Here is a 70,171-nt window from a genome sequence, read left to right on the forward strand (position 1 = left end):
AAGGACCAGGGTTCTAGTCCCCAGGACCCACATCAGCCAGATGCACAAGGGGGCGCATGCACTTGGAGTTCGTTTGCAGTGGCTAGAGGCCTTGGTGTGCTCATTATCTCTCTCTCTCTCTCGAATAACATTTTTAATTAAAAAAAATTTTAATCTTTAATAGGAGTAAAGAAAAGGTAATGGGAAGGGAAATGGAAGGGAAAAGGAAAAGAAAACAAAAGAACATAGGAGAAGCTGGCCTCTACCCTACTACATAAGCTCAGAGGCGGGCTGAGAACTACAATCCCCATAATGCGCTGCAGCTATCACGTGGGTCCTGTGAGGTCATCAACAAGGGACGTTTTCTCCCACCATCCTTTGCGGCAAGCTCAATATGGTGGCGCCCAGGGGTACCATGAGCGATTCGGAGAGCAGTAACGGTAGCAGCAGCGAGGGCGATGAGGAGGAGCTGGCGCGGTGTCGCGAGGCAGCGAGACCGGCTTGGGACTTTGAGCCGCCCTCGCGGCCAGCGGAGAAGCCAAAGGCCGGTAGGAGCCGTGCGAAGAACGTGGGTTCTTTCCTGGGGCCCAAAAGCCTGACTTGCCTCGCCAGGAGAGCTCGGGCGGGGATCGGAGGCAAACCGCAGGTGCAGTGGAAGAGCGGTCCCTTCGACTCAGCAGAGGCCACTGATCACCTAAATGTCACTTCTGCCCATCCTTCCTGCTGCCCACTGAGGTCACCACCCCGTTAGACTGAGTCAGACACCCCCGGCCTTCTGTCTTTCCCGACCCCACACATTCCCCCAGTCCGAGGTCATCAATGAGCAGTGTTCTGACAGTGACTCCACAGTGCGATGGGAGTAAGTCGAAAGCCTGTCAAAGTAGGGATGCTTAATCATGGTTAGAATTTAATGAGCCCTTGAATTTAGAGCGGAAAAAACATACTGCATCTTTACCAACATGAGCCCCTAATGAAATTTAGCATCTCTTAGCTTCATACAAGCTGTCTAGAAAAATAAAATAGAAATAAAAATTATTTTAAGCCGGGCGTGGTGGTGCATGCCATTAATCCCATTACTTGGGAGACAGAGGTAGGTGGATTGCTATGAATTCAAGGCCACCCTGAGACTACATAGTGAATTCCAAGTCAGCCTGGACTAGAGTGAAACCCTACCTGGAAAAACCAAAAAAAAAAAAAAAAAAAACAAAAAAACAAAAAAACCAGTATCCTGAGAACGGAGCCAGGTTTCATCAGGCTACTAAAGGAGGTCATGGCAAATCAAGATTAAGAATCCTAATATAGCCAGGTTGGTGGCGCACACCTTTAATTTCAGCACTTGGGAGGCAGAGGTAGGATTGCTGTGAGTTCAGGGCCATCCTGGGCCAGAAGTGAGACCCTACATTTAAAAAAAAAAAAAGGTGGGGGGCTGGAGAGGTGGCTTAGTGGCTAAGCACTTGCCTGTGAAGCCTAAGGACCCTGGTTCATGGCTCGATTCTCAAGGTCCCATGTAAGCCAGGTGCAAAAGGGGGCGCATGCATCTGGAGTTCGTTTGCAGTGGCTGGAGGCCCTGGCGTGCCCATTCTCTATCTATCTGCCTCTTTATCTGTCGCTCTCAAATAAATAAATAAAAATAAACAAAAAATTTAAAAAAATTCATTACCACAAAGAGCCACCCTGGCCCACAACACTTGGCCCACAGCTGAGCATGCAGTGCACTTGATTACAATTTCACACACATGAAAAGATGGTAGCTGTTAGACTCTGGCCAAGTTAGTTCACATCTCCTTGGCTTTTCTTTTTTCTCAAATAGGGATAGTAGTCACCTCTCAAATGGGGATTTGAGGACGAGTCCCTGAGTTATCCATGTAAATCACTTAAAATAGTGCTTGGCACACAGCTGACATTTTGTTGTTTCCTCCATAAACACTTCATTTTTCATTGTTCCACAGATGCTACAAGTAACCAGTTGCCCACCTCCCAGCCAAGCCTCAGGTACTGTGCACTTTGGGTAGAAGCTTCATTGAGTCTTTGACCAAATATTGACCTCCTGTGTGCCAGATGCCAGGTTAGGAACAAGACACGTGGTACTTTCCCTTGTGGGAGCAGCTTCTAAGTTGGCAGAAAGTGAGGCCCTTTTATGTGTGTTATAGGCGTAAGGTGGACCAGCATGACCACGATGGCAATGAGCTTCAGACCACCCCTGAGTTCCGAGCCCACGTAGCCAAGAAGCTGGGAGCCCTGCTGGACAGGTAAGCAAAAGCCTGCCTTCTGCTCTTGTTAATACGAACAGCAAGAACCCAGGCTCCCTGAGGGCTTGCAAGTATATAAGCAGGCATGCATCATCCATCGCTTTGGTGCATTCATAGGCAACACATCACTCAGTCCTGCTGTTGCCCTGACTCTAAAGATCAAGCAGGTCTCTGAGAGACCCAGGGAAGAAGAGTTGAGTCTGTGTGTGTCTGGTTGTGTGTCCTTCCCCAGCCTTGTTTTACTAGCATGAGGACAACACATGAGGAAAAGCAAGATCTCATTCTCCTCAAGAGGATCAGGAAGGTCAGGCTTCATCACTCTGGGATGCTTTCTGTGAGCCAGCTGCTGGGCTAGTTCTCTGCCGTACATTTGCAGCACAGATTGAGAGAACCATCTGGAAGGCTTCAAGGTGGCATTTCTAAAGCAAGCCTACCTGTTTTGGTCCATCTGGGCTGCTTTAACAAAGTGCTATAAACTAGGTAGCTCACAAACAATGGAAATGGCTTCCTCAGATTCTAGTCTGGGAAGTCCAAGGTCAAGGCACCTGCAGAGTCAATATTTAGTGAAGACCTCTTTTCTTTTCCTTTCTTCCTGACACAATTTCATGTGGCCCAGGCTGGCCTTGAACTCCTGATCCTCCTGCTCCCACCTCCCAAGTACTGAGATGATAGGTCAATGCCTATATAGGCTGGTGTGAGGTTCTCTTTCTGTTTCATAGATGCCCTTGTCTTGCTGTGTCCAAGAGCCAAGAGGTTTCTCTTGGACTGCAACTCCCATGGCCTAATCACCCCTCAAGGCCTCACGTCATAAAACTATCACCTTGAGGATTAGGACTCAGCACAGGAGCTTTAGGGACAAACATTCAGACGTTAGTGCTAGTCTGTGGTGTACTTCAGGAATGCAAGGGGATCCAAGAGCAGAACAGCTGAAGAAACCCTGCAGTCTGTATTCATGGATGTGCTCTTGGAGGATGAGATTCATAATGTAGTCTGTGTGACTTGGTTTAGCCCACATTTTCCAAACTCATTTGGCCACAGTGCCTTTGCTTCACAGAAGAGGAATAGCGTACCATGAAGCATGTTTCAGGATGGGTTGCTCTAGATCCAGAGATCTTGACTTGGGGCCCTGGTAAAATGAGTCTTCCCGAAACATAGACCAATAGTTCTTGTGAGGCAGAATGTTGGACTAGAGCCAGAACCTGAGTCCCTGGCATTTGTACTAGTCCCAATTCAAAGATGTGATAAGAGGTTCAGGAATATCAGGTACATTGCAGCCTGTGGGGACCCAGTTGTTCCTTGTGAGTATTTGGCCTCTGGGCCATGGCCCCCTTGGCTTTGCAGTAAGCCACTGTGGAGGTCTCCCCAGGTGGAAATCCAGAACACTGGTCACCCATGGCCACAGTTCTTCCCTGTGGTGTCTTCTACTTCTCTCCAAAGAGATTTAAATGACCCTCCAGAGGGCCTCTGTGGTAGATCAGGTGTCCCAAACTGATGAATTTATTTGTTTGTTTGTTTGTTTGTTTGTTTGAGAGAGAAAGGGGGAGAGAGAGTGAGCGAGCCAGGGCCTCTAGCCACTGCAAACGAACTCCAGACACATATGCTACCTTGTGCATCTGGCTTTATGTGGGTATCGAGGAATCAAACCTTGGTTCTTTGGTTTTTGCCAGCGAATGCCTTCACTGCTAAGCCATGTCTCCATCCCCTGATGGCATTTTTGATGAGTAGTAACTACAGGGCTGTTCCTGCCCCATCATGTTGCCAGGGGTCTGTCTAGACCCGGTGTTTCCTGGTTCTTGTTGTCTTATTCAGAAAATTGAAAAGGTGCACACAAATACCAAAGCCGCGAGAAGTTTCATTTAAAGAGACAGTGCAAGAATACACTGTAAGAGAGCAGTAGGCAACTTCAGCTAGAGTGCCCAGGACCCTCAGGACTGTTTGGGGTTTCCTTTTGTGGGGTCCACCCAGGAGGAGGAGTTGGTTGTTGAGAGGCATAGTGGGGAGGAGGGTTCTGTGGATGACAGACTTGGTTTACGTAAGCCGTATTCAGTACACGTCTCTTCCCTTTGTGCGTGCGACGCTAATTATGTTTGTCTAATCCTGCACAGGTGTAAGATGGTCAGTAGGGGGTTTTCCTAAAAGCTTGCTCAGAAGACACAGTTTGCCTTACTGTGCATGCAGGGTTGGCAGTGCCCAGGCTCTAGTTCACAGATAAGTTCTGGGACATGTGTGTGTGTAGCCAGGTGGGAGTCCCAGGTGCCAAACCTTTCCCAGTGCCAGCCCGCTGCAACAGGACTTGAGCAGCGTCCTTGGCCTTTGGGTGTGACTGTGCTACAGTTGGAGAGAAGTCAGGGAAGCACTCAGTGCCCTGCTGGTTGGCCGTGAGAACACCATTGTGTCCTTCTCAGCAGTACAAGGGGACTTTTCTCCATTAGCATTCACAGTCTTTGTCCCCTTTGTGACTCTAGGAAAATGTTGCTTTTCATATTGGAGGTTCTATGAAACTTGCTGCTTCTCTTGGTGACATCATCATCACCATAGCTACCATTGAAAGAGCATCTGCCTGTGACGGGGCTCTTTGCCTAAGTGCCTGATGTTTGCTGCTTTAACCCTTGTGACAACTCTGCAAGTGGCAGGGGCCGTTGTCAGTGTGCAGATGGTTTATAAGAGTGAGAAGCCACCTTGCTGGCCAAAAGGGATGCAGGAAACGGCAAAGCCAGCATCCAAAGTGCATGACTGTGCATTTGAGTAAGTTAAAGGAGTGTATCAGTTTCAGATTCCTGGATATTCTTACACTTATGAGTGGTATTTAAGATCTCTGTGTTATTTCCTACAATTGCTTATCAACTTGCAAGTACATCAGCTTAAAAAAAAAAAACAAAAACATTGTTTTTAGCTGGGCATGGTAGTGTACACCTTTAATCCCAGCACTTGGGAAGTGGTGGTAGGAGGATCACTGTGAGTTTGAGGCCAGCCTGAAACTCCAGTGTTCCAGGTCAGCCTGGGCTAGAGTGAGACCCTACTTCGAAAAAAAACCCAAAAATCAAAAGCTATAGGTCTGGTTCTAGGGAGATGACTCAACAGTTAGAGTGCTTTCTTGCAAGCTCTGCCTGCCTGGGTGTGACTACCCAGTGCCCACATAAAGCTAGATGCACAAAATGACACATTCAGCTGGAATTTGTTTGCAGTGGCAAATGATCTGATGTACCCATCCTCCCTGCTTCTCTTTCTCCCCCTTCCTCCCTCCCTTTCTTCCTCCTGCCCTCCCTCTCTCACCATCTGTTTCTGCCTCCCTTCCTCTTTTCTCCCTGCAGTTAGTTAAAAAAAAAAAAAAATAGCTGGTCATGGTGGTGCACACCTTTAATCCCAGCACTCGGGAGGCAGAGGTAGGAGGCTCGTCATGAGTTTGCGGCCACCCTAAGACTACATAGTGAATTCCAGGTCAGCCTGGGACAGAGGAAGACCCTACCTCAGAAAATTTAAAAAAAAATTTTTTTTTTCAAAGGAAAAGAAAGCCAGGCATGGTGGTGCACACCTTTAATCCCAGCATTAGAAGGCTGAGCTAAGAGGATAGCTGTGAGTTTGAGGCCAGCCTAGGGCCACCAAGTGAGTTCCAGGTCAGCGTGTGCTAGCTCTACAAGCTGACCTCTGAGCCACTTTCCCAGACCAGTCATATTTCTGAGCAAAATATATATCCTTCTTCCTAACATGTGTACAGGAAGGACTTACTACTCATGGTCTTGGTTTTTTTTTTTGGGGGGGGGGTTCAGAATATTTGTACTTATTTTATTTGTGAAGGAGAGAGCATGGTTGCCCCAGGGCCTCTTGCCCCTGCAAACACACCCCATGCAGATGCGCCCCGCTCCTTTGTGTGGTCTTCACGTAGGTACCAGGTGATTGAACCCAGGCGAGAAGGCTTTATAAATAAGCCCCTTTAACCACGGAGCAATCTCCTCAGTCCATATTTTGTTTGGGGGATTGTTTTGTTTTGCTGTTCAGGTTTTGTTTTCTTTTTTTTCATTTAGAAACACAGTATCTCTCTCTCTTTCTCCACCCCCCCCCCCCTATCCCAGGCCAACCTAGAATTCATGATCCTTCTGCCTCAGTACCCCACTGCTGGGATTCAGGCCTGTGCCACCACACCCAGAAAAATAAGACTTTTTACATTAAAGATAAAAGTTATTTTGGACATTACCCACAATACCTTCCTATGTCAACCATCTCCTCTCTCTCAGCTCCATCACCATCTCAGAAGCAGTGAAGGAGCCACGAAAAGCTGAGGCACAGAAAGCGGCCTCAGAGGACGATGGTGAGTAGTTAGACTGTTAATAAATGCCGACGCCTGCGCACTCAGACGCACGTGTAGAGGCCAGAAATAATCTCCCATGTCATCTTCAGGGACACCAACCACTTCCTCTGAAGTGGACTCTGTCACTGGCCTGGAGCTCACCAATTAGTCTAGACTGGCTGGCCATTGAGCCCCAGAGATCCTCCTGTCTCCACCTCCCCTGGGATTACACATGCGTGCCACCACACCCAGCATTTTTTGTTGTTTGTATATTTTTGATTTTTAAAATACTTTATTTATTTGCAAGCAGAGGAGAAAATGGGTGCACCAGGGCCTATTGCTGGTGCAAATGAACTCCAGGTGCATGGAACACTTAATGCATCCAGCTTTACATGGGTACTGGGGAACTGAACCCAGGTTGTTAGGCTCTGCAGGCAAGTGCCTTAACCACTGGGCCATCTCCCCAGCCTTTTTTACTTTTTTGAGTTAGGGTCTCACCCTAACCCAGACTGACCTGAAACTCTCTGTGACCCAGGCTGGCCTTGAATTCACAGCAATCCCCTACCTCAGCCTCCCGAGTTCTGGGATTGCACTCCTGTCTCCAGACCCAGCATTTTTATGTGGATTTTTAAAAACTTTTTAAAAATTTACTTGAGAGAGTGAGAGAGAAAGAGGCAAAAAGAAGGAGAGAGAATGGGTGCACCAAGCCTCCAGCCACTGCAAACAAACTCCAGATGCACGTGCCACCTTGTGCATCTAGCTTACATGGATTTTGGGGAATCTAACCAAGGTCCTTTGCTTTGTAGGCAAACTCTTAACCACTAAGCCTTCTCTCCAGCCCTTTATGTGGATTTTATGAGGTTTGGTCCTCATGCTTGTAAAGCAAGCCCTTTGCCCATTGCACAGTCTCACCAGCCCCCAAATGGCAGTGTTTCAGGTTGTAGTTAGGCTGTGCTGTCACTTTATCTCTGCCCCTCACTGTGAGGCAGAAATTACCTTGACACTCCCATTCATAAATGAGACAACTGCTGCTCCGAGAACTGGTCAGTTGCCTCTGGTGACCAGTAGCCATCATTCCATGGCCCTCCCAGGCCCACTCTTTGTAGGCTCAGCTGCTGATTTCCAGAAGCCTGAGGACTTATCAGGATGTGGCAGCTGGTGCCTCATGAGCCTGCCCCGCCCCACCATCTAGTTCCATCAGGGCTCAGGCAGGCCTCACTTTGCACTCACGTGGCAGGGATGCCCAGGTCTCAGCTGCTGGACCAGGAGCCCCTGAGGACAGAGGCATAGCCTCAGCATATGGGGAGGAGGCCTGGTGTCTGCAGTGCTGACTCTGCCCTGTGATTCTTAGGCTTCCGCCTTTTCTTCACATCTGTCCCTGGAGACCCCAAGGAGGAAGCTTCTCCTCAGACCCGCCAAAAGCGACGGCCCCCCAGCTCCAGGTGAGCATTCAGACCCTTCCTTGCAGCTCCCCTTTGGTGTGTATGTGTGAGAGAAGTGGAGAGGGGGAGAAATAGAGAGAGTCTTTCATAGCCAAGGATGACCTTGAACTTCTTAGCTTCCTTCCTCCACCTCCCAAGTGCTGGAATTATAGGCATCCCACCCATATTTATGTGATGCTAGGGACTGAGCCCAGAGCCTCATGCATGCTGGTGACACTGCCAGCTGAGCGCCATCCCTAGTCCTTGGCTACTCCTCTTTGTTCCTCTTCTTGTCTTGGTCCCCTGAAATAGACAAGCAGACCTAGGCAGGTCCAGACCAAAGGAAGGTACCCATTAGGTACCTGGAAAAATAGGGTCCCAGCAGGAGGGTGCAGAGATTCTCTTGGGTGTAGCTTTGGGTCTTACAGTTTGTGATCATCTGTCTTGAGTCAGATCCTTCCCTGTGTCACATCTGCTTCCTGAGAATCCCTGTGATTTCTGGGCTCTACTGTGGTCCCCACATTATAAATGAAGATGTCGCCTGGGTGTGGTGGCACACACCTTTGATTCCTGCACTCAGGAGGTAGAGGTAGTGGGATGGCTGTGAGTTCGAGGCCACCCTGAGACTACATTAGTGAATTCTTGTCAACCTGGGATAGCAATAAATGAAGATGCTGTGCATCACAAAGGGTAAATCGCTTAGTGAGGTCACATGGCTAGGGAGCAGAGAAGCTGGTATTGGAACCTGGGTCTGCCTCTCTCCCAAGCCTGAATTATCTGACAGCCTCTGTGTGGTTTGGACAGCAGCGAGAGGTAGCTCTGGCACCTGTCCAGACCCTAGATAACGGGCTGCCCTCCCCTTGCAGCAGTGAGGACAGTGAGGAGGAGTGGCAGCGATGCCGGGAGGCGGCCGTGTCAGCTTCTGACATTCTTCAGGAGTCAGCCATTCACAGCCCTGGCATGGTGGAAAAGGAAACCAAGGAGAAGAAGAAGAAGTTGAAAAAGAAAGCCAAGAAGGTGGCCACCACAGACTTGGCCATAGCAGCCACCCCTGCCAGTGAGGCCACAGCTCCCAGACAGGAAAAGGAGACTGGCAAAGTTAATGGAGACAGGGTGTCACTTGGGACCAAGAAGAAGAAAAGGAAGAAAAAGATCAAGCAGGCCAGTGAGGCTTCCCAGTGTCCACAGACAGAGTGAAACAGCTGTGCCTGCAAATTGACCCCAGGCTGTCGGTGCCGTGCCCACCAGCTCTAAGGATGGGGCACCCAGAGGAGACAGTGCATATCTGGGCCTCACCTCCCTCCAAGTTCAAGCATGGACTACCCACAAGACCCTGACCATGATCCAGCTTGCCCAAGAGTCTAGTAAAGAAGTGACTGGGGTGAGAAGCCTGGGTGAGCTGAACAGACCAGCGGGTTCCAGAACATTCCATGGGCCTCAGAAGCCTTTGAGCTGTTAAGAGACTAGAGGCCAAGTGGTATAGCTTCTCTTGCTCCAGTACTACCCAAAGTGGGCAAATAGCAGGAGACATTCCTCCATCCCCATGCTCCCAGCCTGACATGACTAGTGGTCTTTAGGAAAGGAGGCCAGGGGTCCTCAAGCTGCTGAGGCCCTGAGAAAAACTTCTGTACTCCCTATGCCCCTTCCCCCATCTCCCCACCCTCATCCACTTACACTGGACAGACATTATCTGGAAAAGGAGGGAAGATTCTTTTTTTCCCGGTTTTCCAGAATTTTCTTTCTCCACATTTGTAAATATACCATGCACAATAATGTCTCTGAGTCAGTTTGCTTATTAAAAATAGTGGGTTAGTGATAATTGATTAAAAATAACTTAATCAAGGAATGTAGCTTAGCGCTATGTGGGCTTACCATGTACAAGGCCCCAAGTTCTATCCAAGCACCAAAAGAAAAGGAATGAAGGGAGAGAGAGCTCTGCCAGTCTGGATTTGATTGCCCAGTACCCTCGTAAAGCCAGGTGCACAGAGTGGCTGGAGTTTGTTTGCAGTGGTGGGAGACCCATAGTCATTCATTCTCTCCCTCTCTATCTCTCTCTTGCCAATAAAAAAAAATTTTTAAAGAAAACAAAAGGAAAATTACCAAATGAAGCAAAGTTTAGACTTGGTTAGGTGTTCCCCCTCAGCTCGCGCCTCCCCCCCCATCAATGCTGAATCTTGTTTTTGTTGTTATCTGTTGTTTTCAAAGAGGGGCTATCTATCAAGCTGACCTCAAACTTGCCATCTTCTTGCCTCCTTTCTAGAATTACAGGCATGCACCATCCATGTTGTTTTGGTATGTGTGTGGAAGGGGGCAGTTCAAATTTTTTTGTGGTGCTGAGGATCAAACAATGGCTTCTTGCATGCTAGGTAACCACTGAGCTACACACGTTCTCAATGCTGAATGTTAAAGGGAACATTTGATTGGTTTTTGGTTTTTCGAGGTAGGGTCTCTAGCCCAAGGCTGACCTGGAATTCAGTATTGTAGTCTCAGTCTGGCCTTGAACTCAGTAATCCTCTTACCTCTGCCTCCCAAATGCTGGGATTAAAGGTTTGAGCCACCACACCTGACTTAAGGGGCCATTTTCAATTAGCACCTCCACGTGTAGGATCTTCCTGCCTATGTCCCCAAGACTGCCTACTGCTTCAACCAGGCCTCAAGACCTCAGGAAGCATTCCTGCACTTGACCTAGTAAATGCTGAAGATTAAGGTGGAATCTGGGTGGTGTCACCTGCCTCAGTTCCAAGAAAACAAGAGAAACAGGCTGTGTGGGCATGTGTCACTGGAGCCTGTCCTCTCCCGAGGTCCCTGCTCTGCCTGCCCCAACCCCATCCGGATCACTCAGGGAAGCAAGAAGCCTTCATGAAGCCAGGCATGGTGGCACACGCCTTTAATCCCAGCACTTGGGAAGCAGAGGCAGGAGGATCGCCGTGAGTTCGAAGCCACCCTGAGACAAAGTCCAGGTTAGCCTGAGCTACAGTGAGATCCTACCTCAAAAAAAAAAAAAAAAAGAAAAAAGAAAAGAAAAAGAAACTTTTGTGCATTTCCCACTGACTTTACTAAACGTTAAATAAACATACAGGCCTGCCTGTAGCTGGCGCCAAGCTGTAATGGATACTCGTTCTCCAGGGCCCCTTCCTCAGTCCTGACAGAGACTACCACTGAGGGCCAGGTGCTGGGCAGAGGCCCCGGGAGTTGAGGCCACACGCGCCCTGGGCTCCCCAAGCTGCTTCGCCCCACCCGGTGGTGCTCAGCCTTGGAGTTCTCAGGACAGCTTCTAGGCCTTGCAGGGGGCTCCTCTCTACTGACCTCGCCACCCTCGTCTTCCTCTGGACACCTAGTTGTGCCACTGGCTCATACTTTTATCACCTTCTGAGCTTGGCAGGTTTTCCCCCATCCTCGTCCCCAGACAAGGGAAGGGTCTTCAAGTTCCTGAAGCCAGGGGAGTTGCTGCCCCAGACTCGGGTTGGGCACAGGTCACATGCCCTCAGGAGCAAGGATGGCTTCTTAGTAAGACCCTGAAGTGGGCTTTCTAAGTAGAAGCAAGATACCAGGCTGGCATCAGAAGGCATGATGGTGAGGGGAGCAAGTGTCCCTACAAATGACACTGTGGGGCCAAGGAGAGGGTGGCTCAGAAGAGCTAGGCTGGGAGGGCCCTGAATGTCTTTCCCTCAGCTCAAGATCCCCCAGGTCTTGGGCGCCTCAGCCCCAGGCCTTGGCCCAGAGCATCAATGTGATGAAATGATGGTGTGTGTGGGTGGTCCACAGATGGGTATGTGGGCCACAGAGAGAAGCTGAGGCAAGGCGGAGTGGCCTGGGGATGCGCAGGTGACAGAAGGTACTCATGTTGACTTAGGGCCTCACAGCTTACAGCATGTCACCAGATCCTTCGGAGCCTGCAGGCCCAGGCTAGGGGATGCAGAGCCACAGGCTACTCCCTTCTAAGTAACAAGTTGTCTGGCCCAAGCAGCAGATTTGGTCCTTCTAGAATCCAGCCCATAACAGGCTCTGCTTCTCAGCTCTTCACAGTCCCCTTTTATGTGACCAACATAGCCCTGCCCAGGCTGGGGTGCCTCAGCACCGTCCCTTTCTCATACTGGCAAGGCAGCAGTCAGAGCCAAGACAGAATTTTCTGGAAAAGGCAGTGCTGCCTGTGGTAGGAGAGGCATGGCTGTGGCCCTCACCCACTAGGCAGCCTTCAGGCCCCAGCCCCTGAGACGCAGCTGCCATGGCTACTGCGAAGAGGAAGCCATCTGCGTGGAGATGAACGTCTCGATGACACCGTGGTTGGACGGCAGCAGGTGGCTGTGGCCGTTGGTGGAGTCGGAGCTCTGGTACAACACCAGGCTGCTGGAGGACACTGCAGAGACAAGTGAGTTTGCAGGCTGTGGGCCAAGCGCCCTCTGACCCCACCGCACCTGCCCATCCCTAGCAGTGCTTGAAACGGGGCGCAGGGCCTCGCCTGAATCACAGAAGATTCCAGAAAGCCCAGAGTCGGCCCTCTAACCTTAGGTCTTAACAAGGGGAGCCTCCCAGCCCGGCTCGAGGGCCATGGGATGGGTGGGGGGAGGGGCTGCCTCAGAACATTTTAGCAGAGACTCCAGAGGAGCCGTGATGACAGCACATCAGATCCACCTCACGAGTCACAGTGCCCTGGGTGTTGGGCGAAGTTTTGTTCACTTGTCACGTTTTTTTGTTTTTGTTTGTTTCTCAAGAGGTACCATCTCACTCTGAGCCCTGGCTGACCTGGAATTCACTGTGTAGTCTGAGGCCGGCCTCGAACTCAGTGATCCTTTTACCTGAACACTGAAATTAAAGGCATGCGCCACCACACCCCCTTTGGCTTAACGCTAGGTAAATGTTTTCCCACTGAGCAAGACCCCCAGCCTTGGGGAGATATTTTATAGATGTGCCTAACACCAACAGTGAATCCGCTGTAAGTGAAAGGAGTTACACCTGGCAGTGTGGAAGGGCCACGCCTAATCAGCCAAAGGCCTTACGAAGGAGCAAAACCTGACATTTCCTAGAGAAGGAATTCCTCCGGCTCTGCCACGCTGCTGGGTGTGCCCACCCACACAGCGGCATAAATCAGTTCCAACAGGAAAATTTCCCTGTGTACGGCACATATCCGTGTCTTGGGAGATTCCAGACTGATGGATATGGTAAAGAGCACTGACCAGCCTGGGCTCAAGTCCTGCCTCTGCCGGCTGGTAGCGATGGGGGGGGGGATGCGTCAGCTTCCTCGCTTCCTTACGTGTGCACTTGGTAAGGTGAGGCCCATCATGGCCACACCTCACGGGATGAAGTGTGGGGTTGGAACAGGAGCACTCATAACTGTCACCACAGCCTCCAGGACTGGATGGGGGAGCCTAAGGATTCCAGGAAGGAGTAGCTTGGCTGAAGTTACAGACCACCCCAGACCTCAGAGCTTGGCAACCTCACTCCAGAGAGTTGGCTCTCAACCACATCGTCACAGGTCGTCAACTGGAGTCCTCCAGGATCTCCAGGGCATGGATGTGAGGGAGCCAGAGGGCTGTAGAGTACACACGTCACTGTGATGTGATAACGTGGAACCTGCCAACTGCCCAAAAGAAGCCAGAAAGCGCCAGGTTTCTTAGTGAAAGCTCAATTTTTTTTTCTTCGTTTTTTTGTGGTAGGTCTCACTCTAGCTCAGGCTGACCTGGAATTCACTATGTAGTCTCAGGGTGGCCTTGAACTCACGGTGATCCTCCTACCTCAGTCCCCCACCCACCCACCCCCAATGCTGGGATTAAAGGTGTTCACCACCACACCCAGCTCTTGAAAGCTCAGTTTTCAACGCTGGCCACGATTGAAAATTAAACCATGAGCCCAGTCAAGCCAGACATGTCCAACAGTGACTTCCGGTTCATATCACTATTATTCCCCCAGTGCCTCTCCCAGTCACTTCTCTCTCATTGAGTCAAGGAGCTGTCCCTGTGAGCGGCTCCAGACTCCTGCGGCTGCATACACCACTAGGCATGCCATGGGCCTCTGAGCCGGTTCAGCAGGCATCTGCCATCCATCCCTGCATACTCCACCCCACACCCTACTGAGGGACAGCAAAGAAATGGCAGTACACAGGTCGCTCACCAGTGGGGCTGGTGCTGAGCCGGTGGGCAGGCGGCAGGTGCTGGATGCCAGCCGGGTCCTGGCTGGGTATGTGGATGGTGGCAGCTGGAGACGAAGGTGCGTGAAGGCCGGACTCACTGGAGGCTTCGGTGTCCGAGGCGAAAACCTGAGAGACCAGAGGAGCCTCCTGAGCCCCCCTGGGGACATGGTGTTGGGCACAGAGGCTGTGGAGGGAGCTGGCTATAGGATTCGGGGCCTTACCTGCTTGGTGGGTGTGAGGCTGGCGAGGGCACTCAGGTTGGTGTCAGTGATCAGCATCGTCTGCGGAAGCAGGCTCGTGTGCGTGTACTGGGCCACCTCGGGTTTGTGGCTGTAGAGGGCTAGAGAGGAGGACGCGGACATGGCACCCGGGACTCCTGGAACATCTCCAGACTGGATGCTCTGGGACGTGTGGGCATGTGGCCTGCTGGATGGCCTGATGGGACAGTGCTGGGGGTCCCTATGGGAGAGCTGGATCTCCCTCCCCCAGTACAGGGACCTGCTCAGGTGGGGTTGCTGGGGAGAAGCCCGAGGAAGGCCAGAAAGCAGCTCCAGCGCCTTTTGCCACTTGAAACCACAGGTATCACAGCAAATGCAGGACAGTGGTGCGGTGCTGACTGTACTGAGCACAAGTGCCTGTGTACTAAGCACAGGCGACGTGCTAGCCATGGGGACTACTCCACTCAGCGCAGCCTCTGTCGTGCTAAGTGCAGCTGCTGTGGTACTCAGCCTAGGCTCCACTGGACCAAGTGCAGGTACCGCTGTGCTAAGCCACTGTACTAACTGCAGACCCTTGGTACTGAGTGCGGCTGCTGCTATCCTATGCGCAATACCAAACACAGGCATCTTTGCAGTAAAATCAGGCGCACAGATCTGAACAAGAAAGACAGCTGGCCCCCCAGGCAGGTGAGCAGGGCAAAAGGCAGGCAATCTCCAGGTCACTTCCCAGACATGGCTTCTCGTGCAGCCTCCCCAAGTGACAGACACTCACCAAACACATGAGCACAACAGACTCTCCCCAGTCACCTGACAGTACAGTGCCCACGTGCACACAGATAGGCACACTTTCAGCCTCAAACACAAACCCCTTACTCCAATCCTCAATTCCAAAAGGGATGACCCCAAAAGTTTTCCATATGGTTGGCCCCAGAGCCCATTTGATGGCAAACCCTACCCAAGGCTGTGTGAGTCTTTAACCTTCTTCATGCAGAAGTAACAGCGCTCAGATGCCAGGTGCTATGCCACACCGTGCCAGTAGCGATACGGACACAACGTGTACCCGCAAGCCACCTTTCTAAAGTCTGGAAAATCGTGAGCTCTGAAGTGTGCCTGGCCCAGGGGTTTCAGAGGACAGTCTGGCCTGTGCTCATACACTTGGACACACACAGCTGGGAACAAGGCCAGTACACACCCACCTGCACCCACGGGAGTGTCCATGTCCACTCACAGAGCTGAGCACACTCACTATGTAGTCCTTTGAGCTCACAATTTTGTTGTTTTTTTTTTCAAGGTAGGCTCTCACTCGAGCCCAGGCTGACCTGGAATTCACTATGTCGTCTCAGGGTGGCCTCGAACTCATGACGATCCTCCTACCTCTGCCTCCTGAGTGCTGGGATCAAGGGCTGTACTTGTGCTTTTACGATGCAGTCCTTTGAGTGTAAAGTGTTTGTGATTACGCCTCATACTCAATCCCCAGTTAGTGGCAGTTTGGGAGGTGGAGCCTTGCTAGAGGAGGTGTGTTGCTTGGGGTGGGCCTTGGAGCCTTATAGCCCAAGGCCCTCTTGCCAGAACTGGTTCGCTCTTGCTGCTACTTCCCGGCTTCTGTGGCAAGCTGTGATGTCAGATGCCACTCCTCCCCCATACCCTGATGAAGCTTCCCTTCGAGACTGTAAGGCAAAATAAACCCTTCCATGCGGTGCCTGTGGTCAGGTGGGTGTCTTGTCCCAGCAACAAGAAGATAAGTGCAACATAGGATTACGTATGTTCACATGGAAACAGTAACAGAAGCACTCACGCCTGTATCAGGCATGTACACCATGACACCTGCCGCCTGCCCCCCTGCCCTGTGCTCATCCACAGCCAAGCTCTCACCCACCTCCTCGAGCCCAGGACAAGAGGTGCTCACCGTGGGGGCTCTGTAGCTGGGCCATGGTGGCCATGAAGGGGCTTTGGGCCACGTGGCTCTGCACAGGAGGCATGAGAGGCTGCTGGTAGGAAGGGTGCAGCGGCTGGGAGAACTGGACAGGCTGTAGGGTGGTCAGGCTGCTGCCCATGCTGTTGATGACCGGCACGCTCTGCGCCTGGGTGGAGGCCAGGCCTGGCGCGGGGATGGGCAAGAGTCAGCCAGGCCTCCCGCCCACCACCCCACCACTGCCTCCCCATATCCAGCACCATCCCTAGTTCCCAGAGCCCATGGGTTGGAAAAAGAGGTAGAGGAGGAGTTAAATACTAGCTCTGGGCTAGGGACATGGCTTAATGGTTAAGGCACTTGCCTGCAAAGCCTAAAGACCCAGGTTCGATTCTCCAGTACCCATGTAAAGCCAGATGCCCAATGTGGCACTTGGATCTGGAGTTCGTTTGCAGTGGCTAGAGGCCCTAGTGTGCCCATTCTTCCCCTCTTGCAAATAAATAAATAAATAAATAAAATATTTTTAAAAACTATTGGTCCTGCAATAAGACTTGTCACTAATTGAACTCACTTTCCTGTGACACTTTAGCTTGTTATCTGAGCTAATAAGAAAGGCAGACCAGGGTTGTCACATGGGGTTCCTGGAGCCCTGGAACTCCACAGCACTGTAGATGTCCTGGGATTAGCTCTCTGCTCCTTTCTCCCAGCAGCTCCTTGTCTGTCTTAAATACTGAACAATATTATATATTTGCAAAATGCTTCCTGCAAATAAAGACTTTTGGACTTAAATAAAAATAGGGCTGGAGAGACTGCTCAGCGGTCAAAGGCGCTTGCCTGTTGTCCTGGCTTCGATTCCCCAACGCCCAGGTAAAGCCATTTGCACAGAGTGGTGCATGTGTCTGGAGTCTGTTTGCAGTGGCAGGAGGCCCTGGTGCACCCACACCTCTCTCTCTCTCTCTCTCTCTCTCTCTCTCTCTCTCTCTCTCTCTCTCCCTACCTCTATTTCTCTGTCTCTCTCAAATAATTTTTTAAAAATAAATAAAAGTAGCCAGGTGTGGTGGTGCATGCATTTCATCCCAGCACTCAGGAGACAGAAGTAGGAGGATCGCCGTGAGTTTGAGGCCACCCTGAGACTACATAGTGAATTCCAGGTCAGCCTGAGCTACAGTGAGATCCTACCTAGAAAAAACAAAAATAAATAAATAAATGTAGAAATATCACAGCACTGCCCTATTTTCCCTCAAACTTCTCACCTAAGTACTACATGTAATTTATGTAGTGTGCTTAATGCCTGTCTCCCCACTTGAGTCTGTTTCACTCATACCAAAGGGCCTAGGCCACAGCAGGCATTCAAAAAAGGGGTGTCGTGTGAGTGAGTGAATGAATGAATGAGACCCAGTAGCTATTTTTAGTTCTAGATTCTGTGGGAGTCCCAAGAGCCACTCAAATGTCCCACTCACTCCCACCGGCTTACCAATGACCAGGGTGGAGGCGCCTGTGTTGGTGAACGTGGGGCCCAGAGAGGCAGGCTCGCCAGGCCCGATGGTCATGACCCCAGGCAGAGAGGCCATGATGAGGTTCTGGGGTTGCTGGTTGAGGCCTGGGGAGGTCTGCTCCAGGCTGTGCAGCGCTGTCAGGGTGCTGACTGGGGGGAGGGGACCGCCAGTGGCTGAGACCTGAGAAGGCAAACCAAACTGAGTCAGGGTGTCCCCACACTACCTCCGTGGGGACCAGCGACGGAAAATAGGGCTAGAAGCGGTGTCCCTCACTCACCAGCTTGGCTTCCGTGCTCAGCAGACTGTGGCTGGGCTCCAGCCCTGTGGGAGACACTTGATGCAAGGGAGCAGACACTGTCACTAAGGGACCGCCGCTGCTTGAGGGTACCTCAGCTGCCTCACTGGTTGCAGGCTGTCCATAGCGCACACCTAGAGTGAGGGAGCAATGTCCTTAGCACCCCACTTTCCTGTCCTCAGCTGCCTCACAGGCCTCATCACATCAGACTGCGCTGGTTCGCTCAGGCCAGTTCAAGCACGAGCTGCTTCCGGCGCCTTGGATGCAAAGGCAGCGTGTACCAGCGCCATGTGCCCCGCGGTGTGCAGTTACCCCTGGTGCGCAGGAGGTGCCCAAAGACGATAGAACTGAGCCGAATCAGGGCTCATGGAATTAAATGGAAGCGAACTGAGTTGAACGGAATTCGATGAATTAAATTAGATCGAGTTGAACTGAGCCTGAAATGAGTTGAGCTAGATTGAGCTTGAGTTAAGCTGAACAAAATCAAATTGGACTGGCTTAAATTGAATTGAGCTTTTACAGTCAGCCCTCTGTATCCACAGACAACACATGCTCAAATTCAACTGGGGATCAAAAAGACTTGAAAAAAATATTCGTCAGTACTGAAGCCATACACACTTCCCACTTGTCACCGATCCCTAAACAATACAGCGTAACTATGTACATAGTAATTACATTATGTTGAACATCATAAGTTATCTAGAGAGACAGGTAGGAAAGTGTGCCTTATGTTATATGAACATCTGTGGATTTTGATATCTGTGGGAGGTCTTGGAACCAGTTCCCTGCAGATACCCCAAATTAACTGTCTCGAGTTAGCGTGTAGTTAAACTGAACTGAGACTGGCTGGATTCAACAATGATTTGAATACAACTGAATAGAGGAAAGCTGAAATGCTTGAATTCACAGACCTGAAATGAATGTGGTTCACTGAGGTAGCCTAACTCTGCTTGCGTTGAAGAGAAGTTGAAATACAACGAATGGCGTGGAGTGGATGGAGTTGAGTGAGTGGATGGGACACTGTGAAGCAGTGGGAAGTGGGTGGAGTGGGGCGTGGCAGTGTGAAGTGGGCCGAGAAGGGTGAGTGGAGTGGTATGGAGCTGGAAGGATGGAAGGAGGTGTGAATGGAACACAATGGGATTAGTACAGAGTGGAAGACAGTAGGTGGGGTGGAGCGGCATGAAACAGGTGGTTTAGAGTACAGGAGATGGAGCGGCTGGAAAGATGGCTCACTGGATAAAGACACTTGCTTGCAACAAGCCTGGTGGTCCGGGTTCGATTCCCCAGTACCCAAGCAAAGGCCAGATGCACAAGCAGTACATGCATCCGGAGTTTGTTTGCAGGAGGAAGAGGTTTAGGGTGCCCAGTATAAGTAGATAAACGACAAAATGTAGAGTGCCGCAGATGGGGTAGTGTAGGGCGGAGCGGACGGAGTGGCGAAAGGTGAAGTAGAGGGACGGGGGCACAGTGGATTGGGTAGAGTGGCCAAAGGCGGTGTGTGTAAAGCGTAGTGGATGGAGGGAATGAACCAGGGTGGCGTGGAGTAGTGGGAGGAGCAATGTCAAGTGCAGTGGTGTGAAGCAGAGTACAGAATGGTGCAGACTGGATGGGGCAGAATAAGACGGAAGGAGTGGACCAGTGTGCATTAAGTGAACGGGCTGGAAGGATGGAGGATAGAGGGGATGGAGTGTGGAGTGGACGGAGCAGCGGTGGAGTGCGGTGGATGGGCCGCTATAGGGTGGAGCAGAATGGCGTGGGATGGTTCGTAGTCTCTGTGATGGAGCGAAGTAGACACGGTGGTGTGGCGTGGCCACTGCCACTGAGGAAGTCCTCGCCAACCCTCCTAGTATCCCTTGTTACCGCGACACCCTGTCCCAGTTCTGCCGCCCCACAGCACTCACCGTGGACCTTACCAGGGGAGAGGGCCGACGCAGGCAGGCCAGGGGAGCTGTGGGCCGGCAGCGCAGGCCCTGGGCCCGGGCCCGGCGGCGGCCCGCTGTACGTGTCCATGGCCAGCTTGTGCCGGAAGGCTTCTTCCTTGCGCCGGTTGGCAAACCAGTTGTAGACACGCACTTCTGTGACAAGGTTGGAGCCAAGCCCCTGTGCCTGCGATGGTGACACCCCTCTCTGGATACATTCCGCCCTGCAGAGATGGCCACCCATGAGCCACCAGGCCAGGCTCAGGAGAGCCCTCACCTGGGGAAGGGAGGAGGATGCTGAGAAATGGAGTCCCACCCACGTGTTCTTCTACTGTGTGACCTTGGGCAAGTGACTTAGCCTCTCTGAAGTCAGTAATAAAGTGAGCCCAGGACTGGGAAGATCAAATGAGCGGCTACCTAAAAGGTTGCTTTGGAGAGGGGGAAATGCTAGGAGTGGAATTCAGTTAAGATATGACAGCAAGAGCCCACAGGACTGGAGAGCTTCCCAGGGGACCAAGAGTCACCTTCTCTTCCCCAGCCTTGTCTCAGCCCTGGCCAAACCTACTCTTCCCCACCCCATCCCCCCCCCCCCCCGCCCCCTCATACACACATCACCACCATTCTACCTATTGCATTCCTCCACCAAGGTCTCTCGCTCCTCCTTGCTGGGGTTCTTCTGCCTCTCATAGGCCTGAAACAGGATCTGCTGGGAGGCCGGGCCCCACTTGAAACGGTTCCTCCGCCCCTTTTTGGTTGGCAGCTCATCACCTGTGGGCTCTTCAATCAGCCCACCCTGCCCCGCGTGGGTGAATTCTGTAGGACAGAGAGCCATAAGTGGACACTGGCCACTCCCACTTTCCCATGTCAGCTAACCCTCCTCCTGGCCCTGATTCTTTCATTCCCAGGATGCCAAAAGAAGAGTTTACAGCTAAAACATAAAATTCTCTAATCCCAGGGCTGGGCACAGTGCTTGCCTAGCATGTAATAAACCCTGGGTTCCATCTCCAGTACAACTAGTAAGAGAATGTGAGCCAGGTGTGGTGGCACACGTCTTTATTCCCAGCACTCTGGAGGCTGATGAAGTAGGAGGATCATTGTGAGTTCTAGGCCAGTTTGAGGCTAACTCCAAGTCAGCCTGGGCTAGAGCAAAATGCACCCCCCAGAATAAAATAAGAGAGAAAGAGAGAGAGAAGGTGGGGGCTGGAGATAATAGCTTAGCAGTTAAGGAATTTTTGCCTGTGGAACCAGAGAACCCAGGTTCAATTCCCCAGAACCCACATAAGCCAGATGCACAAGGTGGTGCAGTCATCTGAAGTTCATTTGCAATTGCTGGAGGCCCTGGCATGCCCACATGCCATGCCTCCCCCCCCCTGCATCTTTGTCTTTCAAATAAATAAATTTTTAAAGTCTAATTTAAATAGTATTAATAATATTTTTTTTAAAGAGAGAGAAGAGCCGGGTGTGCTGGAGCACGCCTTTATTCCCAGCACTCAGGAGGCAGAGGTAGGAGGATCGCCGTGAGTTCGAGGCCACCCTGAGACTACATAATAAATTCTAGGTCAGCCTGGGCCAAAGTGAGACCCTACCTCAAAAAACCAAAAGAGAGAGAGAGAGAGACTGTTCATAATTCTGGGTTAGAAAAAGGTTTTTTTAAACAGGACTCAAAAAAAATACTAACCAGAAATGTAAAAATTAAGAACATCTGTTCATCAAAAGATAACAACTTTAGAAAGTATAAGACAAACCAGTGTACTATATTTCCTTGTGTGTGTATGTGTATATACATATATATGTTCATATATATATATATGTATATATATATATTATGCATATTATATATAATATACTATATATAATATAATATATGCTATATGAAAGAGCTTATGATCAGGATACATTTTTAAGCTCCTACAAATGTATCAGGGGAAAAAAACATGCAGCCCAAGGAGAAAAAAAAGAATACTCTCATTAGCCAGGTGTGGTGGTGCACGCCTTTAATTCCAGCACTTGGGAGGCAGAGGTAGGAGGATCGCAGTGAGTTCAAGGCCACCCTGAGACTACATAGTGAATTCCAGGTTAGCCTGAGTTACCTCAGAGAAAAAAAATGGATACTCTCATTAAAGAGATACTTGAAAAAATTATTCACTTAGGGCTGGAAAGATGGCTTAGCAGTTAAGGTGTTTGCCTGCAAAGCCAAAGGATCCAGGTTTGATTCCCCAGGACCCATGTAAGCCAGATGCATAAGGTGGTGCATGCATCTGGAGTTTGTTTGCAGTTGCTGGATACCCTGGTATGCCAATTCTCTCTTTCTGTCCCTCTCTCTCTCAAATAAATAAGTAAAAATATTTTTATTAATTTATTTTTTATTGACAACTTCCATAATTATAGACAATAACCCATGGTAATTCCCTCTCTCCCCTCACTTTCCCCTTTGCAACTCCACTCTCCATCACATCCCCTCCCCCTCTCAATCAGTCTCTCTTTTAAAAAATATTTTTTTTAATTATTCATTTATTTGCAAGGAGAGAGAGAGAGAATTGATGTGCCAGGACCTCTTGTTGCTACAAAAGAAACTGCAGAAACATGCATCACTTTATCTGACTATATGTCAGTACTAGGGAACTAAACCCAGGCTTTCAGGCTTTGCAAGCAAGTGCTTTTAAGGCCTGAGCCGTCTCCCCAGCCCAACAGGCACTTTTAATTTATTTTTTAAAATTTATTACTTATTTATTTGTTTGAGAGTGACAGACATACAGAGAGAGAAAGAGAGAGAGAGAGAGAAAGAAAGAATGGGTGCATCAGGGCCTCCAGCCACTGCAAACAAACTTCAGATACATGCACCACCTTGTGCATCTGGCTTACATGGGTCCTGGGGAATCGAGCCTCAAACCAGGGTCCTTAGGCTTCACAGGCAAGTGCTTAACTGCAAAACCACCCCTCCATCCCCCCTCCCAACAGATACTTTTTAGACAGAATCTTGCTCTCTAGCTCAGGCTGGCCACAAATTTATGATCCTCCTGCCTTAGCCTCCCAGGTGCTGAGATTACAAGCATGTGCTCCCATAAACCATTCAAATGGGCATTTCTTAACAATGTTCTCCAAGTGTCCCATAACTATATGAAAAGATCAGCCAACATAAAGGGTTACTAAGAATGAAAGGAGGTACAATGAAAGTTAAAACCACAATATAATACCACCATGCAACTATCACAGTTAAGAGGAAGATCGAGGGTTGGAATTAAAGGCACTTGCCTGCAAAGCTTATGGACTCAGGTTCAATTACCCAGGACCCACAAAAACCAGATGTGCAAGGTGATACGTGCATCTGGAGGTCCTGTGCAGTGGCTGAAGACCCTGGCGCACGCATTCTCTCTCTCTCTCTCAAATAAATAAATAAATAAAAATTTTAAAAAACTTTAAATTTTTTTGTGCTTATTCTTATTTATTTATTTGAGAGTGGCAGACAGAGAAAGAGGCAGATAGAGAATGGGTGTACCAGGGCCTCCAGCCACTGCAAACAAACTCCAGATGCATGTGCCACCTTGTGCATCTGGCTTATGTGGGTCCTGGGGAATCAAGCCTCGAACCAGGGTCCTTAGGCTTCACAGGAAAGCTCTTAACCACTAAGCCATCTCTTCAGCCCTAAAAAAACAAATTTTAAAGGAGGATCAACATTAACAGATTTTGGCAAAGATTACAGAAGCACCTGATGGAGAGGAAACCTGCTGGCTAGAGTGCAAAGTGGTTATTTAGCAGTATCTACCAAAGCCAATCTTAGGTCCACTCTGTGGCTTAGCAATTCCTCAGCCAGTGGAACTGTATATGCATGGCAAAACTATATACTGAAATGTTTCCAGCAGCACTGCTCACAATATCAAGAAATAAGACTGCAGGGACAAAACAACTGACCAGAAGCAGCTTTTGAAAGGAGAGAATTTTTATTTGTTTGTTTTTAGTACTTTTTTTTATTTATTTGCAAGTAGAGAGAAGAGAGACAGACACAGAGAATAGGCATGCCAGGACCTCTCCAGCCACTGCCGATGAACTCCAGATGCACCACTTTGTGCATCTGGCTTTATGTGGGTACTGGGGAATTGAACCCAGGTCGTTAGGCTTTACAGGCAAGCACCTTAACAGCTGAGCCATCTCTGCAGCCCAGATTTTGGTTGATTTTTAAGCTTTGAGGGAAAGCTCCGTTGTGGCGGGAAGAGCATGACAGAAGCAAACAGCCAGGCAGTCATCACATCCCCACAGCAGCAGGCAGGAAGCTGTCTGTGTATGGGGCTTGAATCTGGGGTATATCTCCCAAAACCTGCCCTCAGACCTCCTCCAGCAACACCTCCACCTCCCCAAAGACCTACAACTTTCCCATATTGCCATCTACTGAGGTGGCACATGGGCCTCTGGGGAGCATTCATTCGAAGTACTATACCACCAGAGAGAAAAGAATAATATATTATATCCACACAGTGGGGCAGTCACACACAGCAAGGAACATTGCCAGTCTATGAAGACAAGCAGCCACGTGAGTGACTCTCACAAACTTAATATGGAATCAAAGAAACCACTGGGTCTAGATATCCGTGACCTCACAGCGGCTGATGCTACCTATATAGGAACTGAGGAACAGGAGGGGAAAAGTAACAATCCGAGTTCAATTCACCAGTACCCATGGAAAGCCAGATACACAAAGTGGTGCATGCGTCCGGAATTCATTTGCAGTGACTATGTCTCTATGTCTCTGCTTGCAAATAAATAAAAAAAATTTAATTTATATTATTAAAATGAGTCAGGGACTGAAGAGATGGCTTAGCAATTAAGGTGCTTGCTTACAGAGCCTAAGGATCCAGGTTTGAGTCCCCAGTACCCTCATAAGCCAGATGCACAAAGTGTCACGTGTACCTGGAGTTTGTTTGTAGTGGCTAGAGACCCCAGTGTGTCCATTATCTGCCTCTCTTCTCTCTGTTTCTCCCTCTGCTTGCAAATAAACTAAAAAATAATAATAATTTTCAGAGTTCTATTTAAAGATTTTATTTATTTATTTGATTTTGAGAGAAAGAGAAGCAGCTAGACATAGAGAGAGAATGGACATTCCAGGGCCTCTAGCCACTAAAAACAAACTCCAGATGTATGTGCCATCTTGTGCATCTGGCTTATATGAGTACTGGGGAATCTAACCTGGTTCCTTAAGCTTTGCAGGCGAGCATCTTAACTACAAAGCCATCTCTCCAGCCCAATAAAAAAATATTTTTTCAAATGCCCACCTCATTATTTCATAGTGATCTTTTCTCCTGCTTCCCATTGACCAGTGTGAGTTCGTGGAAAGAGGGAGCCCATGCAGCCATCTGTGGACACCCAAGCCCAGCCCTGCTCCCCTCCCCTAGTGCAGTAAATAGGGGTGCGCTCCCACTGGTTTCTCCTCAGTCTAGTGTCTGTGTGACGGAGGGTGGTGAAGCTCTCAGCACCCACTGTGAGCTGAGAAGAGCCCTGGGCCCTGCCCGGGAGGACACGGGCTGGGGTCATTACTTACGCTGAGCCACCTCTCGTTGCTTGCGGACATACCAGGTGTACAGGGCGGCTCGCTTCTGTGTCTTCATGGGGGTGCCCTTGTTGAGGTGCTGGGACAAGTGGGACTGGTTGAGGCCGGTGGTGTCGACCACCTCCCGCTGAGGGATGTTGTGCTGCTGCAGGTAGGACTTGACCATCTTTGCCACACGCCATGGGTCCTCCCTGGAAGGGGGCAAGGACAAGGCCTGGTCAGCAGAGCCCTGCCGGCTGCAGGGGGTGCGGGGATCCTGGGCATGAGAGCCCTCCCTGCTCAGTGAGATCAGCTGTGGTTGAAGGCAGTCCAGGGATCTGATCCCACAATCCCACGGGCACGTGAACACATGTAGACGTAAACAGACTCCCCCTGGAAGCTGTGCAAACCGGGTAGGGAGGTTCCTCAATCTGGTCCCTTCTTCAAAGATCACCTCCTATACCTAGCTGGCAAGGTTAAGTGAGTTGTAAACACATCTTGAGGGCGGGCGAACTGTCTTGTTTTCAACACACAAAATAAGCCTAACATAGAGTATTCCGTGGACGAATACTTGGATGGATGGATGAATAGATGGATGGCAGGCACATGAATAAACAAACCAGTGGGTGCGTAGATGAATAAATTTATCATTGGATAGATGGATGAGTGGATAGATGGATAAGTGGATGGATGGATGGGTGTGTGGATAGATAAACAAACAGATGGATAAATGAGTAGTAGATACCCATTAGATAAAGAAAACCACAGAGCTGAAGAGATGGCTTAGTAGTTAAGGCACTTGCCTACAAAGCCAAAGGACCCAGGTTTGATTCCCTAGGACCCAGATAAGCCAGATGCACAAGGTGACACATGCTTCTGGAGTTATTTGCAGCAGCTGGAGCCCTTAGTGTGTCCATTCTTTCTCTCAAATAAAAATAAATAATTTTTAAAAGAAGAAAGAAAGGAAGGAAGGGAGGGAGGGAGGAAAACAGAGAAATGTAGAGTCTCCCAATTTACCACCAGGGCCACTGAGGCTGGGAGAGCTTGTGTACCTTACATCTCTTGCCCAAGGTCACAGGGCTGTCCCAGCAGAGTCCAACGCCACCCAAAGGATCAGTTCTAAGTCAGTCTATCAGTCAAAAATCAGAGTCAAGTTGGGCATGGTGCCCCATGCCTTTAATCCCAGGAGGCTGAGGTAAGAGGACTGCTTTGAGTTTGAGGCCAGTCTGAGACTACATAGAGAATTCTAGGCCAGTCTGGGCTAGAGCAAGACCCTACCTCGAAAAAACAAAACAACAGCAACAACAAAAAAAGTCAAAGTCAAAATATCCAATAGGTTGGGGTAAGCCTTTAATAGAAGCTGGCACAAGTGTTCCATTTCCCATGAGGGGTTATAAGCTGATGTCCAGAGGCCTTTTCATAGCAAGATTGTGTGTGTGTGTGTGTTCTGTGGTCTGAGTGTTGAAGCAGACAGAACTGAAACCCTAAAGTGTGTAATTCGGAAGCCGGTGCCCCTCACCTCCCCGTTGGCTCAACAATCAGCTTCTAAGATCTGAGCCTTGCAACATTTGCACATGTGACAGTTGGCACCTTGAGAAGGCAACAGCTTGCTCTGTTGTGTGCCATGGTAAAACATATGGGAAACCACGAAAAAGGTGCGTCATTCTTTCTCTGCAGCCGTCCGAGCCCATGGCGGAGCTCCGTTGGCGCGGCTTGGCTGGTGTATCTGCAGTGCTACCGTGTGTGCAAAACTGAAAGTAAAGAAAACGAAGCCGGGCGTGGTGGCGCATGCGGATGATCCCAGCACTCAGGACGCTGAGGCTGGAGGATTGTAAATTCAAGGTCAGCCTGAATTACAGGAGACTCTTATGTCAAAAAAAAAATTTTTTTTTTGAGGTAGGGTCTCGCTCTAGCCCAGGCTGGCGTGGAATTCACTATGGAGTCTCAGGGTGGCCTTGAACTCACGGCGATCCTCCTACCTCTGCCTCCCAAGTGCTGGGAATAAAGGTGTGTGCCACCACATCCAGCCATAAATAATTTTTTAAAATTATTTTTACAATGTTTTTTGTTTATTTTTATTTATTTATTTGAGAGACACAGACAGAGAGAAACAGAGGCAGATAGAGAGAGAAAGAACGGGTGTGCCAGGGCCTCTAGCCACTGCAAACGTACGCCAGATGCATGCGCCACCTTGTACATCTGGCTTTTGTGGGTCCTGGGGATTCGAGCCTTGAAAAGGGGTCCTTAGGTTTCACAGGCAAGTGCTTAACCACTAAGTCATCTCTCCAGCCCAAATAAAATATTAAAAAAAAAAAAAAACAACTTCTTTTAGCCGGGCAAAGAGAAAGAGAGGGAGAGAAAGAGCCAGATAGAGAGAGAATGGATGTTCCAGGGCTTCTAGTAGCTGCAAATGAACTCCAGATGTCTGAACCACTTAGTGCATCTGGCTTTACATTGGTTCTGGGGAATTGAACCCAGGTTAAATAGGCTTTGCAGGCAAGCACCTTAATTGCTTATCCATCTCTCCAGCCCTCAAAAAATATTTTAATTGGGCTGGAGAGATGGCTTAGCGGTTAAGCGCTTGCCTGTGAAGCCTAAGGACCCCGGTTCGAGGCTCGGTTCCCCAGGACCCACATTAGCCAGATGCACAAGGGGGCGCACGCTGGAAGCCCTGGCATGCCCATTCTCTCTTTCTTCCTCTACCTGTCTTTCTCTCTGTGTCTGTCGCTCTCAAATAAATAAATAAATAATTTTAAAAAATATTTTAATTATATGTGTATCTGTCTGAATCAATTATGTATATCATATATATACATATATATTATGTATATAATGTTATATTATAATGCATACAGTCACCCCTCAGTATTCTTGGAGTATCCCTTTCTGGACTCTAGTAGGTCAATAAGAAAATCTACAAATGCTCAATCCTTTATATAAAATAGTGTTTTTCAGGCATTGTGCTACATGACTTTAGCCCCAGAACTCAGGAAGCAGAGGTAAGAGGATCTCGATGAGTTTGAGGCCAGCCTGGGCTACAGTGAGACCCTGCCTCAAAAAAAGTATAGCAAGCTGGGCGTGGTGGCACACGCCTTTAATCCCAGCACTTGGGAGGCAGACACAGGAGGATCGCCATGTGTTCGGGGCCACCTTAAGACTATGCAGTGAATTCCAGCTCAGCCTGGGCTACAGTGAGACCTTACCTCAAAAAAACTTAAAAAAAAAAAAAAAGTACAGTGTTCAGGCTAGGCATGGTGCATGCTTCTCTTGCACTGATGCAAGGGGTGGGGACAGGAGGCTCAGGAGTTCAAGGCCAGCCTAAGATACATAGCACAACGGTCAGCAGAGGCTGGGGGATGGCTCGGCAGTTAAAGACACTTGCTTGTGAACCTTGCCAGCCTGGGTTCAATTCCTCAGTCATCCAGGTAAAGCTAGGCCCCTCCCTCAAAAACTATGGTACATGGTACATACATCTGGCCTTTTTTTTTTTTTTTTCAGCTTCAAAAGACCTGGCACACCCATACAATGCAAATAAATAAATAAAATTTAACAAATAATGTGGGAGCTGGGGAGATCGCTAAGTGGTTAAAGGCACTTGTTTGCAAAGCCTGCTGGCCTGGATTCAGTTCCCTAGCACCCACATAAAGCCAGATATACAAAGTGGTGCATGCACCTGGAGTTTATTTGCAGCAGTAAGAGGTCATGGTATGTGCTCTCGCTCTTGCTGTCTCTCTCTCCTTGCAAATAAATACATACTGAATTGTAAACTAAAATATCTACTATGCACTATGAAGCCAGCCCCCACTGTCTTCCCTCCAAGCCCTTCTCTCCTTCCTCCAAAACCAGATGGCACCCTTGAAAATGCCCTTCTTCGATGGGAGGGCACCCACTGTTGTCAACTTTGACCCTCTGACTTCCTCGTTTTTATTTTTTTGTTTCCAGAGGTAAGGTCTCGCTGTAGCTCAGGCTGACCTGGAATTCACTCTGTAGTCTCAGGGTGGCCTCGAATTCATGGCAATCCTCCTACCTCTGCCTCCCGAGAGCTGCGATTAAAGGCGTGCGCCACCACACCAGGGTGACTTCCCCGTTTTTAATCAGTGATTACCAGACAGGCCATGAGGAAAACTGCAGAATCAGTTAGTAAATACAGCCAAGTTCCAGTTTTATAAAACTGATCACGGTGAGAATGAACGGGTGCCCTTGAGGAGTCCCTGAGCCACTGGGCTGTGCAGGCAGCCATGGAAACTTCACAATGACCCAGGAAGGGCGCTTTATTCTGTTGTCAAATGCTGATGCTGGCTCCACCAGGGAGAACACTCAGGCTCAGAAAGTGAAGTCACCTGGCCCAGGGGACCTAGCAAGGGCTCAGGGATATGTCATGTTGCTGGGATCTCCCGGACCTGTCCTGGCTCCTCTCTCGTTCTCTCTCTCTCTGTATGTTCAGGGTTTCTCAGGGCCTCAAGCCCTCCTCTATTCCCTTCCCTGGGTGCCATTCAGGGCTTGAAGGGTAAGGTGTACAAAGTCCAGCATGCGCTTGGCAAACATGTTTATCCAGTGGCCGCCCTCCTCCGCCAAGGGCAGTCCTTGCCCTCTCCCGCCACTCTCTCTGCCTTTTTAGAGAATGGAGGAGTTGCCTCTCTCTCTAACTGAAAATCATCTTCCAAGTTCTTTCTGACATTCTCTCTTTCTCCCCCTCTCCCTCCTCTTCTCCATCTCTACCTATATCTACTTCTCCCACACCAGGTCAAATAAAATTTGGGGGAAAAACAAAACAAAACAAAACAAAAAAACACAGCCACTCACCACAAACATGGACATGACTCCGTAAGACAGGCATTGGCGTGGGAAGATGGGACTCAAGTGTTCAAGCTAATAGGAACTTTTCTAAAATTTTAAATAGCTCTTAATAGAGCTGAGCAACAACGACCACCAGGAAGTGATTTTGAAATGCCATTCAGAGCCACACATGGTGGTAGAGGCCTGTAATCCCAGCAGGAGGGAGGCTAAGGCAGGAGGATTGAGAGTTTGAGGCCAGTCTGTGCTACCCAGAGATGCGCTGTCTAAATAAATATAACGAAAATGCCAGTCAGAAGACAAAGCTATCCGCAGCCACGTCCCCCTCCCTCACACGCCTGATCTCTGATCTCAAAACCTAAGCAGGGCCCGGCCTGGCTAGTACTTGGATGGGAGAAGACAGAACCAAGAGGTTCTATCGTCTATCCTTCCTTTACCTAGAAGTCTCGGTGACAGTTTTCTCTAGAATTTACCAAATTAGTTTCTGTCTCTCTCTGTTTCTTTCTCTCTGTGTGTGTTTCACTTTCTCTCTCTTCCTCCCCCTTCCCCACCACCCCTCGGGACCTGCCTCTTCTCCAAGATAACTTCCCCAACTCAGAACAAAGAGTTCAAGGCTCCCAATACCTTTTGCTTTAACTCTACTAGGTTGGACTGACACCAAGTGGGTTCCAATTCCCCTTGTGGCATCCTAGCCCCATGTGATTTCCCATAATCCACACTCGCTTTTCTACTATTCCTTTGATTTTTTTTTAATTTTTTTCTTTTCAAGGTAGGGTCACATTCTAGCCCAGGCTGACCTGGAACTCACAGTGATCCTCCTACCTCTGCCTCCCAAGTGCTGGGATTAAAGGCGTGCGCCACCATACCTGGTGATACCTGCTTTTCAACACGGACTAAACCCACACCTAATTCACATTGTTATTGGGAGAATTACCGAGTTCCCCTTAGAGATGATGAATCTGAGGCCAGGCCAGGCCCACAGCCAGGGCTCAGTACGTGGAACAGAAGATATTGTTAGCTCAATCCTCATCATGATCCACATCAACGAAGTGGCCTGTGGAGCCCAAACCTCACAGAAGAACCCAGAAAGAGTGAAGGTCTGCCCACATCCTCCCCCTCTCATCTCCTCTCCATTGTGGAACCCACCACATATCCCTGGCATCGCGCCTTTGCCTCTGGTCTCCAAGGCCACGCCTCTGGAGAAGGACCTGGATTCTCAGCTTGGGGGACCTTAGCTCTGAATACGCATCCCAGCTCCGCTATCAAAGTGGCCTTGGGAAGTGGCTTTGCATCGGTGTGCCTCAGTTTCCTCACCTTTGAAGTAGGGCTAAGGATATTTCATATTTCAGGGCTGGAGAGATGGCTCAGCAGTTAAGGCACTTGCCTGTAAAACCTAAGGACCCAGGTTCAATTCCCCAGTACTCATGTAAAGCCAGATGCATTTAGTTGTGCATGCATCTGGAGTTCGTTTGCAGTGACAGGAGGCCCTGGTGTGCTCATTCTCTCTGTGTCTCTTTCTCTCTCTCTCCCTCTCAAATAAATAAATAAAAACATTTTTAAAAGATACCTCACACTCTTAGACTACAGAGTGAATTCCAGGTCAGCCTGAGCTAGAGTAAGGCCCTACCTCGAAAAACCAAAAGAAAAAAAAAAAAAGATACTTCATATTTCAGAGATCATTGGGAAGAAAAACTGAGTTCAGCACATTGCAGGTCCTTTGTGAGCTCCAAAGCACCGCGCCATCAAGCTTAGAAGGGAAGGTCAACGTGCAAAGACAGGCATGCGTTCTAGGGTGCTGGGAAGGCACAGGACAGAGGGAGTCAGAGGCCCAATCCTGACCTCACTGCCTGCAGCAGTTCATAGTCACTTCGCCTCTCTGAGCCTTAACAGGCACGTCTGTAGAACGACGTAACACCAGAACACCTAGACTGCTAGGGGTCGCTACACGGGCTGCGCATACACATAGTCCAGGAGGGTCCTGCTATTGGACCTGTGGGCTGGTGCTGTTTTTATCTTCGCTTTGCAGAGGAAACTGGCGCACGGGAGATGGCGGTCACCTGCCTGATTGGAAAGGGGCAGAGCTGGGATGGGAACCCAAGCGGGCTGATCCTTCGTGCTACCCTGCTACTATCTCCCCTAGCTCTCAGAGCCCCTCTGGGGCTTGGTGGGAGGACCAGAGAGCATCAAGGCTGGGGGCTGAGCTACGTGGGAACAGAAGAGACAAGTAAGAGCACCCAGGATAGAGCCAGGAGTCCCAGGCACTCCCATGGCGAGGATTAGCAGGTATCCTCAGGGTGCGTGTCAGTCACCATTGGATGTAGGAGGTGCAAGTGGCAGCAAGCTCGTCCTTGAAGAGTTCCCTTGTTTTTTTCTTTTGGTTTTTTGAGGTAGGGTCTCACTCTGGTCCAGGCTGACCTGGAATTCACTATGCAGTCTCAGGGTGGCCTCGAATTCACAGTGGTCCTCCTACCTCTGCCTCCCGAGTTCTGGGATTAAACGTGTGTGGCACCACACCTGGTGAGTTCCCGATTTTTAATTAATTATTTTATTTTATTTTACTTTGAGAGAGAGAGAGAGAAATGGCATGCCAGGGTTTCTACACTGCAAACGAACTCCAGGTGCACATGCTTCCTTGTTCATCTAGCTTTACATGGGTACTAGGGAATTGAACTTGGGTCCTTTGGGTTTTCAGACAAGCACCTTAACTGCTCAGCTATCTCTCCAGCCCCATGTTCCTTATGTTTTTTTAATTATTTTTTATGTGCAAGCAGAGAGAGAGAGAGAGAAGAGAGGCAGAGAGAATGGGCATGCTAAAGCTTCTAGCTGCTGCAAATGAACTACAGATGCATGCACCACTTTGTGCATCTGGCTTTACATGGGTACTGAGGAACCAAGCCCCTGGTTGTTAGGCTTTGCAGGCAAGTGCCTTAATTGCTCAGCCATCTCTCGAGCTCAAGAGTTCTGTGTTTTTAAGGCAGAACATAGACAATGAATAAAGAGACAAGAGAAACGTTGAGGGATTGGAAGCAGGAAGTGAAAATGGTCGGAGGGACGGTGACTTCCAGTGGGGCCTACCGAGGGGTGGGGCAGTTGGGGAGCTGAAGGCAGAAAAGAGCGGGAAAGGGGTTAGGAATAGTTAACAAAAGAGCGTGAACAGGTCCAGAGGTGGGAATTAGCTTGAGTGCTAACGAACCGCAAAATCGGTCTAGCAGGAATAAAGTGAAGGAGGGAGAGACAGGCCAGGGAAGTTAGTGAGGCTGAGGGGATACAGAATCTGGGCAGGGGATTTCGATTCTTTCATTTCTACGTAGGGAAACTATGTAGGAGAAGAGAAGAGACTTCCTCAAGGCCACACAATAGACCAAGTCTGGAAATCTAAGGGAAGAAGTCAGGTCCCTATAGTATTATAGGGCACCTCCCCTCTCCCCCCCCCCCATTGTAGCAGCGGGGGCGCTGGGACCCCAGACCAGCTACTGCCTATGCCCAGACAAGCACCTCCCACTGGGAATCAGCCTTTGTACCACTTATAGCTTCAACCTCCATGGCATAGGCCTTCATCAGGGGTGTCCCCAAATCCTATCTCTGGAAAGCTCCTACCTCTGCCCTAAAGCTAGAGGTCCCACTTTTGTCCTGGGGACACTCTCGGGTCCCTTTTGTTACCTAAACAATAAGTAACCCAGGTAGTTAGTCATAAACTCTGCGGGAACAAGGAGCTGGTTGATAATTTATAGCAACATCTCAAATTTAAATGGAAAGTAAATAGCACGCTGTTAGCATTAAAGAAAACCCAACTGGTGGGAGGGAAACACTCTTACCTCCTCCCTGCCCAGCTCCTCACTCTCTCCCTGACCCCTTCTCCCAGCTGCTCTGAGACCCTCTCCCCTCTCTGCTCCTCTGGCCTCTCCGGTCTTCCCTCTCTCCATCTCATCCTCCCTTCCTCTCCTCGGCTTCCAGGTCCACCAGCGAGCACTTTGACCTCTGCTCCCTGCTCAAATGCTGTGGACCAAGCCTACCCCCCCAACTCACCCCACCACCCTACCAAAAGAGTTGCTGATCAAGAGGCCCCACCCAGCCAGGTAAGAAGACCCTTGGCACCCCCAGCCCCCAGCCCTCACACCAAAGCCTCTAGTCCCATTTGGGAGACCCTAAACAAGTCAGGACCAGGCCCAGCCTGTCCAGGTGCCCCTTGCCCCAGGTCTGGCAATGTCTGGCTCTTTGCCCCTCCCCTGCAGCACAGCAGCCCTTTGCCCTCCTCTTCCTGCCAAGTCAGGGGGACTGTCAGCTCCCTTGCCCCCTGCCCAGGGGCCCCCAGAGGTTTCCAGAGCTTCTGGGAAAGCTGTGATCTACTAGCCCTCCCCCACCTCAAGCCAGGATCAGGACCTTGGACAGAAAAGTGATAACATCCCCCCCCCAACACCCCCCCCCCACAGAGCTAGGGCCTTGGGAGAATCCCTCAAGGTCCTTAGCCAGCCGCTGCCCTTCCGGTCATAGCCCTGGCCCCACTCTAAGCCTCAGTTTCCCCATGTGTGCGGCAGCATTTATTAGCAGTTTCTTCATCTCTACCTAGTGGGAACTTAAGCGCCAGAAATCCCAAGAGCAAGTAATACTGGAGCTGCTGTCAGCAAGGAAGTTAGGGCGCCTTTTGGGATGGGTGGGCCCCACGGCCCCCCAGGTGACCCTTCCCCCAGCCCGGCGTCCCCATTCTCCACACCCCACTGGGTGGGAAGGTAGAGTTGGCCCAGGCATCTTCCAGGCCACCTTCTCTGCAAGTTAATGATCACAGGCCTTATCAGAGCCTTTTGCTGTTTATAAATTTATAAAACAAAAGAGAAATAATAAAGCGTGTGGGTAATTAGTAACCAGGTCAGCTCTGCTGAGGAGAGGGGAGGCATCAAGCTCCAGACCCACCCAGTTCTTTCTCTAGGAGATGGGGAGTCAGACAACAGATTGGGGGTACAGTATGGGGAAGCCTCTAATGCTGCCAGGTGGGGGACATGTGGCCATGCAGGGAAGGAGAGCAGCTACCACCTTGAGGCTCCATCTGCCTTAGGTAAGAAAGAACCTATGCTTACCCAGAGGAACAACAGAGGCCATGAGGGCCCAGGGAAGCCCCTAAAACCTCAGCCTGGCCCCAACCTCTAGCTACGCCTCTAAGCCTCCCAGACCTACAATGGGCGCATTTACAGGGAAGCTAGTAGAGCCTGGGCTGGGGGAGGGGGGTAAATGGCTACAGTGGCTCAAGATTTCCGCCACCCTCTGGCTTTCTACACAATTCGGTTGTGGACTCATTTTTCTTTGTCCTCCACCTCAAAGTTCCTCTCACCTGTCCCCACTTCCAAAGGACTGGGATGTGGGGACTGTGCAGAGAGACAGGTCTTGGCAAGGACACCCCGAGCTTTCCTGGGCCCCTGTCCCTCCCCCCCAACCCTTCCAGACCACTAGGCTAAAGGCCACAGCTCACAAAGACTCTGGACCAGGACAATTGACCGTCCAGGAGTGAAGAGGGGGCTCCTAGGGGTTCCTCTGTGGGTTCTGGGCACAGGGAGGGGGTCCTTACTGCAGAAGGGTCTCCACCACGGCCTTCTGGTGGGCCGCTTCCTCCGGGCTGAGGTTCTCCAGCTCTTTGAGGATGGGTGGGGTGAAGTCGTCCGCATCGTCGTCCGTGTCGTCCTCGGAGCCCCGCGTCTCCCCCAGCCCGTTGGGCAGTTCGGCCAGCTCTCCCCGACTGCTGCCACACGACTCCCCCTTGTCCAGGGGACCATCTCCGGCCAGCAGGTAGGGTCCAGGCTCCCCCAAGGCCTGGATCAGCGCCTCTTTGCTCAAGCCCGACTCCAGCAGGGCCGCCACAAGCTCCATCTGCAGCTGGCTCAGCTTGGAAACCATGGCTCCGCTGCCACCGGGCCACGCGGGCCACCAGGGCCACCGACTGGCCGCCTCCCCCACCCACTGGCTCAGACGTCTACCTGCCGGCAGGCTGGCAGTCACAGACCAGGCTCCGTGAACCCACTGTCCACCGCCCCCCCCACCCCACCACCACCACCACAAATCCCACTAGCCAAGCCCCGTGGGCACCCCCAACCCCCCAACCCCTGGCCCCAGCGGCCAGTGAATCAGGGCCCCTGCCTGCTCTGTTTACATTGGAGCTGGGGAAATTCTCCAAGGTTCATATTTATCCGTGTGCTTAACGAAGGGACTGAACTTTGGACTTCAGCCCTGAAAAGTGCAGGCCTCATGGCAGCCAGAGAGGGACCGGGGGAGCCGTGGCCTTCTCCCATGGGAGTGGGCGGAAGGGTGGATGGGGGAGGTGAGTAAGGGGCGGTGGGCGCTGGGAGCCCAGGAGATAGGGGACAGCAGCACAGGGTCCTGGGCTCCAAAGGCCTTGTAGGGGGTCAGCCCCAAAGCAGGACAGCATCATGAGCACGGTTTCTTTGGTGGTGGTGGTGGTGGGTGGGTGTGGGGGAGGGGGAGCTGAAGCAGCTGTTCTCTAGGGCAGAGCTGGGTCACGTTCCTTTTTTGGGGGACCACCTTGCCTCACCCCAATCCCAACACCATGCTTCCCAGTAGATTAAAAAAAAAAAAAAAAAAAACAAGTCTGCTGGGAGCCAAGGACTGAGCTAGATCTGTAATGTGTACGGTTTCACCTGTCTTCCCAACAACAGGAAATCCCAGCCTGGAGGAGGAAAGTGACTCGCCCAGACTCAGCAGGAAGGGACAAGGCAGACAGGATGGGACCAGATTGAGGACAGCAGCATACGCTATTCGAAGGGAGTACCAAAGCACTTTGTATTTGAGATAAACGATATTTTTGCACTAAATAGGCACATATATATATATATATATATTGTTTTGCTTTATTTTTTGGGGGGGAGGGACAATTTCACTATGTAGCTCACTCAGGCTGGCCTCAAACTTGTGCCTCCCACCTCAGCATCCTGAGTGTGCAAAATTACAGCGGTGCTCCACCACACCCAGCAAAACGTTTTTTTTTTAACTTGGTGTGCACGTGTGTGTGTGTGTGTGTGTGTGTGTGTGATGTGGTGTATGGACATGTATGTGCCCATGCAGTTCACCATGCCTACTGTGGGATGCGCTTGCCTGCAGTGGCCAAAATGGAATGTGGGGTATCCCTCTGTGGTGGTTTGATTCAGGTGTCCCCCCATAAACTTAGGTGTTCTGAATACTACGTTCCCAGCTGATGGATATTTGGGAATTAATGCCTCCTGGAGGGAGTGTATGGTTGGGGGCGGGCTTATGGGCTTTATAGCCAGTTTCCCCATGCCTGTGTTTGGCACACCCTCCTGTTGCTGTGGTCCACCTTATGTTGGCCAGGGGGTGATGTCCACCCTCTGCTCATGCCACCGTTTTCCCCTGCCATCATGGAGCTTCCCCTCGAGCCTGTGAGCCAAAATAAACCTCTTTTTCCCAGAAGCTGCTCTTTGTTGGGTGATTTCTACCAGCAATGCGAACCGGACTGCAACACCCTCCCTCCCCCGCCCATCCCCACTGCTTTTTTTGTTGTTGTGTTTTGCGTGTGTGTGTGTGTGTGTGTGTGGTGTGTGTGTGTGTGTGTGTGTGTGTGTGTGTGGTGTGTGTGTGTGTGTGTGTGTGTGTGTGTGTGTGGTGTGTGTGTGGTGTGTGTGTGGTATGTGTGTGTGGTGTGTGTGTGTGTGTGGTGTGTGTGTGTGTGGTGTGTGTGTGTGTGTGGTGTGTGTGTGTGGTGTGTGTGTGGTGTGTGTGTGTGTGTGTGTGGTGTGTGTGGTGTGTGTGTGTGTGTGGTGTGTGTGTGTGTGGTGTGTGTGTGGGGGTGTGTGTGTGTGGGGTGTGTGTGTGTGTGTGTGTGTTGCACATGTACGTGCTCTTGCAGCGTCCCTGCACTGGCCCGCAGTGGTGGGAGTTAAACAGGGAACTCCAAGTATCCCGCCGAGCTGTCTCTCCAGCCACTTCTACTTCATTTATTTATTTATTTTTATTTTTATTCTTTGGTTTTTCGAGGTAGGGTCTCACTCTAGCTCAGGCTGACCTGGAATTCACTATGGAGTCTCAGGGTGGCCTCGAGCTCATGGCAATCCTCCTACCTCTGCCTCCCGAGAGTGGTGGGATTAAAGGAGTGGGCCACCACGCCCCGGCTCACTTCTACTTTGTTTTTGAGGCCGGGTCTTCCATCATCAGCTCCGTTGGCAAGTTTCATGGCCACTCTCCTGGCCTCGACCTCCCTTCTCGCTGTAAGAGCCTGGAATAGCAGAAGCCCGCCGTAGCCTGGGACTTTTACTTGGAGTCAGATTCTTGGGCTTTAGCCACTGAGTCATCTCCCCAACTCAAAACATGTATCTTTTTTAAAAATTTTAATTATTTATTTGCAAACAGAGAGAGAGATAGAGAGGAGAGGGAGAGACAGAATGGGTGTGCCAGGGTCTCTAGCCACTTCAAACGAACTCCGGATGCATGTGCCCCCTTGTGCATCTGGCTTACATGGGTCCTGAGGAATTGAACCTGGGTCCTTTGGCTTCACAGGCAAATGCCTTGACCACTAAGCCATCTCTCTAGCCCTCAAAACATATATCTTTATGGAGTTACATACTCTCAAATTCATCCTTTTAATGCTTTTATCTGAGAGAGAGAATGGGCACACCAGGGTCTTTTGCCACTGCAAACAAATACCAGAGACTTGCACCACTTTCTGCATCTTGCTTTACATGGGAGTCAAACTCAGGCTAGTAGGCTTTGCAAGCAAGCCTTTAACCACTGAGTCATCTCCCCAGACCAAATCTACCCTTTAAAATGCTCAACTCTGCAGTTTTTAGTACCTCCCAGTGCTATGCCACATTATCACACTCCATCTCAGAGCATTCTCACTACCCCAAAAGAAATCCAGCACACCCCATCCCAGCCTCTAGCAGCCCTGGCCAACTTTCTCCTTCCCTATGGATTTGCCTATCCTGAACATATGCATTTCATGTAAATGGAACGTGGCTTCTTGTAACTAGCTTCTTTCACTTAGCATTATGTTTTCAGTGTTGGCCCATGTCAGAGGTCAACCTTCATTCTTTTTGATAACCGAATAATATACTACTGGATGGATGTAGCACTCCATCCATCCGTGGATGGGTATTTATGGATTTTTTTTTTTTTTTTTTTTTGCTATGGTAAAAAAGCTGGGGTCGGGGTGGTTGAAGAGATGGCTCAGTGGTTAAGGTGCATGCCTGCAAAGCCTAAGGATCTGGGTTCAATCCCCCCAGTGCCCATGTGAAGCCAGATAAACAGGGTGGTGCATGAATCTGGAGCTCATTTGCAATGGCTAGAGGCCCTGATGTTCTCATTCTCTCTCTGTGTCTTCTATCTCTCTCTGCTTGCAAATAAACAAAAATTTATATTTAAAAATAAAAGCTGGGAAGGTGGCTCAGAGGTTAAATGTGCTTTCTTGCAAAGCCTGACAGCCTGGGTTCAGTTCCCCAGTATCCACATAAAGCCAGATGCACAAATGGTGCAGGAACACCCGGAGTTCAGCTTCAGTGGCAGGAGGCCCTGGCCTGGCCATAACCTCCCCTCCCCCATCTCTGCCTCTTTCTCTCTATTTCAAATAAAGAAAAATATTAAAAGAATAATAATGATGCCATTGTGAACATCCGTGTACAACTTTTGGGTGCACAAATGTGTTTTATTTTTGGGGGGTCATGCCATCATGTCTTAAAATATATTGAAGGGCTGGAGAAATGGCTTACCAGTTAAGGTGCTTGCCTGTGAAGCCTAATGACCCAGGTTTGATTCTCCAGGTCCCACGTAAGCCAGATGCACAAGGTGGCACATGCATCTGGAGTTCATTTGCAGTGGCTGGAGGCCCTGGCGTGCCCATTCTCTGTCTCTTTCTCCCTCCCACCCCTCTCTGTCTCTAATAAATAAATAAAAACAAATCTTAAAAATTATATATACATACACACATACACTTTAGGGATCATTTCTATAGTTCATTGCTAGAGAAGTTTCTCTGGCTGTGCAGAGCACTGGCAACCATGAGGAGGTTTTGGTTTGAGGTAGGGTCTCACTCTAGCCCAGGCTGACCGGGAATTCACTATGTAGTCTCAGGGTGGCCTCGAACTCACTGCAGTCCTCCTACCTCTCTCTGCCTCCTAGTGCTGGGATTAAAGGTAAAGGCATGGGCCACCACGCCCGGATAATAAAATATATATTTTTTTTAAATATTTTTTGTCCATTATTTATTTATTTATTTGAGAGCGACAGACACAGAGAGAAAGACAGAGGGAGAGAGAGAGAATGGGTACGCCAGGGCTTCCAGCCTCTGCAAACGAACTCCAGACGCCTGCGCCCCCTTGTGCATCTGGCTAACATGGGACCTGAGGAACCGAGCCTTGAACCGGAGTCCTTAGGCTTCACAGGCAAGCGCTTCACTGCTAAGCCATCTCTCCAGCCCTAAAATATATTTTTAAAAAATGTAAAAAGTATATATAGTACATGGGTAAAGAGTTCCCAACCAACTTGGACTACAAATCAAGACCCTATATGGGAGGAAAACAAAAACAAAAAACAAAACTGTTATATATATATATATAATTTGACAGAGTGACGGAGAGAGAAAGAGACACAGAGAGAGAATGGGCGGGCCAGGGCCTCCAGCTACTGCAAACAAACTCCAGATGTGTGCGCCCCCTTGTGCATCTGACTAATGTGGGTCTTGGGGAATTGAGCCTTGAACTGGGGTCCTTAGGCTTCACAGGCAAGCGCTTAACCGCTAAGCCATCTCTCCAGCCCACAAAACTGTTAATGTAGAAAGAAACCATGAAACTTTTCAATAGAGACAGGCCCAACCCTCCCTCACCTCACCCTAAGCCGACCCCAGAGCCCTTGTCCCTCACACACCTCCCCTTCCCTGGAGTGACCCTGAGTCCCCAGAACAAAGAATAAAGCCATCTCTTAGAGCAGGCAGGTGGTGGCTCCGGAGTGGGTCATTCCCACAGGGTCTGTGTCCCTCAGGGGTCCATGGAGCTCGGGTCGTTGCTTTGTCCTTCCTCACAGCTCCTACCGTACCTGGTGCTCTGAGGGCCCTTCCCTGAAATCGCTTCACACAGGATTTATCATCTCACAACAACCTCAGTACCTGGACTTGAGCCATGGCTGGTACTGCTTGTGGGGATGGTGATATTTTGGATATATTATGTTAAATTCTTAAGTAACAAATTAAAAGGCTGAGGTTGTAGCTCAGTAGTATGGCGCTTGCCTAGAATGTATTAGGCCCTAAGTTTGATTCCAAGCACATACAACACCAAAAAACTTAAAAAGCTAAAGTTTAAAACAATGTTAGCCGTGCTTGTCAATGAAAAATAAAATAAAATAAAATAAAATTAGGGCCTGGAGAGATGGCTTAGTGGTTAAGCGCTTGCCTGTGAAGCCTAAGGACCCCGGTTCGAGGCTCGGTTCCCCAGGTCCCACGTTAGCCGGATGCACAAGGGGGCGCATGCGTCTGGAGTTCATTTGCAGTAACTGGAAGCCCTGGCGCGCCCATTCTCCCTCTCTCTCTTGCTCTACCTGCCTCTTTCTCTCTCTGTCTGTCACTTTCAAATAAATAAATAAAAATAAAATTAAAAAAAAGTTAGAGCCAGGCATGCTGGCACACGTCTTTAATTCTAGCCCAGGGGAGGCAGAGGTAGGAGGATCGCCATGAGTTCGAGGCCACCCTGAGACTACAAAGTGAATTCCAGGTCAGCCTGAACTAGAGCAAGAGCCTATCTCAAAAATAAATAAATAAATAAAATAGAATAAATTTAGAGCCGGAAGCCAGGGGTGGTGGCACATGCCTTTAATCCCAGCACTCAGGAGGCAGAGGTAGGAGGATTGCCATGAGTTCAAGGCCACCCTGAGACTATGTAGTGAATTCCAGGTCAGCCGGAGCTACAGTGAAACCCTACCTTGAACCCCCCCCAAAAAAAAAATTAGAGCTGCGAGTGCACGTCTTTACTCCCAGCACTCAGGAAGCACAGGTAGGAGGATCACTATGAGTTTGAGGCCAACCTTGGACTACAGAGAGAGTTCCAGGTCAGCCTGGGCTAGAATAAGACCCTACCTCAAAAAAAAAAAAAAAAAAAAAGGCTTGTGCCAGCACACCCGGCTGTTTATTCATTTATTTTATTTTATTTATGTATTTATTTTGTGTGGGGGGTGGGGGAGTATTTATTTTAGCTTATAGGTTCAAGGGAAAGAGGGTGGGCATCACCCCCTGGCCAACATCAGATGGACAACAGCAGCAAGAGAATGTGCCAAACACTGGCAAGGGGAAACTGGCTATCTATTCATTTATTTTTAATATGGGTCTCACTACGTAGCTCAGACTGGCCTTGAATTCATGGCAGTTGTCCTGTTTATGCCTCTGAGTGCTGGTTTTACAAGTGTATGCCACTATGCCCAGTTTCTTTTTACATTTTTAGTGATGCTACCGGAAAGTTGTTTCTGTTTTTTGCTTGTTTGGTTGGTTGGTTTTTTGAGGTAGGGTCACACTCTGGCCCAGGCTGACCTGGAATTCACTACGTAGTCTCAGGGTGGCCTCGAACTCACAGCAATCCTCCTACCTCTGCCTCCCGAGTGCCGGGGTTAAAGGCGTGCACCACCACGCCCCGTCTTGGAAATGTTTTTAGTTAAGTATGTGGGTGTGGGAGTGTTTCTCACTGGTAGAGTGCTTGCCTGGCGTGTATAAGGCCCTGAGTTCGACCCCAAGCACTACACAAAAAAGAAACGTATAAATTCACATATGCGGCTCACAGTGTGTCTCCACAGGACGGTCCTTCCGTGTAACTTACTTGTATATTATCTTGTTTGGTCTTTCATCTACTGGAATATAGTCCCATGAGGGTCAGGCTGTTTTCTACCCTGTTCACTGATATATCCCCAGAACCTAGTGTGGTGCCTCATGTAGGCATAGTAAGTGCTCAGTAAATATTTATTTATTTATTTATTTTGTTTTTGTTTTTCAATGTAGGGTCTCACTCTGGCTCAGGCTGACCTGGAATTCACTATGTAGTCTCAGGGTGGCCTCAAACTCATGGCACTCCTCCTACCTCTGTCTCCCAAGTGCTGGGATTAAAGGCGTGCGCCACCACACCCGGCACTCAGTAAATATTTATTTTTAAAAATATTTTATTTTTATTTACTAGAGAGAGAGAAATAGGCATACCCTAGGGCCCCTAGCTGCTACAAATGAACTCCAGACACATGTGCCACCTTATGCATCTGGCTTACGTGGGCTCTGGGGAACTGAATCTGGCTCCTTAGGCTTCACAGGCAAGTGCCTTAACTGCTAAGCCATCTCTTGAGCCCTCAGTAAATATTTGTTAAGTAAAAAGTAAGTTCCGGGCTGGAGAGATGGCTTAGCGGTTAAGCGCTTGCCTGTGAAGCCTAAGGACCCCAGTTCGAGGCTCGGTTCCCCAGGTCCCACGTTAGCCAGATGCACAAGGGGGCGCACGCGTCTGGAGTTCGTTTGCAGAGGCTGGAAGCCCTGGCGCGCCCATTCTCTCTCTCTCCCTCTATCTGTCTTTCTCTCTGTGTCTGTCGCTCTCAAATAAATAAATAAATAAATAATTTAAAAAATAAATAAATAAAAAAGTAAATTCCAGGCTGGAGACACGTCTCAGCAGTTAAGGTGCTTGCCTGCAAAGCCTAACAACCTGAGATCAGTTCCCCAATGCCCACATAAAGCCAGATGTACAAGGTGGTGCATGCATCTGGAGTTCAATTACAGCGGCTAGAGACCCTAAAGTGCCCATTTTGTCTGTCTGTCTTCTCTCTCTCTTTCTCTCTCTGTCTGTCTGCTTGCAAATAAATATTTATTTTATTTATTTATTTGAGAGAGAAAGAGGTGGAGAGAGAGAGAGAGAAAGAAAGAAAGAGTGGGCATGCCAGGGCATCCAGCCACTGCAAACGAACTCCAGATACATGTGCCACCTTGTACATCTGGCTTACATGGGTCCTGGGGAATTGAACCTGGGTCCTTTGGTTTTGTAGGCAAGTGCCTTAACTACTAAGCCATCTCTGCAGCCCAAATAAATAATTTTTAAAGTAAATTTTATTGCAACTCACATGTTTTATTTTGTGTGTGTGTGTGTGTGTGTGTGTGTGCGTGCGCGCACGTGTACATTAAGGATCCAACCCAGTAAGCTATGATCTGAATGTGTCCCTCAAAGTCTGGGAAACTTCCAGATGTGGTGGCTCACATAATCCTCGCATTTGGGAGGCTGAGGTAGGAGAAGCTTCAGGAGTTCGAGGCCAGCCTAAGCTACAGAGTGAGTTCCAGATCAGTAAGACCCTGCTTCAAGGGGGTGTTGGTATGGGGGGGGGATGTCTGGAAAACTGAATCCCCAGTGCATCATTGCTGGGAAGGAGGTTTAAGAAGGTGCAGGTAGGTCGAGGGGTCTCTGCCCTCATCATGGCTTCGTGTGCTTACCTGGGAGCGAGGGAGTTGTGAAGAGGGCGGGTTTGGACCTCCACGCGATGCTGGCCTCTCCCTCTTGGACTTCTCAGGCTCCAGAACCATGAGCCAAGTAGATCTGGGTTTGCTGCGAATGCCCCATTCTCAGATATCCTGGGGGGTTAAATGCAGAGAAATAAGCCACGCTTAGCTTAGTTTAGCTAAGCTCCACACTTCTTGGGCTGGATCCTCAAAACAAGTCTGAACCCGGATCCATTCTAATACGGAGGAGAGAAGCAAGGATTCAGTGAGGAACCGAGTCCCCCAGAGCTGAGATCTCAATCCAAGCGCCTGGGATGAGCGGATCCAGGTTTGAGAAGGGTGGAGGAGGGTGGTGTCTCTCTCCTCCAGTGCTGGGGCAGAATTCCCAAGTCCCAGCAGTCAGGGACGAGATTGTGTTTTCCTGCTGATTGATCCCTGCCTGGAGCCAGCTTCCCACCTGCCACCCGCCACTGGCAGGTGGTGACTTGTCACCTACAACAGGAAATCACAGGAACCGTGGAGGGTGGGGCTGGCTCTGCAGAAGTTGGAGCTCTAACTAGGTGCTCCGGTGGTGAGGAGGCCAGGCCAAACTAAATGTGAAGGTGGTTTGATTGTGGAAGAACTAGCAGCAGGCAGAAGGGAACCCAGGGTTACCGCACCTCAGGACAGAGGCCAGGGTCTGGGCTTCTAAGTAGGGCTCCCCTGGGCCACTGGGAAAGAGGTCGGGAATCAAGGCCTGCTTTCTGGTAACTACTAAGGTGTTTGACCAAACAGGAAGTTGGTTCCAGCCAGGCTTAGTGCAGAAGGTGAAGTAGAGACATGGGCCTTGTCTGCTGGGATTAAAGGCATGGACCTCCACACCCAGCCCCCCCCCCACCTTCTCTCACTTTTTGTCTTTTTTTTTTTTTTGGCAGTGCTGGGAATCAAACCTATAGCTCTGCCCATGTTAGGAAAGCACTCAATCCTTATCCTGTCCTCTCGTCTTTATTGGAGAATCACTGGCATATGCAATTTTCATCACTTTCTCATTTACTATCCCAACAGGATTTGATAGCTAACAAGAATGTACTCTGGGGGCTGGAGAGATGGCTTAGTGGTTAAGGCGCTTGCTTGCAAAGCCTAAGGACCCTGGTTCTATTCCCTAGTATCCATGTAAACAAGATGCACAAGGTGGCACATGTGTCTGCAGTTCATTTGCAGTGGCTGGAGGCCCTGGTACGCCCATTCTCTCTCTCTCTCTGTCTATCTACCTCTTTCTCTCTCTCTCTCCAATAAATAAATAAAATATTTTTTAAAAAAAAGAGTGTAGAGCCGGGCGTGGTGGCGCACACCTTTAATCCCAGAACTCAGGAGGCAGGGGTAGTTGGATCGCCGAGAGTTCGAGGCCACCCTGAGACTACATAGTGAACTGCAGGTCAGCCTGAGCCAGAGTGAGACCCTACTTTGAAAAAAACCAAAAAAAAAAAAGTTAAAAGAGTGTATTTTTATCCTCACTTTACAAAGTCAGAAACTAAGGCCCAAAGATTTTTGTTTTCTTTTTTAGTTTTAGGTAGGGTCTCACTCTAGCCCAGGCTGACCTGGAATTCACTATGTAATCTCAGGGTGGCCTCGAACTCATGGTGATCCTCTTACCTCTGCCTCCCAAGTACTGGAATTAAAGGTGTGTGCTACCATGTCTGGCCTTTTCTGTGTTATTTTAACTGTTTGACATGAACATTTTCAGGTAAAAATATTACTTCTTTTTTGGGTTTTCAAGGTATAGTCTCAGTCTAGCTCAAGCTGACCTGGAATTCACTATACAGTCTCAGTGTGGCCTTGAACTCACGGTGATCCTCTTACCTCTGCCTCCTAAATACTGGGATTTAAAGGCATGTGCCACCGCACCCAGCTACTTTTTTTTTTTTTTTTTTTTTGAGGTAGGGTCTCACTCTAGCCCATGCTGACCTGGAATTCACTATGTAGTCTCAGGGGAACCTCGAATTCACAGTGACCATTCAACCTCTGCCTCCAAGTGCTGGAATTAAAAGTGTGTGCCACCACACCCAGCCACTTTATTTTTTTACTTGAATAGTACTCTCTCCCCATCCTCCTCAAGAGAAATCCAGGCACACCATGGTTCTATTCCCCGTTGGAGGTGTTTGTCTCTGGGTCTGCACTTGGTTGTATGCTACAGGTGACAAGAATCACGGTCTTGGGCTAGAGAGATGGCTTAGCAATTAGGCAGTTGCCTACAAAACCAAAGGACCCAGGTTCAATTCCCCAGGACCCTCGTAAGCCAGATGCGCAAGGTTTCACATGCATCTGTAGTTCGTTTGCCGAGGCTGAAGGCCCTGGCACGCCCATTCGCTCTTTCAAATAAACAAAATAAGTAAAAGAAAAAAGAATCAAGGTCTGTCTATCCCTGGACATCCATAAACATGATGCTTACACACCGAGAGATCCTCACAGGACACGTGCTGAAAGCCTTCCTCGTGATTTCCCAAAGGCTTCCCTTCAATCCCATTAGACAGTCAACTAGGGGAGGACAGGAGCAGCCTTGACCTTCCTTTCCTTCCTCTAGTCCCTAAACACACAGGAACTTGAGGTAGATGAAGGGGAGAGAGAGGCTCCTCCTATTTAATGGCATCCTCTTCTTCAACAGTAGAGGGTGCTCAACTTCCATGTTCCAAAAGTTTCCTAGCCTGAGGATTTCCAGTGAGTGTGTTTGTGTGTGTTTGTGTGTGTGTGTGTGTGTGTGTGTGTGTGTGTGTGTGTGTGTGTGTGTGTTGGGGGCGGGGGATGTCAGAAGGAGGTGGAATTCAGATTCCCAGGTTCCACCGCATTCTTTGTGAATCAGACTCCCTGGCCAAAGTGCCAGAGAACATTGTTTAAACAAACACCTTAAGCAAATTTTCTCAGGATCAACCACAACTTCCTGGATGGCTGAGTTGTTCTCTGGCCCTCAAAATGTTTACATATGCAGACAACCTGGTTCCAAAAAAGCAAAACCCCTAGAGAGATCTATGATTCAAAGACGCAAATCAAAATCAGCAAGCAAAAAAAAAAAAAAAAAAAAAGAACTGGGACTTGCAGCTGAGAATACTGGCTGATGGTATTCCCCACAGGGCAGACAGTTGTAAACTATGCCTTGTACTATGTGACCTTGAATGAGTCCCACGGCCTCTCTGAGCCTGTTTCCTCCTCTGTACAGTAAGGATAAAGTGTGCCTAATGCACAGGGCTGTTAGTGAGCATTTCCCACTTGCAACGCAAAGATAACAGGTGATAAAAGCGTCCGAAGGTGCACTGATGAAGATTCAGTAAGTGACCAGGACTACTGCTTCAAGTAAACTCCACACTGCCTGGCCCGACAGGGGGCTACGACGCCTTCCCACCTCCACCAGGGCAGGGCGCGCAGGTCTGGTCCGTAGCTCCAAGGATGGGCAAAGCTCTTCTGTGTCTCCGGCCTTTGCTCGTCCTCACTTACCCACAAGAGCCCCCTCCCAAGCTCCCCCTCCCATCCCATCCCCCATCCGCAGCTCCTTTTCAACCATCCCCTTTGCCACGATCAGAATGCTGGTGTCCTCCACACATCCATATGATGAAGTCTAATTCCCAGTGTGAATATGAGGGGCTGGGATCTTTAGGATGGGGGATTAGTGGCCTTGCCAAAGACGCCCAGGGGAACTTGTTTACTTCTTCCATCATGTGGGGGAGGCATCCAGAAAGTGTAACCTTGAGTAGCCTTGCCTCCAGACTCCTGAGAAGTAAATATCTGGTGTTTAAAAAAATTGTTTTTTCAAAGGGGAAAGTGTGGGGGGTGGGGAGGGAGGGAATTACCATGGGATTTTTTTATAATCATGGAAAATGCTAATAAAAACTTTAAAAATTAAAAAAAATTGTTTTAAAATTTTATTAGAGAGAGAGAATGGTCATGCTAGGGCCTCCAGCCACTGGGAACGAACTCCAGACGCATGTGCCACCTTGTGCATCTGGCTTATGTGGGTCCTGGGAAACCAAACCTGGGTCCTTTGGTTTTGTAGGCAAGCACCTGAACCACTAAGCCACCTCTCCAGCCCATGGTGTTTTTTAAAAAATATATTTAATTAATTAATTAATTTATTTATTTAAGAGGAAGTGAGAGAGAAAGAGACGGAGGGAGAAAGAGAGAGAAAAATGGGCATGTTAGAACCTCCAACCCACCACAAACTCCAGACACATGCGCCACCTTGTGCCTCTGGCTTACATGGGTACTGGGGAATCAAACCTGGGTCCTTAGGCTTTGCAGGCAAGTGCCTTAAACAGCTAAGTCATCTTTTCAGCCCAATATCTGGTGGGTTTCTTGTTTGTTTATTTGTTGGTTTTTATTGTTTTGGGGTTTTTGTTTTTGTTTTTAAGCCACTTGGCTCATGGCGTTTGCCTGAAGCAGCCTGAACAGACTACGGACGGCGTCTGCTACAAAGGCCTGGTTCCTGGCATAGTGCTATTGGACGCGGTGGAACCTTTAAGAGACAGGGCCTAAAGGGGAGGTCGTTAGCTTTTGGGGGGAGGTGCCCTTGAAGGGGATTCTGAGACTCCAGCCCCTTCCTCTTTCCCTGTTCTGCTTCCCCTCCATGAGGTCTTGTCATGATTCCTGCCATGGTGAGCCACACGCAGCAGAGCCGACCAATCATGGGCTGACACTTCTATAACCCTGACCCCAAAGTCTTCGCTTTCTCTACTCCATAATGTCACAATGCTTCTGCCTTTCTGATCACTATCTTCTCTACTTGAAGTTCTCTCATCGTTCAATATGGTCATTGAAGCTCCAGCTACGATACCCAAGTTCCGGACAGTAGAAATAAATAGAAGATAAGAGCAGTCATCAAAGATAAGATGACCAGAAATCTCATACAAAACTTATCTTAGGGCTGGAGAGATGGCTCAGCAGTTTAAGGCCCTTGCTTGCAAAGCCAGATGGCCCTGGGTTCGATTCCCCAGTACCCATACAAAGCCAGGTGCACAAAGTGGCCCACGTGTCTGGAATTTGTATGCAGTGGCAGGAGGCTCTTGCACGTCCATACTCCCCCTCCCTCTGCGTCTTTCTCTGCTTGCAAATTATTAGTGTTTGGGACTAGGGAGATGGCTTAGTGGTTAAGGTACTTGCCTGCAAAGCCAAAGGACCCAGGTTCTACTCTCCAGTACCCATGTAAAGCCAGATTCACAAGGTGGTACATGCGACTGGACTTCATTTGCAATAACAGGAGGCCCTGGTATCCCATTTTTCTTTCTTTCTCTCGAATACATAAATTAATTAAATATTTTTTAAAAATTGTTAGTGATTGTAGAACAAGGAGTCATCACATGGTCATGCTGCGAATTGTCCACTTGCAGATAATAAGATTTTAAATTTTGTTACAAAGGAAAATGTAATTGTTAGGCCTGTAACCAGCTACAAATGATAATAACATCTCCATTTATTGGGCAGATACTCCATGCCAAACAGTTCACACACTAATAAACACGTCCTGCTCAGCAAAGATGGCCCTCTGTGCACAAGGAAACATGCACATCTATATGTGTCTGCCTGACTGTATGCCCGCAAGAGCTGATGTGAGAAGTCTTCTACTCCGAGCCTGAGTGTAGTAAGGTCAGGAGTCATGAAATTCAATCAAAGTGCTGCAGCAAGAAGGAATATGAATTTCCCATGCAGAAGACAAAGGGGAATGTTTTCAGAAGGAAATTAATTTTGATGTTCCAAGATACGTTTGACTTTAGATACAGTGAGAGCAAAACAACCTTAGCCTGGCACACAAGCCTGCTTTGTTCCAGCCAACACCCTGAGGGACCACTCCCTCTTCCAGTCCCCTAGAGCAGTCAGCACAAGGCGAGACCAAAGTCCCCAGTTTCTCTTTGCAGGTCAGCAGAAAGTGGAAGAGAAAGGCTTTGGGTACAACAGACTCTAGGAAATGTATGTTTTGCAATTTACAAGAAGGGGCTCTGGGACTTTATCATTTTTTATTTTTTTCCTTTGGTTTAAAAAATATATATAGATTTTTATATTTATTTATTTTATTTTATATTTTAAATATATATATAAATATATTTAGTTTTTTGAGGTAAGGTCTCACTCTAGTCCAGGCTGACCTGGAATTCATTCTGTATTCTCAGGGTGGTCTCGAACTTATGGCAATCCTCCTACCTCTGCCTCCCAAGTGTTAAATATATTGTTTTTTGGGAAATCATATTATCCCTTTTATTAAATCAAAATTATTTTTTAATTCATACTGCGGTTAATACTAGATTTATTTATTCATCTAGTTAATTTGACAAACATTAAGAAAATATTTAAAAGAAAAAAACCCCAAAACATCTTGGAATTAAAAAATAGTTACTACATTTTTATATGGTTTAATGTCCACAGTGTTTGTTAAAAGTTATATTGAATTTCTTTTTAATATTAAAAAATAACAGTATTTATTTCTGAGAGAATAAAGGCTTTTTGTTTTGTTTTTAAAACTAGCTTGGATGTCTTAGATACACAATCAAAACCAGTCATGGAAACATAAAAATACATATGCTAAACACACGGACACATTTTATATTCCCCCCTAGAATTCGAGATCCTAACAAATAAATGCCTTCCCACTCCTGCTCGACAGCAATACAATTACCTGTCTCAGTTCAGAATTCACATCATTAATTACAATATATAATAGTTCAGTTTTTTTAATGCAATAAAAACCAGGCAGCCAAGATACAAAAAATTAGAAGTAAAATACACAATGAATTTACACATTTAAGGACATATATTTATATATATATATATATATATTTTTTTTTTGTTGTTGTTGTTGTTGTTGTTGTTTTGTTTTGTTTTTCGAGGTAGGGTCTCACTCTAGCCCAGGCTGACCTGGAATTCACTATGTAGTCTCAGGGTGGCCTCGAACTCACGGTGATCCTCCTACCTCTGCCTCCCGAGTGCTGAGATTAAAGGCGTGTACCACCACGCCCGGCTCCATTTAAGGATATTTAAATAGTGTCTAAAATTTAAAAAAAAGATTTCGTTACATACCACCTGAGACTTGCAAGCCACTTTTCTGTTGCAACAACAACTGTCAATAAAGACTGACCAGGACAAAAGCAAACCTGCCGAGCCGGTGAAGTGCCTGCTCTGAGGCACGCTCCGGTCTGACTTTGCAGGTGGTGCTCCAAAGAGCCCCAGAGTGCATCCATTTGAAGGAACAAGCAAGAATCGTGACACAGAAATTATCAGCAATACTTAGTAACTAACTTTCCCGATTTTTAGAAATTTTCTGTTAATCTAAATATAGGGTCTCACAGAATAAAACAAAGGTTCTTCATGAAAAGGTCTGGAAATCTAAAAACCTCTGTTACACACAGGTTTTCTTTCACACCGATTTCAGGGAAGAGCCACTATCTGAATTCTAGGATTTAATGTCATTCCACTATATGCCACCTCTCATTATTTTTTGGGGGGGGGTTATTTTTATTTATTTATTTGAAAGTGACAGAGAGAGAAAGAGGTAGATAGAGAGAGAAAGAATGGGCACGCCAGGGCTTCCAGCCTCTGCAAACGAACTCCAGACGTGTGCGCCCCCTTGTGCATCTGGCTAACGTGGGACCTGGGGAACCGAGCCTCGAACCGGGGTCCTTAGGCTTCACAGGCAAGCGCTTAACCGCTAAGCCATCTCTCCAGCCCCACTACACAGCTTTTTAACACTACTGTCCTCTTCCCTTCAGACCTGATCCTGTGCAGCGTTGGCTCTGGGCAGTTAGGGTGTTTTCAAGCAAGCGCCTTTAACTGCTAAACCATCTTCCCAGCCTTAGTTAGGGCATTTTCAAATGAAAGTCAATGGGGCTGGGGAGGTTGCCGAGTGGTTAAAGGTGCTTGTTTGCAAAGTCAGCCTGGGTCACTTCCCCAGTACCCACATAAAACCAGATGTACCAAGTGGCATGTAGGTCTAGAGTTCTTTTGCAGTGGCAAGAGGTCCTGGCATGCCCATTTCTCTTTCTCTCCAATAAATAAAATAAAACTAGTTTTCAATAATTGAAAGTTGGGCTGCAGAGATGGTTAAGGCATTTGCCTGCAAAGCCAAATGACCCAGGTTCGATTCCCCAGGACCCACGTTAGCCAGATGCACAGGGGGCACATGCATCTGGAGTTCGTTTGCAGTGGCTAGAGGCCCTGGCGCACCCATTCTCTCTCTCTCTCTCTCTCTTTCTCTATATCTCTCTCCCTCTTTGTCAAATAAATAAAAGAAAGAAAAAGAAAGTCAATGCAAAGATCTGTCAAAGTTGGATGCCCAGGATGAATATGGTACAAAGAGAGAGGACGAGACCGGAGAACACTGCCATGAGCCAAGGACCACAAAGACCCAGCCATGTGGAAAAGGAAGGAAGGACTGTGCCCTTCAGCTCTCAGAGGGAAGGAGGGCCTGCTGATACCCTGACCCTGATACCCAGCCTCCAGAAATGCCACGTGCATTTTTGTAGCCAGAGTGATCAGGTTGAGGATGCAGCAGTGAATGGGTGGTCCAGTCCTAATGGTTTTCCTTCACCAACAACTCCCAAACTTAGTTTTGAAAGTGTGCACATCTCTATGTGTTGGGTTCCAGAGAGGCAGAGGTAGGAACATCGCCATGAGCTCAAGACCAGCCTGAACTATAGAGTGAGTTCCAGGTCACTGAGACCCTGTCTCAAAATAAAGAAAGAAAGAATAGTGAATATGGTGGCACACGCCTTTAGTCCCAGCACTTGGGAGGCATAGGTAGGATCACTATGAGTTTGAGGCCACCTGAGACTACATAGTGAATTCCAGGTCAGCCTGGACTAGAGGGAAACCCTACCTCAAAAAAAACAAAACAAGAACCAGGCGCACATGTTGGTGCACACCTTTAATCCCAGCACTCGGGAGGCAGAGGTAGGAGGGTCACCATGAGTTCAAGGCCACCCTGAGACTACATAGTGAATTCTAGGTCAGCCTGGGCTCGAGTGAGACCCTACCTTGAAAAACCAAAAAGAGAGAGAGAGAGAGAGAGACTTGCTTGAAAAGCCTTCAACCCAAATTCAATTCCAGACCAGCTAGACTGGTGTTCATTTGCAGCAGCAAGAGACCTTGTCTCAACGAAGGTAGAAAAAGAACATAAACACCTTGAGTTGCCCTCTGACTTTTACACGTGTAACATAGCACACATGCACCTATGCATATATGCACACTAATAAATGAATTAAATTAATGCAATTAAAGTAGCTATGCTTTAGGATAGGGAGATGGCTCACTAGGTGAAGCACTTGCCTCATAAATGTAGGCCTAAGTGTGGATCCTCAGAACCCATACAACAGCCAGACTTGGGCTATAGAGATGGCTTAGCAGTTAAGGCGCTTGCCTGAGAAGCCTGAGAACCCAGGTACGATTCCCCTGGATCCCCATAAACCAGATGCACAAGGTGGCACATCCATCTGGAGTTCGTTTGCAGTGGCTGGAGGCCCTGGCATGCCCATTCTCACTCTATGTGACTCTCTCTCTGTATGTAAATAAATACAATATTTAAGGGGGAAAAAAGCCAGGCTTGGTGGCAAGAGCCTATAATTCTAGCCCTGGGACTCACTGGCTAGCTAATCTAGCTGAATTAACAAGCTCTAGGTTCAAGGAGGGACACGGTGTCAAAGAATGAGGTGGATGGCTAGAGAGATGGTTCAGCAGCTAGCAATGCTTACTGCTGAAGCATGAGGGCCTCTGGCTATAGACTGCTGAGTTCAACTCCCCAGAACCCATGTAAAAAAGTTGGACACAGCTGCGCATGGTGGCGCACACCTTTAATCCCAGCACTCAGGAGGGAGAAGTAGGAGGATCGCCATGAGTTCGAGGCCACCCTGAGACTACATAGTGAATTCCAGGTCAGCCTGGGCGAGAGTGAGACCCAACCTCGAAAAAACAAAAAAAAGAAAAAAGCTGGACACAGCCAAGTGTGGTGGCACACCCCCTTAATCCCAGTACTTGGATGGCTGAGGTAGCAGGATTACTGTGAGTTCAAGGCCAGCCTGAGACTAATTCCAGGTAAGCCTAGGCTATAGCAAGACCCTACCTTTAATAAAAGCAGGATATGACCACTCAAGCCTGTAACCCCAGTCTATATGGCATGGTCAGAGACTAGAGATGAGAGTCATTGAGTGAGAGACCCTGCTCAAGGCAGTATGTGAATGAGGGACGGCAGGACACCTACTCAGGACATTCTACTCTGGCCTCCACATGCGCACACATGGGTTGCATGCATCTGCACACATACATTGTTAAACCACACCACTCATACAACATCACATACACATGTTAACAAAAAAAAAAAAAAAAGAATCAAGTGGGGCTGGAGAGATGGCTTAGTGGTTAAGGTTCTTGCCTGCGAAGCCTGAGGACCCACGTTCCATCTCTCTCCAGATCCCACGTAAGCCAGAAGCACAAAGGTGACAGAAGTGCAAGGTCACACAGGTACATGAGGTGGTGCAAGCATCTGGAGTTCGACTGCAGTAGCTAAGGCACTGGCATGCCAGTTCTCTTCTCTCTCTGTCTCTTAAAAAAAGAGAGAGAATAAAGTGGAGAGCTATTGAGGAAGGCACCCAATCTCAATTTCTGGTGCACGCGCGCGCACACACACACACACACACACACACGAACACACATTCACATATTAAAAAAAGAGAATGGTGCCTTATGCATTAGTCTAAGCTGCTTCTCCGCCAAGCTCTGCGACAGCCCCACCCTTTCCTACATGTGCTTCAGGTTAGTGGGCATCCAAGCTGGGGAAAGCACCTTGCTGGCTTCTTAGCCTCTCACTACAAAGGAGGATTAAGAACAGCTAGAGAGAGCTGGAGAGATGCTTAGTGGTTAAGGCGTTAGCCTGAGAAGCCTAAGGACCCAGGTTCAATTCCCTAGAGCCCACGTAAGCTGGTTGCACAAGGTGGCACATACATCAGGAGTTTGTTTACAATGGCTAGAGGTCCTGACATGCCCATTCTCTCTCTCTCTCTCTCTCTCTGACAAATAAATAAAATATTAAAAAAAGAATGGGCAGAGGAAGTATTTTAATGTTAGGGGAAAGATGCCTCCAAGGTCAGATCCAGCCATGAGAGTATTATGCAGAAGCTGACATAAATCTGCAGGTCATTAAAACTTAGTGTCCCTTCCACTCTCAGACTGCCAACCCCTGGCTGGTTTGGTTTTTCGAGGTAGGATCTCACTCTGGCTCAGGCTGACCTGGAACCTGGAATTCACTATGTAGTCTCAGGGTGGCCTTGAACTCTCGGTGATCCTCCTACCTCTGCCTCCGGAGTGCTGGGATTAAAGGTGTGCGCCACCACGCCCGGCTACCTTGTATTTTCTCTAGCAGAGCAAAGGAGGCGGTGCTGGGAAAGGAACTGGGTGTGATCAGCAGGGCTCCCAGTGAATGGCTCTGTTTTGTCCGAAAGTGAGTTGAAATGACCCAGCCAGCACCAGGATTTTCCCTTCCATCGCCTTGAACAATTCCGGTCTAAGCAGCTCTGGCTACCTCCAATTCCTGCGTACCCTGTGCCTGGAATGATTACCATGAGCAAACGGGATGTGATCCTGTTACCACGGCGCTCCCTGGCTGCGCAGCCAGCGTTCTGAACATTACACCTGTCTGTCGTCGTCCCAGGACAGCAGGACCTGTCCGGATCCCATTCCCATGAGGCCTCCCGGGAGGCCACCTGCCTGTTGAGGGTCTGATCTCACTCTGCATCTTTCTCCGCTCTGCAATGTGAGCGTGCACACAGGCATGTGCACATCACCTGATTTATCGCATTGCTTGTTCATAATACAAAACAGTGAGAGGGGGCTGGAGAGAAGGGCTTAGTGATTAAGGTGGTTGCCTGCAAAGCCTAAGGATCCCAGGTTCGATTCCCCAGTACCCATGCATGCTAGATGAACAAGGTGGTGCTTGCATCTGGAGTTTGTTTACAGTGGCTAGAGGCCCTGGTGTGCCCATTCTCTCTCTCTCCCAATCTCTCTCTCTTTCACACACACACATACATATATAAATAAAATATATATATTTCTAAAAATTCCCAAAGTTGGGCCCATTTGATGAAATGTCCCAGGTTCTCTCCATTTTCCTCTCAGCAGCCCATCAGATCAGCTTCATTGAGGGCCAGGTCCCCTCACAGTCACAAAGTGGCTGCCATCACTCACTGAGGCCTCATTAGGAAAAAACTGCTCATCTCGGGCTGGAGAGATAGCTTGGCAATTAAGGCAATTGCCTGGAAAGCCAAAGGACCCAGGTTTGATTCCCCAGGACTCATATAAGCCAGATGTACAAGGTGGCTCATGCCTCTGGAGTTTGTTTATAGTGGCTGAAGGCCCTGACATGCCCATTCTCTCTCTCTCTCAAATAAACAAAATTAAGAAAAAGTAAATAAAATAAAAGAACTGCCCACCTCAACATCCCAGAGACTGCACCTCCTTACATCTCATTGGTCCACTGCCTCAGAACTAACTTTGAATTCACCACTGGTAAAAGGGGATGAGAATTACCAGCGAATGGATTAGGGTAGTGGTTCTCATAGCTTGCTCCTAAGACCAGCAGCCCCAGTCCCACATGGGAACTTGTCAGAAGTGCAAAACCTCCAGCTCAACTGCAAGTCCACTGGATCGGACCCTGTGGGGGGAGGGCAGTCACAAGCCTTCCAGAGGATTCTTGCTCTGACTTGAAGAGCCACTACCTTACAAAGGTGTTTTTGTTACAGTTTTGTTTTGCTTTTTTTTTCTCTCAAAATATATTTTAAAATAATTTTTATTTAATTAATTTATTTGTAAGGAGAGAGAGAGAGAGAGAGAGAGGAGACAGGCAGAGAGATAATGGGCATGCCAGGGCCTCTAGCCACTGCAAAGGAACTCCAGACACATGTGCCCTATTGTGCATCTGGCTTATGTGGGTACTAGGGAATTGAACCTGGCTCCTTTGGCTTCACAGGCAAGTGCCTTAACCGTTAAGCAATCTCTCCAGCCCCTAAAAAATGTTTTTATTTGTTATTCATTTGCAAGCAGAGAGAGAGAGAGAATGGATAAAAATGAGAACACCAAGGCCGAGTACCGCAGTACCACTTTGTGCACCTGGCTTTACGTGGGTACTGGGGAATCAAACCTGGGCTATCAGGCTTTGCAGCAAGGACCTCTAACCACTGAACCATCTCTTCAGCCTTTTTTTTTTTTTTTTCTTTTTCCAGGTAGGATCTCACTCTACTATATAGTCTCAGGCTGGCCTCAAACTCACAGCGATTCTCCTACCTCCCTCAGCCTCCCGAGTGCTGGGATTAAAGGCATGTGCCACCACACCTGGCACCTTTTTTGTTGTTGTTGTTGTTCTTGCAAAAACACTTCCAATTTTACTCATGTTACAAAAGTAGTGTGGTGGTTTGATTCAGGTGTCCCCCATAAACTTAGGTGTTCTGAATGCTGGTCTTCCCAGATGATGCCAATTGAAAATTAAAGCCTCCTGGAGGCAGTGTGTTGTTGGGGGCGGGCTTATGGATATTATAGACAGTTTCAGTGTCCCCATGCCAGTGTTTGGCACACTCTCCGGTTGCTATTGTCCACCTTATGTTGGCCAGGGGGTGATGTCCATCCTCTGCTCATGCCATCGTTTTCCCCTGCCATCATGGAGCTTCCCCTTGAGCCTGTAAGCCAAAATAAACCTCTTTTTCTCACAAGCTGCTCTTGGTTGGGTGATTTCTACCAGCACTGTGAACCTGACTGCAACAGTAAAGTGGTACCGAGGAGTGGGGTTGCTGCTGGACACCTGCCTGTGTGGCTTCGGCCTTTTGGAGCTGATTTTCAAGAGGAAGGCTTGATGGACTATCCTGGTCAGAGTTGAAAGAACTGAATGCAGTAAGAACTATGGACTGTGAGGTTTGGCTTATGGGGGTGAGAAAGAGCTTTGCTTGGACTGGGCTAGCAGTTTGTGTGGGAAGCTTGCTGTTATGCCCATGTCCTGAGAAGTTGTGCAGGGTTACATTGCGTAGAAATGGATTTGTGTGAGCAGAGGGATATGCCACAGAAAAAATGAAATTTTTGGGACTAAAATGCTGCCCATTCACTTGCAAATTGTTTGAGAGATTACAACCATTGAGATTGGGCCAGCTGACCTGCACTGGGGCAACAAGAAGAATGTAGACTCTTTTGGAGAGGCCTGAGTGTTCAAGAAGTGTCCTATTCTTCAAAGTCTGCTTTATTCCCCTCAGGATTAATAAATTGACACCCTGCCTGGTATTGTGGAGTATAAGAAATGCAGGAAAGAGAGGCATTGAGTTTGCAACACAGTCTTGTGTTTTGGAAATGGCCATGGGCAGTGTGAAGCAAGTTTGCTGGATGCCTACATGGAGACCCCATGGAGCTATGTGGATAAACTGTGAACTGCAATGGAGATGCCAGGACCATGAGATGGCTGCTAAGGAAAGCTGCCAACCCCAGATGAAGTTTTCCAGGACTGTGAGTAGCCTAGCTGGAGGGGCGGAATTGGAATGTCAGGGACTTCTTGCTGGTTAGAATTACCGGTCTTGGAGATTTGTCACTGGCTATAGTTGTTGGACTTGGAGTTACAGAGTTTGATGTTTGTCCTGGTTGTTTTAAATCTTGTATTGGCTGAATATTTCTTTACTATTCCCAATGCCATCTTTTGCAGTGTGAATGTTTATTCTGTGCCATTATGGGTTTTTTGAGGTTATTTTTTGGTATTAGGGCTCAGTTAAAATATCTTGGACGATGGGGATGTATGAATATCATTGGAATTGATAAAACTATGGGGACTTTGAAAGTTGGATGAATGCATTGCATTTTACATCATGTATGGTTATCAGTTTATGGGGGCCAGGGGCAGAATGTGGTAGTTTGGTTCAGGTGTCCCCCATTAGCTGATGGCAATGGAAATTAAAGCCTCCTGGAGGCAGTGTATTGTTGAGGGCGGGCTTATGATTGTTATAGCCAGTTTCCCCTTGCCAGTGTTTGGCACTCTCCCCTGTTGCTATTGTCCACCATATGTTGGCCAGGGAGTGATGTCCACCCTCTGCTCATGCCATTGTGGAGCTTCCCCTCGAGCCTGTAAGGAAAACACACAACCTAGCTTGTAACTCAGTCTTGAAAATCAAAAGTCACATGAAAATCAGTACAGACTCTTATATTTACTATAAAGATTGAAATCAAAGGTATACATTTGGAACTGAACCATTGTTTTCTTCTTTCTTTATTTATTTGAGACAGACAGAGGGGGAGAGAGAGAGAGAGAGAGAGAGAGAGAGAGAACAGGCACATCAGGGCCTCTAGCCACCACAAACGAACTCCAGATGCATGTCCCACCATGTGCAGCTGGCTTACATGAGACCTGCAGAATTGAACCTGGGTCCTTAGGTTTCACAGGCATGCACCTTAACTGCTAAGCCATCTCTCCAGCCATGTCTTCTTCTCTGTTGAGATGTGACCCACGTGTTTTTCCGTTGCTAACTATGTACCAAAGCTGACAGGTGACAGCGATGCTATGCACTGCCAACTGAGCTGAGCCTGTCAGTGGAGGCCATCTTGGCAAGGGAGATTCTGACAGGATTAAGAACTTGCAGAGCCCTCACTAACCCCTCAAAAAACAACAACAAAAAAAAAAAAAAAAAAAAAAAAAAAAAAAAAAAAAAACGCAGCACAATGGCTTATATGGGAAGGATTTTAAGCAAACACGCACAGACACACTTAACATGCCATAATCACAAGCTAGCTAGCTTTTGGTCTAATACAGCCAGTTTTCACTGGTTCCTGGGAAGAGGGGCACACCAGTATGGAAAGCATTTTTGCGTTCACAGCGCTAGCAACTGATAAGCACGCAGCATATACTCCTTTGATCTTTGAGTGGGTCACCATGGAAGTTCCAAGATCATATGCACTAGCTTAGCCTGAGTTTTCACCTATAAAAATAGTGGGGTTTTTTTTTTGTTGTTGTTGTTGAAAATACCGCTTGAAAGAGACTTCTAGAAGCAGTGGGCTCCGTGAGGTCTAGCAGAGCACAAGGTTGTAAGGATTGCAACTGGAAGGCGGGACTTCATTTCCACCAGCAGCGTCTATGGAGCAGAGAGGTCTCTCTCGGCTCATTCCCACAGCCAAGCCAAGCTGCGATCATAGGAGGTTCAGAAACCCGGGCAGGAAGCTGGTTCCAGTAACACCCCAGATAAATACTCCCCGACAAAACCCCCATTGAGGCCGAGGCCCGAAACCGACCCATGTACAAAAGCGCCGTGGTGCGCACAAAGACGGATGCAGTGCCTGCTATGACAAAGGGCTCGGGACGTGGGGGTGGGCTACCCGTGTGGACACATCAATCACCATGTCCCCTGGGGAAGGGCCCCCAGCTGCAATGGCCCACAGGGGCCTGCTCCAGAGCAGTCTGACTCAGAAGCCCCGGGAGAGGGGCCTGCACGGGGAGCTAAGGTGTTTCAGGACAAAAGGGTTTATAAGGAGGGTCAGTCATGGTGTTGGTGACCCAATGCTTCACATGACTGAAGGACTATGGCACAGTTGGTCTTTCTAAAATACATCTGCTGGGCACTGGAGAGATGGCTTAGTGGTTAAGCGTTTGCCTGTGAAGCCTAAGGACCCCGGTTCGAGGCTCGATTCCCCAGGACCCACGTAAGCCAGGTGCATAAGGGGGTGCACGCATCTGGAGTTCATTTGCAGTGGCTAGAAGCCCTGGCGCGCCCACTCTCCTCCCTCTCTCTCTCTGCCTCTTTCCCTCTCTGTCTGTCGCTCTCAAATAAATAAATAAAAATAACAACAAAAAAAAAATAGGGGCTTGGGCTTGAGGGATGGCTTAGCGGTTAAGGCATTTGCTTGCAAAGCCAAAGGACACAGGCCCGATTCCCCAGGACCCACGTTAGCCAGATGCATAAATGGCGCACGCATCTGAAGTTCGTTTATAGTGGCTGGAGGCCCTGGCGTGTCCATTCTCTCTCTCCTTGCCTCTTTCTCTATCTGTCACTCTCAAATAAATAAATAAAAATAAACCAAAAAATTTGCTTAAATACATCTGCTGCTGTCATGAACCCATGTCTTTGACCCTGCTGGTGACGTCATCATGGTCCCCCCTGTTGTCTGGAGGTGAGACGCAGGGCTTCAGGTTATACTGGGAAGCGGCTGTAGACGGTGACTTGCACAGGGAAGTCGCTCCCTGGCCACTGCTTAAATCCAGCCCACGGCCTTCCTTTGCTGCTCTGTGGTCCACAAACGTTTCCTTCAAAGGCAGAAAGAGCCGGGTGTGGTGGCACACGCCTTTAATCCCAGCACTGGGGGGGAGGGTTGCAGAGGTAGGAGGATCGCCATGAGTTCGAGGCCACCCTGAAACTACATAGTGAATTCCAGGTCAGCCTGGGCTAGAGCAAGACCCTACCTTGAAAAAACAAAACAACAACAACAAAAAAACCCAGAAAGGCCGTGAATATGAGCAGCCCGTCAGAATATGGTCCTGGCCACTTCATCTTTATAGAGTGCCCACTGCAGTGAGGTGGTGAATGCTGCCATGTTGACTCCAAGGGCTCCGCTCCAGCAGCTGCTCTTCTATAGACTTCTCCACCAGGGAAATGTATTCATTAAAGATGGGCCTGTAGGGCTGGAGAGATGATTTGGCAGTTAAGGCATTTGCTTGCAAAGCCAAAGGATCCCCATTTGATTCCCCAGGACCCATGTAAGCCAGATGCACAAGGAGGCGCATGCATCTGGAGTTTGTTTATAGTGGCTGAAGGCTCTGACATGCTCATTCTCTCCCTCTCTCTTTCTCTCTCTCTCTGCCTCTTTCTCTGTATCAAATTATATATATATATAAAAAATATATATATTTATATATATATATATATATATATATAATTTATATATAGATAGAGAGGTGGGGGCAGGCAGAATGAGCATGCCAGGGCCTCTAGCAATTGCAAACGAACTCCAGAGGCATCAGAGGCATGCACCGCCTTGTGCATCTGGTTTATGTGGGTTCTGGGTAATCGAACCTGGATCCTTAGGCTTCTCAGGCAAGTACCTTAACTGCTAAGCCATCTCTCTAGTACCACCTCCACCCCCTAGGCTCCTTAAAAAATTTTTTCAGGTGTTTTGCATGTTATTACTTTATTTCATTTTAAAAATCAAAAACTTTATTTTAGAAAGATATTATTATTGTCATTGTTCACATTTTGCAGATGAGAAAAATGATGACCTCCAAATGTTCCCCAAGTTGCCTAAAGTCAACAACCTGAAGTGGTGACATCCAGCTTTAAACCTAAACAATTAAATACTGGAGCCTCCATTTTTAAATCTTGGGCACCCACAACAAGGTGTTTTTAAAATCAGAGAGTCCACTTGTAAATTTAAAGGTGGGAGAAAGCTAAAATGCAACTCTGGTACCCTAAATGCATTTTCACTAATAATTTTGAAGCAATGAGTTATCGTAAAGACCTACATGCTAGAAAAAAAGTTATTTATACTCTTTTTCATACGAAGTGGATATCCTGATTCGTATTATATCAGCTGTTCCTCATGAATTACCATGAATGTTGGAGAAGAATTCAGGACCACTTAAGAGTAATGTTCACTGATACAGGTAGATTCTAAAGTTTCCTTTTCAAAATTTTGATTGACAAAAACTCTTCAACAGTTAATAGTATACACAAAAGAATAGAGCCAATTTTATAACAAAATGTTGAAAATCATCTTGCCTGACAGACATATTATTACACCCCAAATGATGATTTCATGGACATTTTCCTATTGTCTACAAAATGTAGGACATCCTTAGCCCTCACATAAAAATGACAAAATTATAGAGCAGAATCAAAGTTAGTTGAGTTTTTACTGAGAAATTTTATAGTGTTCATTAGCAGTTGTACACACGATAAGAAATGCATCAGAAGGCTCTCTTTTAACAACTTTGTAAAAATAGCGGCACTATGTACGCGAGACTTTAAAAAACATTTTGTGTTTATTTATTTGAAAGCGGCAGACAGAGGGAAAGAGAGAGAGAATGGGCGCGCTAGGGCCTCCAGCCACTGCAAACGAACTCCAGATGCATGCGCCCCCTCGTGCATCTGGCTAACATGGGTCCTGGGGAATCGAGCCTCGAACCGGGGTCCTTAGGCTTCACAGGCAAGTGCTTAACCACTAAGCCATCTCTCCAGCCCTATGTGATACTTTTAAAATTAATTTTGTACTCAGTTAAATACAGTCAAGTTGGTACCATTGTTAACCTTCTCCCTGTCTTCCCCCCTCTGCAGGGACCCTCCTCGTTGGGGAATATGGATAGTTCTTGTGAGGTTAGCCATCAGTTATGGGTAAGAGGAAATGTCTCTGTGTATCATGACCCAACGTGTGGCTCTGACATTCTTTCTGACCCCTCTTCCCCAGATTTCCCGGAGCCATGTTGGGTTTGTTTTAGGTCGGCTTCAGTGATGAGGTCTTGGGAGCCTCTGTGTCTGGATATCTGGTCCAGTAGGAGTTGATTGTTCTCTGTGTCTATCTCCTTCACCCTTGTGCTGGTACCAGGTTCACCAAGAAAGCAGCTCTCTTGCTTATGGGAGGGGGGGAGGGAGAGAAAGAGAGAGAGAGACACACACAGAATGGGCACACCAGGGCCTCTAGCTACTGCAAATGAACCCCAGATGCATGTACCACTTTTTTTTTTTCCTTCTGTTTTTGGAGAAACAGCGTCCCAATGTGTGGTCAAGGTTGGCCTGTCACTTATCCTCCCGCCTCTACCTCCCAGGTGCTGGACTGGCGGTTGTGTGCTACCACACCTAGCTATGACATTTTTATCGTGCAGCTATCTTTTATAAGAGGTATGATTAAATTCCATTTTAAGCAATAAGGAAATGGGTTCAGAGAATTCAAGTCAGCTGACAGGGACCCACCCTCCATGCTACATGAGACGTCCAACCCTTCCTGCAGTGACATGCCAATGGCAGCTAGGGACATCAGAATGCCACACAGGACAGTGTTTCATGCAGAGAATTTAAGAACCAGGCTGGGGAGATGTCTCAGCATGCAAGAGTGCTTGCTGCTTAAGCAAAAGGTCCAGAGAAAGCTTGGCTCCCCAGGACCCATGTAAAAGGCTGGGTGTGGCCACACGTGCCTGTAAGCCCAGTCTAGGTGGAGACCAGAGAATTGCTGGGGCTCCCTGATAGACAGCAGCTCCGGGCTGAGGATGTGGCCCAGTCTCAAGGATGTATGTGGGTGGGCACTAAAAGGACACACAACATTCTTCTCTGGCTTCCGCATGCACACATCTGCACATACAAGCACACACCACACACATGCACACACACACACACATGCATGCATGCATGCATGCAAAAAAAAAAAAAGAACCACTATAAAAGCCCTCCAAAAATCAGTCTGCACTTTGTTACCATCACAAAATAGAAATTTCACTGTCATTGACAAAATTCTCTATGCAAGAGTGCAGGGTTGGGCTGGAGAAATAGCTCAGGGGTTAAGGCATTTGCCTGAGAAGCCTAAGGACCCAAGTTCAATTCTCCAGTACCCAAATAGGCCAGCTGCCCAAGATGGCGCATGCATCTGGAGTTCTTTGGCAGTGGCTAGAGGCCCTGGTGTATTCATTCTCTGTATATATCTGTCTCTTTCTCCCTCTGTCTCTATCTCAGATAAATAAATAAATAAAATTAAAAAAGAAAAGAGTGCAGGGTTGGGCAAGAGAGATGACTCAGCAGTTAAGGGGCTTGCCTACAAAGCCTAACGACCCAGGTTCAATTCCCTAGTAGCCACATAAAGACAGATGCACAAAGTGGCATATGCATCTGGAGTTCATTTGCAATGGCTAGAAGCCCTGGTGTGCCCATTCTGTCTCTCTCTCTCATAAATAAGTAAATAAAATATTTTTAAAAAACTCAAAAAAAAAAAGGAAGTGGTGAGATAGCAGAAGTGGTGAGATAGCTTAGCAGTTAAGGCGCTTGCCTACAAAGCCTAACAACCCAGGTTCGATTCCCTAGTACCCAGATGCACAAAGTGGCCCATGTACCTGGAGTTCATCTGCAGTGGCTGGAGGCCCTGGCATGCCTATTCTGTCTATCTGTCTTCTCTTTCTATCTCTCTCTCTCTGCTTGCAAATAAATTAAAAAAATATTTTTTAAAATGAGGCATAGCTAGGTGTGGTGGCGCACACCTTTAATCCCAGCACTTGGGAGGCAGAGGTAGGAGGATCACTGTGAGTTGGAAGCCACCCTGAGACTACATGGTGAATTCCAGTCAGCCTGGGCTAGTGTGAGACCTTTCCTTGAATATAAATAAATAAATAATAAGGTGGAGAGTGATTGAAGAACATAGTTGACACTGACTTCTGGTTTCCACACAAGCGCACACACACACACACACACACACACACACACACACACATATAAACATATACAAGCACATGCATGCACCACACTTACATACAACATTAAAGGGACTGGAGATAGGGCTCATTGGTTAATGTGTTTGCCTACCAAGTCTAAGGACCTGAGTTTGATTCTCCAGTACCCATGAAAGCCAAATGCACGGAGCGGCACATAAATCTGGCACGTACATTTGCAGTGGCTGGAGGTCCTGGCACACCCATACTCTCTCTCTCTCTCTCTCTCTCTCTCTCTGTATCTCTCTGCTTGCAAATAAATAAATTTATATATGTATGAAAAGGAGTGGTAAGGCACAAAGTCAGCACAAATCCTGTTCCTTTAGCAGGTGGAAAAGCCGAGAAATAATCATACCTAGGTAATGATAAATTAACTCATCTAATCCTTTATTAACTCCAAGAGATGATAAAGATGCTTATGAAACTGCAGCCATGAACAAATGGGCTGAGAGAGAATCACAGGCCAAAAGTCGTAGGGCCCTATCCAGGTTTGAACACTGGCATAACTGGTTCCCACGTGTAACCCTCTCCTGTGGAATTCATAGCTCTGCATGTCAAGACCTTTGAAGGTCCCCATCAAGCTCCAGAGGTGACAGACGGTGTTAAGGGAACGTCTGAAATGTGTCAACTAAGATAAAGGATTTAGGGTTTTTCAGCCTGGAAGACAGAATTCAAAACACAGGTGTGGGACTGGAGAGATGGCTGAGTGGTTAAGTGCACTGCCTGCTCAAGCATGAAGACCTGGAACTGCCCGAGTTTGAATCTCCAGGATGGGGGCCTGTAACCCCAGTCCCACCAAGGGGAGCAGAGACCAGGGAAGCACCCTGGCTCATGAAAAAAACAGCAAGAGCCGGGCGTGGTGGCTCATGCCTTTAATCCCAGCACTTGGGAGGCAGAGGTAGGAGGATTACTGTGAGTTCGAGGCCACCCTGAGACTACATAGTTAATTCCAGGTCAGCCTGGGCCAGAGTGAGACCCTACCTCGAAAAAAATAAAAATATAAATAAATAAATAAAACAAAACAACAACAACAAAAAACCCAGCAAGCTCTGGTAAGAGACTCTGACTCAAAATAAGAATGACAGCGGAGGGCTGGAGAGATGGCTTAGCAGTTAAGCGCTTGCCTGTGAAGCCTAAGGACCCCTCCAGGCCATCACAGGTGACCCATGGGGCCCTGCGAGGACACACACAGGTACATACACCACACACAGCACATCACTCCCACCACTGCATTACACACACACACACAAGCAAAAGATGCGAAGTACTCTCAGATATTGCAAAGACTGTATTTGGCTTCGAGCACGTCACGTTTAAACTCTACCTCTAGAACAAAAATGTAGCTTCAGAATCAATCATGGAGGAAACAGGAATTATTTTCATTTCTTGTTCTGTTCTTTCATTTAAAAACAATTAACAGGAGCTGGATAAGTGGCTTAGTGGTTAAGGCGTTTGCCTGCAAAACCTAAGGACCCACATCCATTCCCCTGGACCCATGTAAGCTATATGCACGAGGTGGCATATGTATCTGGAGCTTGTTTGCAGTGGCTAGAGGCGCTGGTGTGCCCATTCTCCCCCTCTCTCTGTCTCTCTCTACCTCTTTCTCTCTATCTCCCCCTCAAATAAATTTAAAAAAGAAAAAAACACAATCTACATATGCACAGAGGTTGTCAATAAAATGTTTAAAAAAAACCAGAAAGAGAAATATGTTTCAATTTTAATTGATAGTATTTAAACCCAATAGACCAGTTCATGGTGTGACATTTATCAAATAAAATATTATAGCTGGGTGTGGTGGTGCACACCTTTAATCCCAGCACTTGGAAGTCTGAGATAGGAGGATTGCTGTGAGTTCAGGGCCAGCTTGAGACTACATAGTGAATTCCAGGTCAGCCTGGACTAGAGTGAGACCCTACCTCAAAAAAAAAAAAAAAAAAAAGTCTGCCAGCCAGGGGTGGTGGCACATGTCTACCATTCTAGTACTGGGGAGTCAGAAGAAGGAGAATCTGAAATCAAGGCCAGCCTAGGCTACATAGAAAGTTCCAGGCCAGGCCAGCTTCTGCTGCATAGTGAGGCCCTTCCTCATAAAATAATAACAAAACAAGTAATAACCCTACCTCCCAAAAAATGGTTTTATCTCTCTGCTTTGAGTTTCACTACTTCAAATTTTAATTAGGGCTGTAGAGATGGCTTAGTGGTTAGGGTGCTTGCCTGCGAAGCCTAAGGACCCATGTTCTACTCTCTGGATCCCATGTAAGCCAGACACACAAAGGTGAGGCAAGAACAAGGTTGCACATGCCCAGTAGGTGGTGCAAACCTTTGGAGTAAAATTGCAGTGGTGGATTCCCTGGTCCACCAGTTCTCTCTGTTTGTCTCTTTCTCTCTCTCTCTCTAGAAAAAAAAAGAAAAAGAAATGTACTCAGGTGGCCAGGAGAATGGCTCAGTGGTTCAAAGAGCTTGTTGTGCAAGCCTGACCCAGAGTTCCGAACCCACAAAAAGCCTGACTCAGTGGCACATGTGTCTGTAATCCCAATGAGCCTATAGCAATGGGAGGCAGAGTCAAGAGAATCCCAAAACTTAGGTCCAGCTAGTCTGGTGTTCACAGCAGCAGAAAAAACAAGACTCTGTCTCAAACAAGGTGGGCAATAGGAACCAACATGCCAACCTTGTCTTTTTCTTTCTCTTCCCCCTCCTCCTCCTCTTCCTTCTCCTCTTCCGTCCTTTTTTTTTTTTTTTAATTTTTTGTTCGCTTTTTGTTTATTTATTTGAGAGAGACAGAGAGAGAGAGAGAGAGAGAGAGAATGGGCACCAGAGCCTCCAGCCACTGCGAAAAAACTCCAGACACATGCACCACCTTGTGCCAGCCCTGTTTTATTTTGTTTTGTTTTTGAGGTAGGGTTTTACTCTAGCCCAGTCTGACCCGAAATTCACCATATGGTTTCAGGCTGGCCTCGAACTCACAACGATTCTCCTGCCCCAGCCACCCAAGTGCTTGGATTAAAGGCGTGGGCCACCACCTCCAGCTTGAGGGTGTCTTCTGACCTCCACACATGTGCTGTGATATGCGCAAACTCGTACACACAAGACTCCCCTCCCCCACGTAGGAAACAACTTTACTCACTGACGGGTTCAGTCAGCAGGACACTTGCTGCATAAGCCCCAGTTCAGAGTCCCAGCACCCACATAAGATGGCAGGTGGGTATGGATGCCCACCTGTAATTCTAGCACAGGGAGATGGAGACAGGATCAGGTGCCTAGCAAGACTAACTGAGTTGGTGAGCTCAGGGTTCAGGTGAGAGACCTCACCTTAGTAAATCAAGTGGAGCCCAATGGAGGCAGACAGCCAATATCAACCTCTGCACACACACACACACACACACACACACACACACACACAGTCTTCTTATGCACACCACACACACACACATCCTCACTCTTGGGCCAGAGGGTAGAGCTTTTTAGTAGAGTGTTTGCCTAGCATGCATGAAGCTCCAGATTCCATCCCAGCACCTAAAAAAAACAGGACTCACTGGAAATTTTTTTTTTTAATTTATTTTTTGGGTGGGGGGAGGGCTCAAGGTAGGGTCTCGCTCTAGCCCAAACTGACCTGGAATTCACTCTGTAGTCTCAAGGTGGCCTCAAACCCATGGCAATCCTCCTACCTCTGCCTCCCGAGTGCTGGGATTAAAGGCGTGCGCCAGCACGCCTGGCATCACTGGAATTTTTTTTGAAAGACTGAGAAAAGATGTTAATTACTTCCAGTTACATATTTTCTACCAAATAAATCACCATGTAGAGACTAGGCAACAAGCAGCTTTGGTTATATTTGGCTTCCAGATATTACGCACAGAGCTTGGAGTCTGTCTCAATAAATAGCCCTCACTGGGATGCTGAGTGCAGCCGTCCAGATGCCATTCGATGGGCACAGAGGAGATCTCTCCATTTAGACTGGAAGTGGTGAAGTCGGAAGCTTTAGGAACTGACCAAGTCAAGCCAGCAGAGCAAGACAAGCGGCCACAACAGGCGATGGGAGAGACTGACCAAATGCTCGGTGTAGCTCATGCTGCACACGGCAGGCGTTAGTGGATCCGACAGGGTGGGCA

The 70,171-nt window shown here is 48.3% G+C and overlaps 2 protein-coding genes and 1 pseudogene across 4 annotated transcripts; 2 read left to right on the forward strand and 1 right to left on the reverse strand.

Moving 5' to 3' along the window:
• Window positions 1–369: 369 nt before the first annotated feature.
• On the forward strand, window positions 370–9,707 carry C13H12orf43 (chromosome 13 C12orf43 homolog). 2 transcript variants are annotated; one of them, XM_012950029.2, is made up of 6 exons: window positions 370–527; window positions 1,929–1,971; window positions 2,130–2,228; window positions 6,461–6,534; window positions 7,865–7,955; window positions 8,801–9,707. In XM_012950029.2, exons 1-6 carry the CDS (start codon window positions 374–376, stop codon window positions 9,129–9,131), a joined length of 792 nt encoding a protein of 263 aa, XP_012805483.1. In that variant the 5' UTR covers window positions 370–373; the 3' UTR covers window positions 9,132–9,707. The 2 variants fall into 2 exon arrangements, with proteins under 2 accessions (XP_012805483.1, XP_044989047.1); XM_045133112.1 differs by having other exon boundaries at window positions 8,804–9,707.
• A 1,266-nt stretch (window positions 9,708–10,973) lies between these two features.
• Window positions 10,974–36,216, reverse strand: Hnf1a (HNF1 homeobox A). Of its 2 annotated transcripts, none has more exons than XM_045131975.1 (10): window positions 35,768–36,216; window positions 25,429–25,628; window positions 20,525–20,711; window positions 19,893–20,122; window positions 17,962–18,113; window positions 17,663–17,864; window positions 16,186–16,377; window positions 14,283–14,401; window positions 14,043–14,187; window positions 10,974–12,291 (listed from the first exon to the last, which is right to left on the reverse strand). In XM_045131975.1, the coding sequence occupies exons 1-10, from the start codon at window positions 36,091–36,093 to the stop codon at window positions 12,164–12,166; spliced, it is 1,881 nt and encodes a 626-aa protein (XP_044987910.1). In that variant the 5' UTR covers window positions 36,094–36,216; the 3' UTR covers window positions 10,974–12,163. The 2 variants fall into 2 exon arrangements, with proteins under 2 accessions (XP_044987910.1, XP_044987909.1); XM_045131974.1 differs by having other exon boundaries at window positions 19,881–20,122.
• A 3,925-nt stretch (window positions 36,217–40,141) lies between these two features.
• LOC123454439 lies at window positions 40,142–40,233 on the forward strand (annotated as a pseudogene).
• The last annotated feature ends 29,938 nt before the right edge of the window (window positions 40,234–70,171 follow it).

This window comes from Jaculus jaculus, chromosome 13 (genome assembly GCF_020740685.1).
Source record: "Jaculus jaculus isolate mJacJac1 chromosome 13, mJacJac1.mat.Y.cur, whole genome shotgun sequence".
In the NCBI taxonomy this organism is placed as follows: domain Eukaryota; kingdom Metazoa; phylum Chordata; class Mammalia; order Rodentia; family Dipodidae; genus Jaculus; species Jaculus jaculus.

Coding starts and splice junctions, on each gene's coding strand:
- C13H12orf43 (XM_012950029.2), top strand. CDS start 374: ATGGTGGCGCCCAGGGGTACCATGAGCGATTCGGAGAGCAGTAACGGT. Junction 528..1,928: donor AGCGGAGAAGCCAAAGGCCG/GTAGGAGCCGTG, acceptor ATTGTTCCACAG/ATGCTACAAGTAACCAGTTG. Junction 2,229..6,460: donor CTGGGAGCCCTGCTGGACAG/GTAAGCAAAAGC, acceptor CCTCTCTCTCAG/CTCCATCACCATCTCAGAAG.
- Hnf1a (XM_045131974.1), bottom strand. CDS start 36,093: ATGGTTTCCAAGCTGAGCCAGCTGCAGATGGAGCTTGTGGCGGCCCTG. Junction 25,629..35,767: donor GTGGTGGAGACCCTTCTGCA/GTAAGGACCCCC, acceptor GCCCCCTTCCAG/GGAGGACCCATGGCGTGTGG. Junction 17,865..17,961: donor TGAGCACGGAAGCCAAGCTG/GTGAGTGAGGGA, acceptor TTGCCTTCTCAG/GTCTCAGCCACTGGCGGTCC.